Genomic DNA, 72,089 nt, shown 5'->3' with positions numbered 1-72,089 from the left:
GACAGGAAAGACACACAGATGAGTCAGAGGTATGAAGACCATCTGAAAGTCTATTACAAAAAGACACATAAAGCCTCCATGAGAAAATAGTAAACCTTCATATTGAAAAAAATACTAAAAAGATCTAAATAAATGGAGATATATCCTGTGCTTTTAAGCATTTATAGACAAGAAGATACACCATTTTAAATATATCAACCTTTCACAAGTTAATCTATCGAATCAATAAAATTTTAACTGGTATCTCACAGATTTTTTTTCTAACGGATCTTGATGAATGGATTCTAAAATGAATATGGCAAGTTAGGGCCAAGAAAAACCAAAACACTGATAAAGAACAATCACCAGATGGGTTATAAGATATCATGACTTATAAATATATAATAATTAAGACAGTGTAGTATTTGTGTGTGGTAAAACAAAAGACCACTGGCATGAAGAGAGCCAGCGACAAACTAAATGATATATGGGAACTTGGTATTACAGAGTTGGCATTTCAGATCACCGGGGAGAGGTGCGGTTGCCCAAGAAATGGTGCTGGGACAATTGCTTACAAAGGAAATGGGATTCTTGTCTCATACTATACATGAAATTTTGTCTCATGTGATTTAATGGCTTAAATATGAAAAATAATGATTTAAAACTTTAGGAGAAAATATAGGAGAAACTTTTATCACTGTGTGGTAGGGAAGAATTTCTTAAATCTTAAATTTCTAAAATAAAAACATGAAGTATTTTAGAAGAGAATGATATATGTGACTACATAAAACTTAAGAACTTCTGTTCATCAAAGAAGGTGACGGGATAGACTGTAACTGGGAAGGAGTTGCTAGCTGTAGTATTACCAACAAGGCATTAGTGTCTCAAATATATAAAGCACTAAAATTGGTAAGGAAATAACTACTCACTTAGTAGATGAGCACAATAGAAAAGTAGGTATTTGGCAGAAGTGTTGAATAAGCATATATATATGTTATAAATATACTTATATTAATATATTAATTAATTTTATTTATTATTTATTAACTTTATTATTTATTAATATATATTAATATATTATATATTATATATAGAAGTGTTGAATAAACATATGTATGTTATATATGTGATATATATCATATATATATATCATATATATATATATATATATATATATATATATATGAAGGGTGCTTAACCTCATCACTAATATGAAAAGGCAAGTTAGAAGTGTAATCAGATATCATTTTACTTCTAATTTGACAAAAATTAAGAGGTCTGATGGTACTAAGTATTAGAATGTTTATTAACACTGTATTGGAGGAAGCCGCATAATCACTTTGAAAAGCAATTCTGCATTGTTTTGCAGAGGTATGTATATTCTTTGACCCATGAGTTATACTCATAGGCATACATCTTAGAGAAGTGCTTCTCAGGTTTTAATGTTCATACAGATCATCTGGTGATCTTGATAAAATGCATATTTGCATTCAGAACTCAGGAAAAGATTATGTTTTAAAAATCCATAATTGGACATTTTAGAGAAACTGCAAAATACTATTAATTCATTCATTGAACAAATACTTATTGAGTTGAACACTTGCTATGTGCCAGATAATTTTACAGCATTAAGGACACAACAATCAAAAGAAAAAAGGAAAAGCAAAACCCTCCGCATGGATCTTATATTCTAGTGTGTGTGTGGTCGGGGAGGGAGCGTTAGACACAAAATAAATAAATAATTAAAATATACAGTATGTCTGAAGGTGATAAATTCTGTGTAACATATTTAACAGAGAAAAGAGGTAGGGAATGCTGGAGGGGTTGTCGTTGTAATTTTAAATACAGTTATCAAGTAAAGTGTCCATGAGAGCCTGAAAATTGAGCAAAGGCACAGAAGAGGTGAATAAATGAGTCATGTTATTATCTGAGAGATGAATGGATAGATACAGGCCCTGAGGGATAAATATGCTTTGTGTGTTGGATGGATAGCAAGAAAGTTAGTGTGGCTAGATCCAAATGATTAAGGGGAAGAGAAATAAGAGATAAAATCAGAGAAGTGCAGGGTGCCAGATCATCTAAGAGTTGTGTAGACCATTGAAATGACTTTGGCTTTTACTCAGAGACAAAAGGAAAGCCACTGGGGGCTTTTAAGTAGATAAGTGATATTATCTGACTCAGAGAGAACAGGATAACAGCATCATTATATTTAAAAATTTTTTAATGTTTATTTAATTTTGAGAGAGAGAGAGCTCAAGTGGGAGAGGGACAGAGAGAGGGAGACACAGAATCTGAAGCAGGCTCCAGGCTCCGAGCTATCAGCACAGAGCTCAATGCGGGGCTCCAAACCACAGACTGCGAGATCATGACCTGAGCTGAAGTCAGACACTTAACTAACTGAGCCACCCAGGTGCCCCCAACATCATTCTTGTTACTATGTTGAGAATAAATGCATTGGAGGGAGGTCAAGTATAGAAGCAGGGAGAACAACTAGGGAGCTATTGTAATAAGCCAAACAAAACATGATGGTAGCTTGGAGCAGTGTGGGTGGCAAGAAGTGATTGAATTTTGTATAAGTTTTGAATGCTGAGCTGATGGAATTTCTGGAGAACTGAATGTGGGGTCTAAAGAAAATTATTACTTTCTGTTCTAAGATCATGGAAAAGTAGTGTTGCTGTTTAGTGAGATGGGGAAGACTGCTGAAGAAACATGTTGGGGAAAGGGGTGAAAATAATGTACTCAGATTTGGGCATTTCGTATTTGAGATATTTTAAGAGAAGCCGTTCAGTAGACAATTGGGTATGCCAGTCTAGAGCTAGAGAGGTCTGGATTTGAGGTATACTTTGGGGTCATCATCATGTAAGTGCTATTTGTGGACATGAGACTGGCTGAGATCTCCACCACAGGGGGTGACAGGAGAAGGGGTCTGAGCCCTGAGCATTCCAGTTTAAAGTAAATATCTTAAAGACAAATACAAAGAAAAGACAATTTATCTACAAACGATCAACAGTTGGACTTACAGACAGCTTTTCAAAAGCAACAATGGAAGCCAGAAGAAATGGAGTAAAATCTTTAACGTGATACAAGAAAGAAAGGAAAATTATATTTTTAGAATAAAGATGAAATAAAGACATTTTCAAGAAAAGCTGAGAGAGCTTACCACCATTAGACCACTCTTAAGTAAATGTCTAAAGGATGCATTTCAGGAAGTAGGGAAGTGTTTCTCAGAAAGAACATCTGAAATGAAAGAACAATAGAATGAGTGGGGAATAAAGGAAGCCCCCAGTGTGTCTGGCAGCTGTCTCAACAATGATACTTTAGACACCAACCCATTTGGATGAAATTGGAAATTGCTTACATGGTGTATTAGAACTGGTCATTTTTAGAGACTAAGCTGCTGAGGATGTAGATTTCTAATTGATCTTAAAATCAATCCTCTCTTACTGTCTATCTTTAGCATGATAAACAAAATGTTTAGGCGGCCTTTAGATGTTATTACTCATTAGCGTTACTTAAATAAGCAAATATAATTTATAGGTGTTTTTCTTAATAAATGGATGGGAAATTTTAAAATAGAAATTTTAACTTAAAATTTTAACTAACTTAAGCTCCCTTCAAATCACTTGCCTGCTAGGAAAGAATTTTTTTTTAAGCTTACTTATTTATTTTGAGTGAGAGAGACAGCGCATGAGAAAGGGGCAGAGAGAGAGAGAGAGAGAGAGAGAGAGAGAGAGAGAATCCCAAGCAGGCACCCGCTGCCAGTGCAGGGCCTGATTCAGGGCTTGAACTCATGAACCATGAGATCATGACCTGAGCCAAAATCAAGAGTGGGACGCTTAACCAACTGAGCCACCCAGGTGCCCTGGGAAAGCATTCATATGATAAACTGTGTGCCTATTCCAAGGGGGAATTTGGAAAATTCCTGTAAGGCAATAAATAAGAAAAGGCAAATAATGATCCATACATAATTATCTACATGGATTAGATAATTATTTACTATTTCAGGAATGCGATGTTTTGGGTAACCATTTAAATAGACCAGTAATGCCAGGTTAAGATCTTGGAAAAAAATTGCTGATAGATTAATAAATTGTATTAATGTTTTTGTCAAAAGAAAAAAATTACTAGTGAAATTCCTTACATTGACTAGATGAGAGGAGGAAAGCCATTTAGTGTACTCTCTAAGAATTTTCTTTTGTTTTTAGTTAGCTAAGAAGTTTTTACATAGAAAAGTTGGATCAGTGGTGAAGTTTAACAAAGTTTAATATTGATTAAATGGCTTTCCATTTAGTTTTTTAAGTAATAGTTTTCTTGAAAAGATGTTGTATTGATATGCATAGATTCATTCCATTTTATTAAGTGTTTATTTATTTATTTATTTATTTGGGGGAGGGGCAGAGAGAGAGAGGGAGAGAGAGTATCCCAAGCAGGCTCCACACTGTCAGTGCAGAGGCAGACTCAGGGCTCAAACCCATGAACCGTCAGATTATGACCTGAGTCGAAGTCAAGGGTGGACACTTACCCAACTAAGCCACCCAGGCACCTCTCCATTGTTTTTTTAACTACATTATATTATTATATTATTTTGTGGGGCGAAAAGGGTTAACTTATCCATAAACTGCATTGTGAACTGTGAGAAACATATGCATGTATTTAATGAAACAGAAATCCAGTGAATATACAGTTCCATTCTTCTAGTTCTCAGTGACTTGAATCAGAGTTTCTTTTTTTTTTAAGTTTATTTATTTTGAGGGAGAGCTTGTGCATGTGAGTAGGGTGCGGCAGAGAGAGAGGGAGAGAGAGAATCCCAAGCAGGCTCCACACTGTTAATGCAGAGCCTGACGTGGGGCTCAATCTCACGAACTGAACCGTGAGATCACGACCTGAGCTGAAACCAAGTCAGATGCTTGAGGAAGCCACCCAGGTGCCCCTCATTCAGAGTTAAGCCTTACAAGAGTAGAGACTTTGTGCAGTCTATATGCTCAGCCTGTGTGCAGAATGGATTCTGACAGGCTCCCAATACACGTTAGTTGAATAAATGGATGAATAAATGCATACAAGCGTGGCCACGTCTATAAAAGAATTGTGGGAGACACACAATAACTGTAACAGTGGTCTCTGTCCCTTATGGAGCTTCCAGTCTGCTTGGGAGCCCAAACAGAAGAGGCCTGCATGGGAAAGCAGTAAGCTGTGTGTTATTGACCATAACTGAGACAGGGGTTCAGAGAAGAGTGTGGGAAACACAAGAGACCTCAGCTGGGGGCCTCTGTTCCAGTATTTGCTTACTGCTCCAGTATGCAAATCATTTAACTGAATGCATAGAATTTCCATTCCCATCAGTGCTGTTGCAGCAGGAGTTGAATGGTGCTGACACTGTCCGGTGATCATTGGTACCTCAACAGCCTCTCCAGATAACTTTTCCCGTGCCGTTTCATTTGAGTACACTTTTGACAGAAATAGTTTGAGTAGGTTTTAAGCCTTATCCAAACTGGGTAAATAATTGAGCAAACTTCTGCCCTTGCCAAACAAACTTTGCAGGCTTAGGAAGACCTTAAAGACTTTTTATAGTAATTCTCAGACAGTAAGGAAGCACAGTTAAAATCTCATGGCGTTAGCGTGCCAAAGAACATTTGGCTATTCCTCTTTTTTTTTTCTTTCACTTAATTGGCTTTTTGGGGCCTTAACTGATTACACTACTCTGGCTTTTTGAAGCACAGCCTAATTCTTTTTAGAGTCTGTTATTACTCATTTATTTAACAGACTATTAGAACTAAAGCCTCAGTGGTTTGGTTAGCCAATTAATTCTCCTGCCGTTGGTCCACGTGGAACTTGCACTCAGGTCCCAGGGAGTTCTTCCTGTTTTATACTGTAGAGATAACCATGAACACAATTAAATGCGTACGCCTAAAGGCGAAAGTCATTGCCTTAATTTTATAGGTTCCTGTTGCAAAGTAAGGAAATAAGGTTTAAACAATCTGCCTGGGAGAAACAAGTGAGCACGTAAGACACTGGAAGGGGAAGCTCGGTGTTTCTGTATCTTCTCTTTTCTCCTGGAGTGATCCTAACATAGTGAGGGCTTCAAGAATTTACTGCTTTTGGTTTTCAAATAAATGACGGGTGTGAAAAGCACATCCGCTCTGTGGTTGAGCTTTTTTTTTTTTTCTTTCTGTGAGTGGCTTAGCTCTGAAATTCTCTGTAGTGGTGGGCTGGTGGCACTCCCCTGGCCTCTCTTGGAGATTCCTCTCTCATTTTGTTACTTTCAGTTTACTGACAGACCCCAGGATGGCTGGAGGATGATCTGCTGGTCTCATTTTCTAACTTCCGACTGCAGCGATCACGTCCTCAAAAATAGAATTCTGTACTTAGGAAAGCATACTTAGGAAAGCATGTTTTATTCTATCAGGAAGTAAGATCCCAGGTTATTGCACTTATAACTTGTTACAATGAAATCTCCAATAATAGAACCCACCAAACCCAAATCTTGCATTAACCAGTATACCCTCCACCCTAACTCTACTTTCAGGGAAAAAAGCAGATAGCAACTGTTTCAGGAATATATTTATTTATTTTTAAAGTATTCTATGATATGTACCCATATTATAATACATGTAGTCATGTGTAATAGTTAAAAAATATAACTGCAAACAGTTCCTTTTATTTGTAAGAAAGTATTATTAGCCATTTCCTTCCATCCACCAGGGTACTAACTAAATAGGGTAACATACACCCAAGGATCATACTTGGGTAAAAGGTCAAAGTATTACTTTATTAATATTAGCAAAAGCCCTGTAATGCCTACAATGGAAGAGCTTCTCATAAATAAGCAAGGTCCTCAAACACTGGTGTTTAATATATACTTTCTTTCCTACAAATTGATGAAAATAGGCCTGCAAGTTTGAACTCCCTGACTTACCCATCTGGGTATAAGAAGTGAAAGATGGTGGCTGCTTCCCATTTCTACTCCTAATCCAGGAAGGCCCTGACCAGGTGTGCAGAGACTTGAGGAGGACTTACTGCTCCTGGGTAGAAAGAGGGCCTCCATGAAATGGACAGTGACTTTCTCCAGTAAAATATGCAGTAATAAGTATTAGGCTCCAGCTGATTGCAGCAGGGTAGGCAGGATTCCTAGGGGTGGAGGTGAGAGGTCTCACACAAAAACTTCACCAGGTGCAGAAGGAGGAGTCGGGTCGCCAAACATAATGGCACAAGTCGTGCACCCCATCACTGTAAGGTGCAGAGGGTTCTGTTCACACCGAATATGATGTCACTGTATCCCTGAGGGTTGTGCGGCAATAGACCTATACAAGAAACTAGTTGTTTTTACCTTGGCCAAGTCATTTAATTCCAATTATCCTTGACTTCCTTAACTAGAGATTACTGTTTTCCTACCCAATTGTCATTCTCCCTTACTTCCTTGGCAGTAGACCTTTATGTTGATGGGGATAGATTTGTGTCCAGATTAAGAAAAAAAAATTCCAAGTACATTTCCTAGCTTTCCTTGCAGATGGGAGTGGGCAATGGAAAATCTCTAAATGAAAACTCAGCTGGGAGATATACACTTTCTCTTTCCTTCTATCCGGAGCAAGATTATGATAACTGGAACCCCAGAGACCTAAGGTTGCCGTGAGGTCACCTTGAGGATGGAAACCACCCACTGAAAATGATTAAACAGAAAGAGAAGGAGTCTGGGTCCCCGATATCAATAGAACCACCAGATCAGCTTTGCCTTCACAGGCTTCTTGTTTACACGAGATAAAAATACATTCCTATTTTGGTTAACCTAATGTTGATTGCATTTTCTCTTACATGTATCTGACGTAACCACAATTGATAGGTACTTTACCTGTAATAATACTTGTGTGGGTATAGAGGAATAAGAGAAAATATCGGGAAACATCTTGTGAACAATCAAATGCCATATTAATGTAACAACCTTGTGTGTATCTGGGCTCAAGCACTGTCACTTTGGGGCACCGATGACAAAGATTAACACTGAGCTGTGTCATGTGTCATTCTCTTCCTTCCCCCATTTGGCCCCAGAATGTGGTACAGCTTCCTGAGGGCTTGGGATGGTCATTCCCTGAAAACAGTTCTGCTGGACCCGGTGGTGTTTTCTGCACCTGCAGCAGAGTCTGCTGGGAGGCCCTCAGCAGGAGCCCAGAGAAAACAAAGTATAGGAGTCGGCAGGTCCTGAGAGCTGGGGATTCCTTCCTCGAGGGTTCCCTGTAGTAAGAGTCAGAGCTAGGGTAGCTGACAGGAAGGGTCCTGTCAAAATAATCTCAAGTGCGCAAAGGAGAAAGACATCTCTTCCTGGAGATGCCAGGGAAGCCTCACTCATCCTTGGTCCTAGATGGTAGTCAGTTAGTCCATCTGCCCTTGTAACAAAAGAAAGAGGGTATTCTGGTGTGGTAGAAGGTTGGTCCCCAAAATATTGCCGAGGACAGGCCATCAGGGTGCCCTGGAGACAGTTAACAGGAATCTCTTCTGCAGTATTCTCAACAAGCTGCCGTCTAACCTGTTTGCATACCAACAGAGGCTAAGAGGTTCAGGTAGTGGAATTTACTACCTCTTTAAAGAGAAAATGTGCTTTTGAATTTCTTTGCTTTTGGTAAAATGTTTCTCCTTATGGTAAGCCCCAAAGAGCTTCTCTGCAGCTTCTGCTCATGGGATTGAGTTTTGTTTTTGAAGGCAACAAAGAAAGTCTAGTCCCACCCATCTGTGAGCTTACCCTTAAAACATCTGCAAACCACTCTCACATCTTCCTGCAAGTCTTCCCTTAAGGAAACATCAAGCAAAGAAAAGAAAAATACAAAAATGCAAAACCTGGCTTCTAAAATCAGTTTGGAGCTAAAATACGAGTTTTTTCTTCCTAATGGCTATGTGACTTAATTAGTTTATCTAACTTTTCTGAGCCTATTCTGTCTTCTGAAAATGGAAAAAAATGATTTCCAGCTCCTAGAATTATAAGAATGATGATGTTGAAAATAGTAGCTAACCCTCAATGGCTATAGACTGTATGTGAGGCATATGTATTGTTTCACTTACTCCTGACAAGAGCCCCATGAAGTGGGGACCACTGTTAACCCCATCTTTCAGATGAAGAAATTGAGGCAGAGAAGTTTAGCAAGTTTCTGATGGTCATACAACTGCACTTAACCACTAATCCATAGAGCCTTCCTGTGAGATTGAGTTCCCATCAAGGATCAGGCAGGACTAATCCTGCTAAGCTTCAGAGATCAGATAAAATGAGGCATTCTAGGGAGGTAAGGCCATAGAAAATCAATGAGTTAATGACTGTTGGTGCCTACTACAGAGCTGGGCACATTAATACACATGACTTCATCTTGCCTTTCTTTTCCTCTAGCGTAAGAAGCCACAGTTCCTCCGGGTCAGCATAAAAGGTTAGTACAAATTAATTTTACTTACCTTAGTGGGGAGAGTCAGGAAGATATTTCTTCCCTTAAGGCCTCATAATTACTCCTAAGTAACTTCAACTAACTATATGGAGCCCCAATTATGGGCCAAGCTCTGTTCTACGTGTTTGTATATGTTAACTAGTTTGATCGTCACCCCAGCCCTAGGAGGTGGGTGATATCATTATCCTTGCTTGCCACGGGTCCAGGAGGCACATCAACTTTTCCATCTTTGCGAGACCACCATTCACTCAGCCTCCAGAGATTCTTCACCCACCCCTCAGCCTCTTCTCACCATGCTGTGAAGGGGGATATAGTTGCTCCAGTGAAAATCTCTCTTCCTTTTAAGGGTTAACTTTAATCACAATAGGGAGAAGTTGGAGGATAACAAATACAACATGGGGCAATTAAAAAGCTTATGAAACTCCAGCAGACTTTCCCATTATGTGCCCTAGTGTAATGGAGCCCAAGAGTTTTAACAGAAGCTTTATTGGACTCTACTCCTTGATTTGATTCTGGAGGGTGGAGATCTTGAAAGTGTCTGGTTAAGGCAGTGTTCATGGAGTTCTCAGGGGCAACAGAAGCTGAACCCTAGATGCTCCCCTGTCTCAAGATGTGACTTTCATTTCTGGAAACCTCCAAATAATACCCATTTCACCAAGTGCCCTTTGCACAGAGTAATGGCCTTCTTTAGGTATTTCCTTACGTTAAGAGAGTTTTTGTTTTATATTGTGTGTTTCTTTTTTTGTGTGTGGGCTACCCAGGAAGCCACTAATTAACATTTATATAATGCTGTTTTCTCAGAACAAAAATTTTGATGTCTAAAAAAAATCAATTTTCAAATGAATGTTCGGAACTCGAATTGTGAAGTCACGGCATTTATATATTGATTCACTGTGGATGTTACAGATCTAGCTTGAAAAATGCCTATTTTAAGTTCATGTATTATGTAAATACCATCATTTTATTCTATTTATTTTGTAAAATTAGCCAGGACATTTGGATAATAGATGCCACCTTATAAAAATGACAGTTTTCTATCAAGTTAGTTCATAGCTTTAACATCAAACAAGATTTTTCACATTCTTTTCGTAATTAGACCAACTAGTTTTTTAAATTGCATTGGAAATTAAACAAGAAAAACATCAAGACATACTTCAAAGAAAATTAAAAATAATGGGAGAGGACGATTCCTAACACATAGATTATGTTGTAACAATAATAGTTAAATAGTATAATATAAATGCTAAAATTATCTAATTATCTAAAATGTTTAGTGAAATATAATATATTATAAATATATTATATATAAATATATATTTATATATATGAAATAGATATAATGTTTAGTGGAATTCTAATCAATTTAGTTTATAGCAATAGATTTATGATCAAGTTTAGACTACAGAAAACTTGGTTAAATGTTAAAATAAGTAGATAGTAATGTGGAGAAAAATTAAGTTAGAGGTATGTGCCAAAATACAGCATAGGAGATGAAAACATTAAAATTTTTTTAAGTAGGAGAGTAATGCCCAGACATGTCAAAGAGATAGGAGCTTTTGAGAGAGAATTAAAGCAATGGAAGAAATCATGGGGGAAATACAGACAATTTTGATGAGGTAAGATTGTTTGTAAAATTAAAACTGACCAAAAAAAAAAGAGAATTTGATAAAACGGAAGAATGGAAACTGATAATGGGAAGGAAGAAGGTCTAGGAAGGGTGGTTAAGGCAGGGGCTTTGAAGTCAGTCCAGTGGGTCCAAATCCTGCCTTTACTCCATGTTGTAAACATGTTCAAGGTATTTAATTCATCGGTCTCTCAGTTTCTCCTTCTTGAGGCTCATAGTATCTAACTTGTAGCATTGTTGTTGGTGTGAAATGCAGGAGTATAGAATACACACTTAGAACAGTGTCAGACTTATGGTGACCGTTAGTGATTGATAGGTATTAACTGTTATGATTTATGACAGTGTTCCTTTACCTGGGGCAGTTGTGCCTCTAAGGGACATGTGGCAATTTGTGGAGACATTTTTGACGGTCACAACTTGGGGGGGTGTGGTGCTACTGTCATCTAGTTGATAGAGACCTGCTTACCATCCTATAATCACAGGACAGATCCACAAAAAAACTGGCCCAAAATATCAGTAGTGCCAAAGATGAGGAACTCTGCTCTGTGGTATGTGAAAAGCTCACACAACTTTACAAGAACTGCAGCAATATTCCAATAGGTACATGGAAAAAAGGGCATGGACAATTAACTTAAAAAGAAGTTTGGAAGAGTGCCTGGGTTGCTCAGTCAGTTAAGTGTCCAGCTTTAGCTCAGGTCGTGATCTCATGGTTCGTGAGTTCAAGCCCTGCATTGGACTTTCTGCTGGCAACACAGAGCCTGCTTTATATCCTCTGTCCCCCTCTCTCTGCCTCTCCGCAGCGTGGGTGCACAGCCTCCCTCTCACTCTCTCAAAAATAAACATTAAAAAAAGGAAGAAATCTGGAAAATAAAATATTTGGGAAGGCATTCAGATTTGCCAGTGGTTAAAAATAATTCACTCAGACAATGGAGGATTATTTGAAAATTTCAAGAGTTTATATTAAAATCCAAAGTCAGAGATTTAGCAGGGAAATGGGTATATTCTACTTTGTTCGTGGCTATGTGCGCATGCAAGTGAGGAAGGGCAGAGAGGGAGGAGAGACAGAATCCCAAGCAGGCTCCCTACTTTCAGCACGGAGCCCAACCCAGAACTTGATCTCAGGAACCATGAATGAGATCATGACCTGAGCTGAAAGCGAGAGTTGGACACTTAACCAACCGAGCCACCCAGGAGCACTGTAACATTACATACATTATATTATTATATATTATGACATATATTATTATATATTATACTATTACATTAGCAAAAAGCTAAGAGCAATTTAAATGAACATAAAAGGGAAATAGTTAAGCAAATTATATCTTATAGTGAAATGGGCTATTTAATTGCCACTGAATTTATTACCAAATAAAAATATAACTATGTGGAAAATGCCATGCTCAAAGTAATGTTAAGTGAAAATGAGTAAAACATTTTATTTGGTCTATAATTACAATTATATAAAATAAATACACATAAATAAATATGAAACAAAACGTGTTCAATGACATTGGTTGAATGAATTAAAAACAAAAAGGAATAAAAACATGATGTTATAAGGGTGATATATGTGCAATTTTTCCATTTAATTTAATATTTTTTGATGCTGTTCGAAAGTTGTCTAAACAAATAGAAAAAGCAAGCAAAAACTCACCAGGCATTCCTACATTTTGTGAGTTAAAAAGTTAAGTCATGAGGACACAGGCACAAATGGTTGGTGGTTTTCACATAGCCACCAAGCACATGGCCAGTGACCTTCCGGAGGCTGGGGTATTTCTAAGGACACAAGTATTTGAGTTTCTGCACAGTTGGTGGCAGAACTTAGCATTCAGCTTGGGGCAGGATCATTTTCATGATGCTTTTTTTTTCCATTTCAGTTGAAATCTTCAGGGATCCTTAAGGAAAGGATGTAAACAAGTCACCAGACTTATTAAACACATTTTAAAGGATTAGCAACAAGACAATAATCTGTTTGTGATTGTATGAAGTTGGTCATGGGAAAAATTCTTTTTTCCTAGGGAGTTTTGAATAATGGTCCTTGGATAAGAATTTAATTCACAGGTTAATTTTTTTAATTGCTTACTTTTTTTTAATATATAGAAGTCAAAATTCACCTTAACAGCAGTTTTCTTTCTTAATCTTATGTTTAAGTAGGTTTTTTGGTTTATTTGTATATTTATAAATTTCCTAAACTTTTATCATTGGGAGAAAGAGCTTATAGGTAAGGAAAATGGCACAAAGTCGACCTGGTCCTGAGAATCTGTAGTAAGGAGAAAGTGCTACTGATCTTGTGTTTTGTCCTAAGACTGGTGTTTTATGCTACGTATCACACCATATCATCATCTTCCAATCCCTCTTCCCTATAGATTTTTCTTAGGTACAACAACCCATTGGTTGCCAGAGAAAGACCGCAGAAACGTGGTTTTTGTTTTTTGGGTTTTTTTTGTTTGTTTGTTTTTTTGCAGGGAGTGAGAGAGAACTTTGACCAATTTAGCCCTGGCTTCACAAACAGGTCTTCGTAATCTTAAATCAATTAACCCTTTTGGCCTTGGATTTCCTAATTATAAAATTGGAACAAAATATCTCTGTGCTTCCCACCTCCCTGAAATGTCAAATCATAGAGGAAAAATTGCTTTTTTCCAGAAATGAACTTATGGCAATCGGAAAGCCATTTGTGGGGAAAAGACTGAATCTATATCTCATTCTACCCATACACCAAATAAAACACAGATGGATCAGTGTTGAAATGTATGAAATGAAACTGTAAGTTACCAGAAGATAGAATCTTTTTATAATTTTGGAGTGGCTGTTGGGTTTTTAGTATTTATCTTTATTCATTTAAACCTGAATGCACATATGAGGTGTTCTGGGCAAAAGACAGGTTTCTTACAATTACTTTGCAGTAAATATTGTGAGAAAGCTTACTCATCCCAGCCCTTACCCCTGGGGTATGTGATGAAACCAGGTCAAACTCCTACAAGAGCAGGACACAGTGAGTCAGCTTTAATGGATTTTTCTTATTTATGTACAGGAGGAAAGACAGCCATCCTTCTCCCGTCCAGAAAGGGGAGAGAGAGAGAGAACAAAATCCTTTGCTCCTTATAGAAGGTGTGGAAAGTGTTCTGGGCTCTGACTCTAATCTTCTGGAATATAAATACGTCTTCCAAAAGAGCACAGAAATGGTGGTTTCTGCATCTTTTATGACCTAGATATGTGTTCTAAGTCTGGGCTTCATCCTTCCGCAAATGTAATTACCTAGGGAGAAAGAGCTCCCTGACCCCTTGAGGCCTCTCCTAGGTACCTAGCCCTGGCTAGAGACATTTGGCCCTTTTGGATTAGAGCAGTTTACTAGACAAATGGTTACAGATCTAATTCTCATGGTGTGTGCAGGGGAAGTGAAAATAAACACTCCCTATCTTATACCATACATATTTCCACGTCTTAGGAGATTTAGGACTTTTTTACAAAAGCACTGAGAAATTCAGGCAAATTTTCTTTTCCCAAAGTGGAGAATATTTTTCTAAACAGAACACAAAGGCCAGAACCCCCACCACCCCCCAGAATTGGACAGATTTGACTAGGTAGTAAAAAAAAAAAGTTGTGAACTTAATAATGGCCTGGAAACCCCCCCTCCCCCCACTGAACTGGATATATGCAAGACAAAGGTTTAATATCTCCTAACTCTTAGAAAAGCTAACAAAAAAGACATTTAAAAATTGTGCAAAGGGTACAAGTTTTCTTCACAAAAGAAGAATGAAAGTTCATCTATATATTTAGACCTATTAGTAATCAAGTAGGTGCAAGTAAAAACCATGTGTGATATCATTGTCCACTGACAAATTGGCAAAATGAAAAAAAAAAACCCACAATGCCTAGAGCTAGCAAAGTAGTGGTGAATAGTCCTTTTCATGCTAGATTGGATGTGATGCTTCTATAGGACACCTTGGCATTATGCATTCTGGGAGGCAGAATGTTAAACCCACAGATAGTTGTCCACATCCTAATGCCCGGCAGCTGTGAACATGCTGCTACAGGGCAGAAGGGAATTATGGTTGCAGATGGATTTAAGGTTGCTAATCAGCTGACCTTAAAGGGATGATTCTGGATTACCCAGGTGGGCCAAATGGCATCACAGGGTCCTTCAAAGTAGAAGAGGGAGTCAGAAGAAGAGGTCAGTGATACAACGTGGGAAGGCTTTACCTGTGTTGCTGGTTCTGAAGACAGAGGAAAGAGATCTCCAGAGACTGGCAAAGGTTAAGAAAACAGATTATTGCCTTGAGCCTTCATAAAGGGACATGACGTTGCTGACACAGTGATGTTATCCCAAGGACACCTCTGCCAGATTTCCAGCTTATGGAATGGTAAGATCATACATTTGTGTCGTGTTAAGCCCCTAAATTCATGGTAATTTGTTACAGCAGTGATAGGAAACTACTACAGCTGGACTTCCAGAAGCCTTTAAAAAGCGCATGGGCTGTGGGGGTAGCAGGCCATGTAAATTCTCTCGTTAGCATCCGCGTTCGACTCTCCTGTCTCTCTCTTGCCTTTTTCATATTCACTGGAAAAACTCAAGTCCCGTTAAAATCCTGTTCTCCTGTCTTTCACTCCTTCCTTAGCACCGACTGTGGGAGAAAAACTCACAGCCCTGTGACGGTTAAATCTCAGAAGGCATCTGAGGGCTGCCCTGTGGCCACACTACATTTGCCTAGAGCAGCATTCTCCCAGTCTCTCGGGTGGGCAGTTTGCTTTTGTCCTCTCTCCAGTTACCTCCACTACCTCCTCCTCGGGCTTCACGTTCAACCGTGAACTTGCTTGCTTTTCACTGGCAAAGCTGAAGCCCTGGAAGTGAATTTCCACCCGCTCCCACACCCCATCTCCTCCCCATCTGCTTCTGTGCTCCGGTACCCTCCCTGTGCTCGGAAGCCTTTCCCTCTTGCTGACTCCGTCCTGCTCCTTCGTCTGCAACTTTTTCCTTAATTGTGAATTCTGTCTGGCACGCAGTAGATTTTCACCATCTTAAAAAAAAAAAAAGTCTTAAACCCCACTTCTTTCCTTGGCTGTAGCCCCAATTTTTGTTGACCTTTAATGTGAAACCTAGCAAAGGAGTTGGCTATACTCGCTGCCCCAATTCTTCCCGTTCCCTCTTGAACCTTTCCAATCAAACCTTTCTCCCCACTGTACCACCCCCCAGGAGTCCCTGATAAGTGCCAGGTTTTCCAAATTCCATGGTTCTCTCTCCATCCTTGTCCTATTTATCTATCAGTAGCCTTTAACACAATCCATCACTCGTTGCTTCTTGGATTCTCTTCAGTCCTTTCAAGACGTTAGTTCCTGGTTTTCCTTCTACCTCAGTGACCACCTTCGACTCCTTTGCTTGGTCCTCTGTATTTCCCCAATCTCTGAATCTCCATATGTTTGAATCCTCCCCTGAATTAAAACTCTGCATGAGAGTCTCAACTGTATCTCAAATTCAACATGTTCAAAACAGATCTATTCTAACGTGCTCCTCTCCTCGTCTCCCCCATTCACTCAGGGGAAGATTTGACTCTTATACGCCATGTCCTGTTCCTTAACAAATCCTGAAAGCTCTAATTTCAAAATATACACAAAAGCTGCCCAAACTCTCTCTCAAAAGCTTTTTAACTCTTCACTGCTGATTTCCTGGCGCCCAGAATAGAGCCTGGCACATAGTAGACACTAAAAAAGGTCTATTGGGGGTGCCTGGGTGGCTCAGTCAATTGAGCGGCTGACTTTAGCTCTGGTCATGATCTCACAGCTCGTGGGTTCAAGCCCCGCATCAGGCTTAGAAGTGCAGAGAAGGGTTACCTAATCCAGTCTGGTGGGAGCCTTCTGGAGGAGGCCCTTCCAGTGGTTGGGGAGGGGGGGGGGCGGGTCTTGGAGACCCAGGCAGAGAGGGATCATGGTTAAGTTGTTCTCCCACAAGGCTGAGTTGACAACAGAAACTGATAAACAAGTTTACTAAGGTTTAAGGCAACTTGAACATGCATAATATACCACTAATCAGATATAACTGAATAAAAAGGTGTGCAACCAAAATTTCTCCAGCTTTCATTATTAGACGGCATTAGAAAAGACACTAATTGTGTAATATTGAAATCCCTCTGATGAATTGTCCCCAGTTTCTGGAACAAGACCTGAAGTCCCTGCTAAGTTTCCTCCCTGCCAGGCTTTTGGGATCCCTCAGGGAAGGTATTCAGAGATAATTGTGCTCACCTGGGACCTGCTTGCTTTCTGGCATGCACCTGCCCTCTCAGGAGATTCTCCATGGTCTCCTGGGTGTCAGACTCTGTGAGCCTCCCTGCCAGGCACCATCACCGAATCCTGAAGATGTACTTCAAAGTGGGCTTGGGGATCTACTGGGGCCCCCAGTGAGCTCCAAGTCCCACTTTGACCAAAGCAGTCTACTTTTAGCTAGTTCGTAAGGGGTCTTTTTCTAGCTTGATTCTACTAAGGAAGAATTTGAACTTCTAACAGATGTTTGAAGACTATTTCCCCAGAGCCTCCCTCGGGCCAGGACTCTGCTGTGTTCCAGGGAAAAGTGGACAAAGGCTCATTTTCCTGCTCCATGTAGAACTTTGTCACCTGGGGAACAAAGCGTTGCTGTTCAGACTCTGAATATCACAAAACTTAACACTTCTGCCATTCTAGCTTCCAGTCCCTTTCTCCAGAGGTGTCAGGCCTGATCTGTGGGGCAGCCTGGGAGTAAACTCCCTGCCTGTTACGCAGTTACTACTAATTGAAACTTAGCACGAACAGAAAAGGAATCCATTGAATATAATTTTTCCTAGGAGGCCTGAAACCAGGTTGGGAGGCCCTGGCAGGGACAAATGCCCAGAACCACACTGAAGAACTGCTCTGGCCGAAACTGCTTTGTTTCCTCTGCCAGGCACAGACACATTGCTGGCATGTGACCTTGACCGTCCTTCTCCTTGGAAACTGATTTACTTGCTGCCATTCTCCCCAGAATGGACCCCAGATGGCACCTGTTTCTCTGCAACTCATGCTTCTGATTCAAAACCCTGTTCAGGTGTGTGTAATTGTCAGGGACTACGTCCTAGCCCAGTGTCCTAGCTGCAGAGAAGGTGGGCAGTTCTCCAAACGTAGGAAGCATGTTCGATTGCACTGAGAAGCTCAGAAAAAGTGGGCCTCAGCTGAACTCCTAGCCAACAGCCAGCATCAACTTGCTGGCTCTGTGAGTAAGCCATTTAAAAATGTGCTCCCAGATGAATGCCTAGATCCTTCTCATTACCAGACTTGCTTGAATCATTGCTTTTTGTCTAAAATTTTGCTGTCCTTAAGTATCGACAAGAACAAATAGCAGGCTATACATGACTCTAAGCTCAGCGTCCATGTTGCATGGTTCATAGAAGGCTTCTCTCTCTTTTTCCTTATCAGATTGTTTATTTTCTTTGACAACGAATGTGAATCTGACACTTTGTGCTTCCCCTTTTGTTCCTTTTCCTCTGCTGCCCTCTAGGGGCCCCATTTAGATCTTTCGTGTGCCTGGCAAAAAAACTTACTGCCTGGTGGGAACTATTCTAAACGTCTCGTATACACCTACTCCTTTTATTCCTGGCAATTTTGTGAAGTGTGGGTACCACTTCTAGTCTCCTAAGAAAATAGAACTGCAAGAATCAAGTAGCTTTTCCAAAGTCCTATAGTGGCCAAAGCTGGCGTTTGAACCAAGGCAGTCTTGTTCTACATCTATCTGCTGCACTATTGCCCCTCTCTCCTGATGTGGCAAAGTAGATCCGTGAGGCATCCATGTGAGACTTGTTTATTTACATCACTTGTAAATATAAATTTGCAGTGTGGGTTTTTACCTCTTGTCTGATTATGGCACTAGCTGCCTTACTGCTTTCTCTAATTGTTAGTCTTTTCCCACCTGATAATCTATTCTCTGCACAGTAAACTGAAGGATCTTAAAAAACAAAAACAAAAACAAAAAAACTCACACATCCTTTGTCTCTTTACCCCTTCTCTACACAGGAAAAATAGAAGAACCAGTCTTATCAAATGGGTAGATTAACCAGCTAAGCAAATGCAGTTCAAATATGTGCACACTCTGAAACCGCAATCTAATATGGAGTCTATTGATGTGTGGTTATAACACTTAATACGCAGTGTTTATTTCTGAGTAGTTTTGGTGTTTATCTTATTCGCCATCACACTTACTCTGCAAGGAAAAAAAGCACATGTTCTGTTTTCTGAGACGAAATGCTACTAGTGCTCTGGCTTAGACAGAGTCACCCAATAAATGTGGTACCAGCTTGGCACTGTTACTTAGAATAGAATAGTGACCTCAGGAATCTAAATGCTTTTCAAAACTTGAATGAGGTGCAGGCAGTGGAACCCTTGAAACACAATGTGAAACAGAAAGCTCTTACGTAAAACAGATAAAGCTGCTCAAGTTGAATAGAGGGCCATAGATGTAGGGGGTATGTGCTTGGCCATTTGCAAAGACTTTGGAAGCGTGGCTGGGAAACCTCTCGAGCTCATCTTCAGAAATTCCTGGAAAGCATGTGTAGTGAAGAGCCATTACCAGCAATGGAGATGGGGACCAAGAAGTTGCCAGCCCAAGCCCATAATCACTAATTGTACTTGTTTCCAACATTCTCAGGTCCTTTCTTTATCTCTGGGCATTCTAGTTTTCTATGGAACATGAAAGAAAAATGAAAGCAAAACACTGAAATTCACACAAAGTTACCCTTATCTCACCTGTGGCACTGTGGCACCTGCCAGACAGGACCTCCAGCTTTACTCCTTCTATTTTCCACTCCGTGTTGAGCATCAAGAGACCTCAGATTTAAGCTCCCTTGTCTGGTGGGTGGGAATGGGAGGTACTTAAATGACCTCACACAAGTGGGTAATGTTTCTGTCTAACTTCTAGGTCCAGGGCTATAGCCAGGGGATGCCAGTGAGGAGGTGACTTCCCAAGTTTATGCACAAGGGGGTCTTTTCTGGAATAAGAGCTATGTACCTGCTGACCTGTCTGCTGATATGTAACAAGTGAAGAGTCAAAAGAGGCAGTAAGATACTCAATAAGAGTTCTTAGATGAAAATCCCATTTCTCAAGCTCCTGCCTTTCTAGTCCCTGTCGCTGAGAGCAAAATCACCATTTTCAACCTCAGTGTGAATCTAGATCACTGGGGGAGAGGATTTTAGGTGAAGATTCCCTTATGATTAACTGGATTTTCATCTGCTTGTTTTTGTTGTTTTAAAAGCCTTCCAGGGTGATTCTGATACAAGCAGGTTTGGTGCAAGCAACACTGGCCTATGGGTTTAGCAGGGAAATTGGAATTTATTAAGTAGTACTTACATTATTTCCCATATTCTTTTAATATTGGTCATTTGGATTCCTCCCAAGTCTTTTTTTTTTTTTTTTTTTTTTTTTTTTTTTTTTTTTTTTTTTTAAGTGAACAAAGATAGGCTTGAGACCTGTGGGGGAAAAACATTTCTGTGATCACATTGACCCTGAGGACTGAACTATTTCTGCATCCATCTACTGTGACAGACATAGTAATTGTTCTTGTTCTATCATGTAATCTACCCTAGATGCATTCACTTGCCATGCCATTTCTGCCTCTTCATTTTCTACCTGGAGATTTAAAAACCTGTAGTTATAAATCTCCTGTCTCCTGACTAACGTCATGGCTATTCCTTGCTCTGCCTTCCAGCATTGAAAGAAAAAAGTGATGATCTTTGTGACAATATAATTACTCCCACCTCTGACATCCCCTGATCCATGGTGACATTTGTAAGGAAATAACCTGGCGAGGGGGGATACACATGTTCTGGAATTAAAGGCGTTAGTAGGCCTTCAAAGTCTCAGAAAACTTGAAATGTTGAAGCAGCTGAAGACAAGGTTTTAGGAGTGTCGTGTCATGAGGAACTTTCAAAAAGTCTTAATGAAACAATTGTTTTCAGTGTTTCACTACACTTATGAATCTGTAGCTCATCAGTGGAAAATATGATGCTCTGAGAGCCAGCTCTGAGGGTGGGCTGGGGTAGAGTGTTGGGTTATCTCTAAAGACACTTCTACTCCACTCACAAGTGTACTTCCCAGCTATTACACCTCATTTTTATAGAGCATAGGGTTCCCAGACCCCTAGTCTGATTTAGAGGCAATACTTCAAAGGTCACTGAGGCTTAGGAAGTTCAAACAGTAGAATCTAATTGGGTAGCTTTATAGAGAGGAACTCAGATTTAGTTGTCAACATTAATAGGTAGATCCTTTCATTAAAGTCAGCCAACCAGTAGACCAGAACACAACATAATCTAAACTTAAATTCTACTTTGTGCTCAATCAAGTTCTTTCACCCGGTCAAGTGTGATATAGCTTCCCATTCTTACCTATTTGCCAGTTGTTAGTCACATGAAGTCTTGCCTCAAGGCAAGATTGGTCCGGAAAGTTCTAAACCATTCAGTTTGGAGTTCAGCTGTCCGATTTCCAAGCTTATTTATGAATCTATTGTTGGTCCTGACCCACCCAATTGGAAGAGGAAGTAGAACTGTTATCGGTTATCAGCATTCAGGACAACAAGCTCACTACAGGGATAGGAGTTCTAGTTGTAGGGCAGGTACAAATAATGGAGACTCCAAGCCGAAGGAAATTATGTTGTTTAGATCCTTGAGTTCTCAAACATTCATTAATTGGAAAAATGTTTAGTATGTTCTACATGCCAGAGATTAGAAATGCGTAAAACTTTAAAAATTTAGAACACTGACTTTATAACATGGATTGAAAAATGTACTTCTTGTGTCCTCTCATGTATGATTTACCTCTGATGGGGTAAGTCTGTAGAAAGTTAGAATGGATCACCCTAGAGTTGGATAGCTGGATACCTTCCTATTTAAGGCAGCCTTTGGCAGTGTCTTTTGGGGTACTATTTAAGCAGTTGATTTCTATTCACTCTGGGATCTAGCTGTCTCTTTCCTGAGTCTGACTCAGTGGGCCAATCTTAATGTACTAATTTATAAAATTAGAATAACATCACCTACTTTTGAAGAGTCATTGTAGATATTAGAAATTGTTAGGTATGATAAATAGAAATATTAACAGGATCCCAAATGTCCTTTGTCTTAGGTTGAGCTCTCTAGAAGCAAAGCCAGAGACCAATTTAGGCCAAGTGACTTATTGAGAGAGTGCTCTTCAGGAAAAACCTGTAACCAAGAAAGGGAGGCAAAACAAGTATGAGCAAATTGCTCATCAAGGATGTATTCACAGGTAAAGTCTCCTGGTCTGACCAAGGGTGGACCCTGAAGCCTAAATAGTACAGTAGAATTACCATCATTTGAAGCAGACCAGTCTTCTGTATTTCATGCAGTCAGCCATTGGCTGATGGGGAACGGTGGGGGCAGGTGACAGTTGTGTTGGTGGTCGGGTAACCTCCCAGGCGTACGTAAGTAAGGTGATTTCTCTCAGCCAAGGACCATTCTCATGTACTTCTAACTTCTCAAATGGAAACTCCTTACGACTGTGTCCTTGAGGACCCCATTCTATCCTTAGTACTTCCTCCTCTGGTGTCCAGTTAGAAGGTATCTTTGTGCCTCCCTTAGAGTATTGAGTGTGTGAAACAGAAGCAGTGTGCTTCAAGATATTCTAGCCCAGTGCAAGGCAGATAGGGGATCTATAGATGCCAGCTTTTCTTTTGTAATATTTTGCCCCTAGAACGGTCTCTCATTGTAGATCATCACTGCTAAAGGATCCTCCTTCCAAGTCATTCCAGAGCTTTAAAAAAAAAAAAAAGACTAAGCAACTGGCACATGGTACATGTTAAACAAATGGTGGGTACATTCCTTCCTTCCCGTTAATTAGCTTTGTCTCAGGATCATTTACGTGTTTTGAACTTTCTTATGGTGTAGAAGAACTTGTTTAGTCCGTTATCATGGACATCATCAATAATCACCATAAATACTAAGATCCAAATAAACTTGGAGTCCTAATCATTTTTGGGGGGGGGGGAACATATTTACAGAAAATAGCCAAATTTTCTTTTTAAAAACTTTTAATCTATTTTCTCTGATCCTTTTAAAACCCGTATAGTAGACCCTGTCGCCCAATTAGTACTTAAACACCTGTAAAAAAACATTCTTTACTTTTTTTTTTAAATGTTATTTTTTGATAGAGATCGAGACAGAGCATGAGCATGGGAGGGGCAGAGAGAGAGGGAGACACAGAATCTGAAGCAGGCCCTAGCTGTCAGCACAGGGCTCAAACCCATAAACCACCAGATCATGACCTGAGCTGAAGTTGGACGCTTAACCAACTGAGCCACTCAGGCATCCCCCAAATTTTCTTTACTTTTTAAAAACAGTCTTAAGAGTAAGGACTTTCTACAGTATCCCTTGACCATCCCATGCCTTCTGGCCCAGCCCTTAGTTAACTGTCAGAAGCAAGGAAAGTGCTTAATACTTGTTATCTTGATCAAGTAGATCAGTGGGCAAATTAAGACATCCATAAATCAACTGAAAATAATCCCTTAAAAAGAAACCACATGAAAAATGTCTTTCAAAAATTTGTGCCAGAAATTTAGCAATAACTAGTAATATTTTAAATGCTCATGTTTTTTTGCCTAGTAACTATGCTTCTAAGAATATATCCTTAAAAAATTGGAACCAACCCTTATGTCCATTAAAAGAATTAAATTGTTACATTCAAAGGCCATTAAACAAGAATGAGATATATACTGATGAAAAAAGTCCAAGATGCAAATGAAAAAAATTGCATGTGTATACTGTTTGCACACATATACATATATATGATATATATAGAATTTTTCTGTATTTAGTATTGTGAGGTAGAGATTAAACAATTAAACTTTGCTTTCTTTTAGATGAATCGGCAATCCTAAAACTATTAAACAGATTGAATTTTCCTCACAAAAGTGAAAATGTTAATTTTGCCCTATATCAAGTTACCATAGATAACTGGATCGTTTTCTGGATGCTACTAATTTGTCTCTTCCTTCCATGGTATCACAGTAATTTGATCACAGCACCTTTGTAGACAGTCTTAATAGCTATATAGCAAGTATCTCACCCTACTTGGCTCAATTTTCTTTATAAAAATTTACAGGCAATCTCTTACATTTATTTATTTATTTTTTAATTTTTAACGTTTATTTATTTTTGAGAGAGAGAGCATGAACGGGGGAGGGGCAGAGAGACAGGGAGACACAGAATCTGAAACAGGCTCCAGGCTCTGAGCTGTCAGCACAGAGCCCGACGCGGGGCTCGAACTCCCAGACCTCGAGATCATGACCTGAGCCGAAGCTGGCCGCTTAACCGACTGAGCCACCCAGGCGCCCCTCTTACATTTATTTTTATATTAACTTACAACTTTTATCTGGTTTTTAAAAAACCAAAAATAGTGTGATCTAAGTCTCATTAAAATGAATTTGAGCATAACTGATAACTTTATAAAAATGTCTTTCTGTTCACTGTCCCTCAGTATAATTTTATAGGTTTCCTATCCTTCTTCCCTATTGGGGGTGGGGGTGGTGGAGGGGATAGGATGTTTCTCCTTTTATTTTCTAAATTTTTTAAATTTTTTTTAACGTTTATTTATTTTTGGGACAGAGAGAGACAGAGCATGAACGGGGGAGGGGCAGAGAGAGAGGGAGACACAGAATCGGAAACAGGCTCCAGGCTCTGAGCCATCAGCCCAGAGCCTGACTCGGGGCTTGAACTCGCGGGGCTCGAACTCACGGACCACGAGATCGTGACCTGGCTGAAGTCGGACGCTTAACCGACTGCGCCACCCAGGCGCCCCTCCTTTTATTTTCTAACTGGTTAATGCTACTATATAGAAAAGTCTTGATTTTCATTTATTTTATATCAAGCCACTTAATAAACTTTGTATTCTGATTTCTGTCTTTCCTTTTTTTGTGTGTGTGTTGATTCTTCTTCAGCTTTGTTGGAAAATTTTTGTGGTTTCTTTTTAACCCTTCAACCCTGAGTTAGATGCAGAAAGGATATAGTAAATGAAAACCCTTCCTACAGTCAGGTTCAAATTAGTTTCACTCTTTTTCTTTATTAATCACCATTCCTAAAGCACCTTTCCAACCTCCGAAGTAGGAAAGGAAGGCAACATATAAGCTCTTGTGTGATCAGGTCCTCCTGCTCTCACTGCCTAGGACAGCATGACCACCAAACTCCTGAACTGGAAATTCCTATGGTCAGTGGAAGAAAAATATAGCAGCTGATGCATGAGGACCCACTGTCTGGCAAGTTCCCTGTGTATACAGGTGGATAGAAGCCAAGGAAGGTAGGTTTATTTCAATTTTATAGGATGGATTTACATGGTCCAATTAAGTACCTGGGGGGCCAGCCTCAACTATCCCCGTATTTCTGACTCCTAGGTTATAATCAGGGTTATAGTGGCCTGGTCCTGATGGTTCTATATTCTACAAAATAGCTTTATAAGACCGTAGTCTCTAAATAGGTTTTACAAAAAGACAAATGTAAATTTATTCAGTGTAGCTGGTTCAACAATTTTGTGAATGAATTTTAAAAGAAGGACCTTGATTTCTCATGTTTTATGCAAGGTGGGACAAGGGGAAACTCATTAATGGTTTTTAGCTCAAGGAACTAGCATGTGGAGTTTTTTGTGACCCTTCATGACCGTTCTCTTGCCCTAACCCCTTCTGTTGCTCTGTCCCATCAGCACATTGTATTTCCCATCTAGGTAAAATTATCTATCCACATCGTGGATTTCCCCGAGCTGTTAAGAATCGCCCTCAGAGCACACCCCCACCACTGCCATGAGCACCACTGACAAACTGTAGAAGTGATTTTATAAGTATTTAAAACTATATTGAAACAAACTCAAATGCTTCCATCGACTTTTTTTTTTTTTTTTAAAGAGCAATAGATGCTAAAATTTTCTGAAGCCCTCACACACATGAGCACTTCTAGGCAAAGCTCCTAGTAATTCAGTCACCCTGTTCACAGCCTAGAATTCTGCAGCACAGATCTCTGCTGGATATATATATTTCAGTTATTTGTTTTCTCAAAAAACCTGTTTTGACCCAAAATGTCTATATAGCAACAACCATTTTGTTAAGCATTTTGAGCCGATAGATCACTGAAAATGTTTTTCTTAATTATTCTAGATATGTCACTTCTATTTTTTAATTACGAAAGTTATACATCCTCATGAGACACTTAAAAAGAAAAACCAAGAAGAGAAAAGTAATGGCAGCTCCATTTTCCAAACACCCAAGATTATCCACAGTACCATTCTATATCTGTGTTGAATATTATTACAAAAATCCTATTCATATCAGCAAGACATCTGTTTTACTGTGTTTCTGTTACTAACAATAGAAGTTGTAGATGGTTATTGATTAGTTACAATTAGTAAATACAATTTTAACTTCCCCTTCATATTTAGTGAATTTTGCATTTATTTTTATTTCCCCCTTTTATTCTGTGGAGTTTTGGTCAAGTTAATACAGGCTCATAATACAGTAAGCTATTGTTTTTAATATTTTCAGCAGTCATTTTCACAATTTGATACTAGTCTCATGATTTTTTTCAATTTATATATTGAAGTTTTATCTTTTCATATAGTGTAAGCTTTCATTTTTTTCCTTCTCTTTCATCATTTCTAAGCTTAGTAAATCCTTTTGCCTCTCCATGTCTGATATTCATTTTACTTTTTTTCGACTAATTTCTGTTTTTTTCATGTTTACTTCTTAATTCATCTAAAATTTATTTTGGTGTGTGACATGAAGTTCTAAATAGATTCCCCCCCCCCTCCCAAATTGCTAACTGATCAGATGACACTTACTGGCTAAAGCTTCACTTTCTCATTGATTAGTGGTGTCTCCTTTATTGAATATTAGAGTGCTACATATAATAGGTTCTAGTTCTAAGCTGTACATTTCTTTAACTTAGTAATACATATATATTTCAGATGCTGTAGAACGTAGGATAATAGGTTCTGAAAGGATTAGTCCAATCTTAGTTTTTGTACTAGTTTTTTATTATCTAATGTCTATTACTTTCCTGATTTATTTTAGCATAACTTAGTTTGTGTATGTGTTTTATTGAAAATTTGAGAGGAATTATTTAGAATATATAAACTTATTTTGAAAGAACTGGTATCTTCATAGGAAGAAAACCTTCTTTAATCTCTCAGGCTCAACAGAGAACCATAATATATGCTAGCACTTTATCAGAGTACAATGAAGGGTTGAGAAATGGAAAATGCAAGCAGGTGGATTAATATGGTGAGTAACTGGTTAGCACAACCACCTGGACACTTTGCTCAGGCCCCGTAGCAAGATCCTGTTTTGTCATTATTATCACCATCATAATTCCATAATCAGAAAGTGATCATATTTTTAGTCCAATCATAAGGTCAACAGGTTACAATTATTGGTTAGGTGCTAGACACTGGGGGTACCAAAAGGCAGAAGACTTCTTCAGTGTGGTAGAAGGCTTACTGTGCTTTTCTACCTCCAGGCTTTGTTTCTTCTGTCATTGTTTCTGCTTCTCCGTTTCGTAAAATGCTTCCAATCCATTAGGATCCCAGTCCTACATCACTCTTTGTTGGTCTGCAAAGACCCTGGCAGTGAGTCACTTCCTTCTTTTTAACCCCAAGGACTTGTTTTCATTTCTCTGATCAGCTTGTCTCTTTGAGTTGTAGCTACTCGCATATGCTTTCTGTCCTTCACTAAGGTGAAGTCCTTGAGTGCAGGAACTTACGTTTTCATTGTTTTAAGCTGAGTGCTACGTATTGAGGGTAGACTTCAATGAGTGTTCACTGAATGAGCGTATGAATGAAGAAAAGAAAAACATTTGTTTCACAAACCTTTCTATCGGAAAAATATTGAGATAAAAATTTCTCGGAAAGTCTTGATACATTTCAAACATTCCGAAGCCATTTAATAGAACTTGGTGAAACTCAAATATTAAAAACTGGTTGTGTGCGTGTACATGTGTTTTGTAGGCAGAATTTCCTCCTAAGATTTCAATATGACATATGTGGGTTAGTTGGCTCATCACTTTTGTTTTCCAAATAATTGTTAGCTTTAGAAAATGGCACTATAAAGCACAAAGCAGCCAATACGTAAACTTTGTGAGCTGGACCGAAATGTCATTGCCAAACTGGACTTTCCCAGGTGGAAGGCCCATGTGCTAAATAGAAACTGCAGCATTCACCTATGAAAAACATCTATGTGTCAGCAGAATTGACTTGATGTGTGGATGTGGAGGTAATTACCTCTACGGGGTATTTACTTCCCCCAAGAGAAAATCTTCCCTGTCCACCTGCAAAGAAGCCAGATTCTCTTGCCATTGGATTGTCCTTTTAAGAGTGTTAAAGTCAAATCATTATAATGTAAAGCACTAAATTAAGCATGTATTGGATTATATACATTCTTAAACCACTTGGTACCAATGGCCATCCCACCCTCAGACGTATTCCAGATCCTTTGTTTAAAAAAAAAATTCTATTGTGTATTCCATAGTCCCAACCTTGCACATGAACACAATCCTGATTCCAGTCCCTCCTCGACATGAGCTTGTTATCCACTGGTGCTTCATGTCTTGGACTTGATCTTTGGTTCCATTTACCTGGTCATAGCCTTAGCTCTATTTTCTCAGTCTTTCTGGTTCTCTACTTGCTGAAAGGTTTAAATTATCTTGGGCCATTGTAGATAAATAGCATAGCCAATATCTTCAGGTCCTGGGAAATTTGTGCCCAGTAGTGGATGGGGCTTCTTCTGGATTACTCTGGCACAAGTAGGAATTAAACCCTACAAACGTCCCTGATAGCATCAGTCAAAGTAACAATGACTGCAGGTGGGTGGTTCAAGGAAGACCAGTTCTTTGGGAAAATATTAAACACGATGTATTTCTGGTATTAATCAAGTCAGGACCAAGCACATCACATTAAGGAATGCCATATTATTCTAAGGTCCTAGCATTTGGCATGACATTTTGTTTCTGACCATGAATGATGAGCTCCGTTGTATTTCAGTACACATCCAAGCAGGGTTCCCCGCATTCCCCTGAGAGCCCTCCCCACCAAAATGTATCTTAGCAAAAGACTGTTATTTGTAAGAAGTCTCTGTAGAGCAGCTTATCAGAAATGGCACACTAGGGGGGCACCTGGGTGGCTCAGTCAGTTAAGCAGCCGACTCTTGATTTCGACTCTGGTCATGATGTCACAGTTTGTGAGTTTGTGCCCTGCATTGGGCTCTGTGCTGTCGGTGTAGAGCTTGCTTGGGATTCTCTTTCTCCCTCTCTCTGCCCCTCCCCTGCTTGTGCGCGCGCGCACTCTCTCTCTCTCAAAAACAAATAAATAAAAGACATGGCACACTAGGAAAACAACTTATTGCAATACTGATTATTAATACTGACTTGTTTATACTTTACAAGTGCTTTGATTTACACATTACTAATTAGCATTCCTGATTCTAACCTTGCTCTACTAAAATATGTTCTCAACAAAATAGACTGTTAAAACACAGTCAAATGATGGTATATTACTCCTCCGCTCAAAACTCTGCAATGGCTTCCTAGGTATCTCTTGCTGGTACCGAAAATCCAGGTCCTTACAATGAGGTTGAGAATTCTGATATATACTCTCCACCCCCCCCCCCAATTCCCTATAAAAGGGTTTAAAATGGTCACCATTAGTATTGTCTGTTTAGTTCAGGGTCATTGGAACCAATCAAGTCAGATGATCTGGAACATGTTCCATCCCTTTACTGTTCAGATTTCTTCCCACTTCCCCAGCTCATTCAGTCCAGCCACACTGGTCTCCTTGCTCTTCTTCCAGCCCTGCACTTCTGGGATAAACCCCACCTGGTCTTGGGCTGTGGTCCTTTTTCTATATTGTCACATTCAACTTGCTAAAGTTTTGTTAAGACTTTTTTCATCTGTGCTCCTGAGGGATATTGATCTTTAGTTTTTGTGACTGTCTTTGTCTGGTTTTGGTGTTAGGCCCATGCTAGTCTCAAAAAATGAGTTGGAAAGTATTCCCTCCTCTTTAGTTTTCTAGAAGAGTTTGTTTAGATATTCTATCTTAAGTGCGTGGTAAAATTTACCAGTGAATTTTCATTTTGGAAAGTATTTTCATTCAACTACTTTAATAGATTGCAGTTAAAAATAGATTTAACTTCTTAATAGATACAGGACTATTCAAAATCTAACCCTTCCTTCCTGATTTGAGCTGTGGTAGCTCATGCTATTCGATAAAGTTGTGCGTTTTTTTAAGGTGGTTGAGTTTATCGGCATAAAGTTGTTCATAATATTTATTTTTCTTTTAATATTAGTAGAATTTGTACTGTCACTTCTCTAATTCCTGATGTTGGTAGTTTGTCTTTATTCTTTTTACACCTATTCCCCAGTTTCTGTGTTCCTAGGAGGAACCTCCATCAGTGTTACAGTCCTGACTTCTCACTGGTCTCTTAGTATGTCTTTCTAGGAGGGGGATTGACATAAATGATTGAGTTTGGGAGAAAGAACCAAGTTTCATTAATTTTCTTTTATCTTTTTTGGGATGTCTGCCTTCAGAGAATATAAATTTTCTAATCTTCCTGCTGTGAGTTTAAGATTCAGTTTGCGTTAGAAGATGCCTGTGGTTATCCAAATGTTTCTATGATTGAATAAGAGTCAGCAAGATATTAGCAAGTCTGGTTACCCTCTGACTCAAGGGGGAATATTGTTCCACAGAGTTCCAGGCAGAAGGACAAGGGCCACCACATGCAATGGTTATGACCTAGAATTGAGCTTTGCCTGCTTTATATTCTGCAATAGAAATATTTCAAAGCCCAGTAATAGAGGTGACCTTTTGATCTCTTTGACTCTGTATCTACCCTGAAATTGATTGTGAACTTGAGGGTTTACTAGATAATCTTATCTATTTAATAGATAGGATACCAAGAGAAAATTATAGGGTCAAACAGAAAGTTGGGGCTTGCCAATAGTAAGATGGTGGGGGAGGAATCATTAAAGGAGATTGCAAAATTAAGGCTAGAAGAAACCTGGCGAGTGTAATGGTTGGAAACTAAGTGAAGAAAATATTCTAACAAGGAATGGGCAGTCATCTGTTTCAAAGCTGCTGGTAGGTTGACCTAAATGAGAGTTTATGAAATTGGTGGTATGACCATCTCCTCTCTTTCTGGTTAATTTTGTGAAAAGAGAAAAGCCATAACTCCAGCTGGCTTTAGTGGAGGCAGGACGTCAGCACAACCTCCCACACTCAATCACTTAAACATCTCCCTCATGAAGGGTCTGCAGACCAAAGAGTGAGCAGTTTTTTGAGATACAGGACTTTTGTGCTAAAATAGGAAAAGTTTAGGGCAAACTGGAATGAGTTAGTTACCCTTCCTACCCTCTTCAAGTAACACCTTCTACAAACACACACTTACACACAGGCACTAACAATGACACCTAATCCTAATCATACCACTATGACTAATTATCTTGTACCTCTCAAGGTAAGCTACCTCGCTGACCATGTATATTCATCTTAGTAGTGATGTAGACATGGATTGGGGGGAAAGAAAAAGGAAAAAGGAGAATGACTGACCCATTCGATCACAGGTAAAGAGACTAACCTAACAAGCCTACTTGAAATTGTAGAAGATAAAGACAGTGATCTCCTGATATAAGGCAATGGTAGTGAGATGGATGAGAGAGCACAATTCCATAGAATGTGGCTTCTCCTCACATGTGCAGGAGTTTTCGTTGGGCATGCAAGTAAATGGTAATCACTTACCAAGTAGGGAAAATGAGATTTGTGAGAGAAGAATCATGATTTTTGTTTTAAACACGTAGGGTTTGGAGTGCCTGGGGGTCACTAGCGAGTGTAGTATAGCACAGTGTAGTTTTTAAGGGCGTGGACTTGAGCCTTCCTGCCTGGATTCAAATCCTAGCTCCTCACTCATGATTAGCTTTGTGACTTTAAGTAGACTTAATCAACTGAACCTCAGCGTTCTCATATAAAATGAGCAGAATGATGGTGATTCTTCCTGATAAAGTGATGATGAGGAACAGTTTCTGACACATAGTAAGTGATAGTTACTCTTCACGGACTAGAGGAGCTAGATCTGTGGGAACAGGGCTAATTAGAAAACGCTGAGCTGGAAATGCACTAATATTGACACTGAGAAATGAAATGCTCAAAAGAACATATGAACAGAAAAGGTGGGAGATTGAAAAGTGTGTGTGTGTGTGCGTGTGCGCGTGCGCGTGCGCGTGCAGGAGGAGGAGGTGTAATAGCGGAAGGGCAGTTAGATAACATAAAACTTTGGTGATTGTTAAAAAGATAGTATGTTGTATCATGGTACTAGAAGGGGTATTGTTTCTTGTCTCTATTTTTCAAAAAACCCTTGCCAAAACTTACTTTAAAAAATATGTTTTCTGCTCATAAATTGCTGTGTGTTAGCAGTTTCGGCAGGGATCAGCTGAGCGATTCTATTGCTGGTCTTCCTGGGTGTCCCCAATTTGGCTGTAGTCATATGGTAGCACAACCAAGGGTGGAGAGCCTGCCTCACAGATGTTGAGGTTGGGTCTCCCTGTTGGCTGGGAGTCTTATCCTCATGGAGGCTGGCCCAGGCTTCTGTGGTAGTCTCAGGGCAGCAAGAGCCTGAGTGCAAAGGCTGAAAGGCCTTTTAAAGCCAAGACTCTGAAGTCATTTGGTGCCCCTTCTGCTTAATTAAGTCACAGGGCCAGCTTATATTCTAGGGGAGGGGAAATAGACTCTGTCTTAATGGGAGTAATGACAAAACTCATTTCAAAGAGGTATATACACAAGAATTGAAAGAATTCTTGTATCCATCTTTGTAAACTGTCAAACAATGGGCTGATATATTTCTCATGTCATTATTGAAGGCCTGCCAAATGGGACCTCAGATGCATAATAAACTCCCTATCCCAAATTTTGCTCAGAATATGCCTTGTGCATCATACACAAGGTAAGTGATGAGTATGGTAAGAGTAAGAATGCATAAAGGTGAAGTTTATTCCAGAGTTTGCACTCTGATGTGATATTACCTATTGTGAAACTCTCCCTTTTGTGAGAATATGGGTAGCTGGCCAAGTGGACAGCAAGTGATTGTAGGGATGGAACTAAAGAGAGCGTTCTGAGACCTGAGAGCTGGAGAGAAGAAGCCAATGTATCTTCAATATTGGGGAAATCGAAGTGGAAACAGTAGACTCCGTAGAAACAAAGTCTCAAAGAACCAGGACAGAATGGAGACTGTACCTATAGCACTCACGGCTCAGCTCTACTTTCCAGTGGGGTTTGCTGTGTGGGCTAACAGGACCCAAAGGCAGGCAAGCACTTACTGTAGTGGTTGACAGGGGGACTTGGTACCAAAGAACAGTGCCAGACTGATGATGCTCTGTTCTCTGCCCTGAAACCTCCTGGGCTATTGAAATCTTTCCTCCTCCCTTTTCTCACAGGCCAACCACAGCTCTTAACCAGAAAGTGAGAGAAGAGGTTACTGTTTCAGTAAGGAATAGAGCTGTTTACTGTTGGGGATGTTTCTTCTGCTTGCCACCACTGTATCTACTTTACTCACATTTACCTTCAGATCCCAGTGAGTGGCAGCAAATTAAGATAGAGGCAGAGGTCCAGGACGCCATATTTCCTTTGGTGTCGATGCCAAAGATGACCCTGTACTATGATGGGCCACAAAATCTTGCAGAGACCATAGGAAGATTGTTGCCCACATTTTTAAAAAGCCAGACCTTACCCCATCCCCAATTTTATCTGTAGTTCCTAGCTAGGCCCTCAAATTTTCATTTTTTTTTTTCTGTTTTTCTTTTGGAATTTGAATTCAAGAAAAATATATTGAAGGGTTCTTTGAAGCACAGTTCTTGTGACAGACTGCCTGAGATCTTAATGTTTACTGGCTATGTGAGTGTGGTAAAGATAATTAGCCTTCCCATGCCTCAGTTTTTTCAAGTGTAAGCTGGGGGCAGTGATGGTTTCTACCTCCTATCCTTGTAATGACTAAGTGAGTTAATACATGCACAACTCTTGCAACAACACTGAGCGCATGGTTAGCATTCAAAAAGTCTCAGCTATTTTACTAGTCTTTTGTTGTTTTTTGATTTTTTCCATGCCATGTAAGGCATGATGATAAAATTACAGGAATAGTCCCAAATGCTCCCATTTTTAAAATGTTTGCAACTAAATTGAGGAAATAAAGTATGCATACATAAAATATTTAAAGAAGTGTTAAAAGGCCATGTTTGAGAAAAATACACAGACGAATCGCCCACACAAGTACATCTGGGGAAAGATATTTAATAGGGGACATACCACTTAAAGGAGGGTCTTGAGAGGAGCCCTGAAGAAATGGTATTTAGTTTGGGATGATGTGGGGGAATCACTGGTCAGTGTGGACAACCACACTAAATCACCCAGCTCCCGCACCCTTAACATCGAGTGTGTCTGGTGGGGAAGTCGCGTGCTGTTTTCTACTACTCTTGCTTGATTCTTCTGAAACATTCTTCCACTCCACTTTCTTGGGTGTGTGGGTCAAAAGTTCAGGAACTTGTCACTTTGACATAATAGCAGTTTCCTCATATAGAGTTGCAGTTTTTGTCGTGATTTCAAAAGCTGAGTTTTCCACAGCACTATCTGCTTCTCTTCAAGGGCATATGAAAGCTGATTCAAAGAAAACAACGTTGGCCGTTCTTGGTGACGAGTAAGGCACTTCTTGAGCTTTGAACATTTTGTTTACTTCTTTGCTTAGTTCACACGCTTTGTCCAGATTCCATTCTCTGGTGGAAATATGTGCGTAATTGTACAATTACATTTCTTCTTACATCTGAAATTTCGTGTGGCAGTTTGCCAACAGCAATGACCATGTTTTAGTTGAGTCCTCCTTAGTGGTTGTAATGCCGTATTTCCACTTTTAGTCCAGTGACATAACTTTTGGCCCTTCTCTCTTAAGCTTTTAGGATATTGGTGTATTTTGCTGTATATCTTAATATATTGGCAAAAAAGAAAATCAAGTGTTCTTTTGTACTCTCTACCTCAGAATCGGTCTCCCTGGTATCTGTACTCTTCACTTTAATTCACACACAACACTACACAATTTGTCTCACTAAAGCACAGTTCTGATGATATCCTTTCCTTTAAAAAACCCTCGATGGCTCCGGTGGCACAGAGTCAGGCCCACATTCTGTCATGTGACATTCAAGGCCTGCCAGAGCCTCTTCCCAAGCAAGTTTCCCAGGCCTCCTTCACTCTTGCTGTTGTTCAATGCTCGCTCACCCTCTCTAACACTGTCTGTAGGGAGTTCTCACACCTCAGTGCAGTTGATCATGAAAATTCCTTTCACGACATTGGTCTTCTCTCCTTTCTTCCTGGAAATGTCCTGACCATGCTTCAAGGACTTTTCTAACTGGCCCTTCCTACCCTAAATAATTGGTCTCCATCTGGGCTCTCCAAGCTTTCAACTCCTTCCTCTGGCTAGTTGTTACCCATTGGTGGGCTTCTGTCAGTAAAAGCCAAAGTTTATTTAGAAGTGTTGAGACAGTGGGCTTCAGAGACTGACTGCCTTCTAAATCAATGAGAGTTTGGGGAAAGTACATTTTAAAGCCTCCCATTTGCCCATTCCACTCATTACATTTGCTGTTCATAGGCCCTGTAGATTCTGACTTTGATTCGAATTTATCTAGAATTCTGATCATATGTTAGGAGCATACAAGTTGAAAATCAAAGGCACATGACCTAGTATGGGTGCCCCTCTGGGGTCTAGGGTCCTATTTACATTATCTCCTTTAGGCCTCACTGCAGTTGCCTCATTAGTCTCACTTTACAGACAAGGAAACTCAGATTCCGAATGTCTGATGATGTGCTCCTGAGGCACCTGAGGGCAGGGAAATGCAGTGGATACAGGCATAGGTGCCCGGAGACTACATGGATTTAGAGCTATACTGCTTGGGTTTGAATCCTGGCTCTGCTGTTAACTAGCTTGTACCACTTACTAAACCTTTCTGTGACTTAGTTTTCTTCACTGTAAAACATGATAGTAGTGTTGGGGCGCCTGGGTGGCTCAGTCAGTTGGGCGGCTGACTTCAGCTCAGGTCATGATCGCACGGTCCGTGTGTCGGAGCCGCGTGGCAGGCTCTGTGTTGACAGCTCTCTCTCTCCAAAAAACAAACACTAAAAAAAATTTAAAAACATGACCGTGTCTTCCTCGCGGGTTTTATCTTTAAGATTAAAGTAAGTCACTACGTATAAATCCCATAAAACAGAGCGTGGTGTGGTAAACATATGTAAGTGTTAGCTACTTTATTAACAACTCTAATGAGCACAGAACTAAAAAGTGAATGAGTCAGGATTTGGACACAGGTCTGTTTGGCACCAAAAACTGTCTGCTTATACCGTCAAACTGCCTCCTGCTCTGCCCATTTGCCTTGAGATGAAAGGGTAGAGTGAATGTTTTTGCTACCTTTTCCCTCAGGAATTCAAACCATTTATCACATTATTTTAAAGTGTATGACTAGTACTTCTCTGCGTAATTTCTGGAGATTGAAGTCTCCAGCAACCTTAGCATGAGAGAGACGAAATTTCCAAATTATTTTGGTTTAAAAGGCACAGCCAGTATGGCACACATACTTCCTGGGGTTTGAAAACTCCAGAAGCATTAGCATGAAAGTCCTCCTACAAAGCTCGTTCCAGGGTGGCTCCCTCCAATATTAATATTGGTATTTGCCTCCTAGTGTTTGGACTGTCTACACCAGACCACACGGTAAGAAAGCATTCAAAGCAGCTCGAGCGTGCCTGTTCTGGCACATATATTTATTACCAGTTCTCTCTACCTTCTTTCCCCCATTAAGGGGTGAAGGAAAGTTTTGTAAAGTTGTAGGAGTGTATGTCTTCCTCCTCACCCTTCTACCCCCTTCTTCTGTTCCACAGAAAGGCATGGGCCCCACATTGCTCAGGAAGAACAAAGCGGAGGTGAGAGGCAGATAAGAAAGGTGTTATGTTTGGCATGACTGGTTTAGGCTTAAGGTTGGGCCTAAATAGCCATTTAGGGTGAATGTTTTATATCCCTTGGGTATAACTTGCTGTGTCTGCATCCATATGATACCATATAATTAAAGAGACTTAGTTTGTGAGATGCATTCTTTCAGGGTGTCTCGCTTTTAATTTAGCGAAATTCATTTAAATCTGACAAATTCATTTTGGGCCTCGAGCCATGACATTAGACTAATTTCTGTGGATATAAATCTATATAAGATAAGACCAGCTACTTCCAGGAGTTCTAAGTCTTATTCAGAAGGCAAGCAAATATGTCTAACTGTAATATGACGTGTTAAGTTTTATGATCAGGCAAGTAGGAGAAATGGCCCAGATGACTGGCTGGGGTTGGTAGTGGTAGGGGGAGTAGTCAAGACAAGCTGTTCATGAAGAGAATATAGGAAAGTATCACATGGAAAAAAGAATCCATCAACTAAAGAGCAGGGCAAGACCTTAGAGAGGTGAAAGCACCTGGTTTATTCAGTTTATTCAACTGATCCCAAAATGGTAGTTTGAAAGTGTTCCAAATGTTTTAGAAGACAATCACCTTATGGCATCTATGAAGCAGGTTCTGTTCTTATTTTTACTTTAGAGGTGAAGAAACCAACTTGCCCAGTAATATAGCCAGTAAGTGACAAGACTTAGACAAGGCAAACTACCCCAAAGAAAGCTACAATTGTTACCATTAAATTTGACTATTATTCTCTATACCACCTCTCTAGGTTGCCCCTTCTCAACAAGAGCTAGCCATCAGAATCACCAGGGAGATTTCTAGAAATGTACAGATCATGGCATTTCCCTTAGGGAGTGATCTCCCGCCTCTTCTTGGTAAATGGCTCTACTATCCCACCAGCTGCTCAAACCTGAGCTTCAGAGTGGTTCGTGGCACCTCTTTCTCTTCTTATTTTTCGTATTCAATTCGTCTCCAGATTTTCTCAATTTTCCACCAAAAATTTATCTTAAATTCTTCCATTTGTGTGTTCACCTCTAATTTTAGCCCCCAAATCCAAGCCATCCAAACCAACTGTTCTCTCAACTTGTCTTCTGTCCCTCATCTAATCCATCCACATCACAGCCACAGCGATTACATCATCCTCTGACTCAGTCTTCCAATGGCCTCAAGTTGCCCTAGGACTTCAGTCCAAACCTTTATCATGGCTTACAGGGCTCTGCATGGCTGAGCCCATGCCTGTTCTCCCAGTTTATTTCCTATTGCCCTTCCTTTTGTCCAGCCACGTGGATGTTCTTTTACTTCCTCCAGTGTGACCAGCTATTTCTACCTAAAGGGTCTTCCCACATCCTCCTGTTCCTTCTGTGACCGTGATCATTTTCATACCTGACTCCTTCTCAGGTTTTGGACCTTCCCTGACCCTCTTTGACGAAGAGTTATCTCTTCCGTCATTTTCTTTTAGGACAGGCTGTTCTTTTATAGTACCATTTGTTACTATTCATAAATATGATTACTTATTGAAATCTATGTTCCCAGCACAAGCTTGAAAGCTCCATGTGGGTAGGTATTGCACCCACTGTATTCATTCATTGTGTACCTTCTACCTGGCCCAGTGTTTGGCCCAGGACAGATGCAGGATACAATCTTAATAAAGAAGTGATGAATAAAATAGATTCAAACCTACGTGAGATTGGAAAAGAGGTCACTACATTTAGCAAGGAGGCCTCTGATGATATTTGCCTGGCTTGTCTCAGTTAAGTGATGGAAAGAAATCAAAACTAATGAATCCTGAAGTTGAATGAGGAAGCAAAAAGGAAATCAAGTTAATGTTATGTGGAGGAAATAATAATTGCTATGTTCCAAACCTTGAACTTGGCACTTAGCATTTGTTAGTTAATCACTGCAGTAAACTTGTGAGTTTCTATTATCCACACATTTTGGATAAGGGTAAAAAAATCTCAGAAAGGTTAATAATATATGCCCAAGGTCATTTACCTAGAATATAGCAAAACCGGGACCAGGCCTGACTTCAGAGTCCATGCTCCTAGCCAATAAACCAATGGCTCTTGAGTGTGCAGAAGAATCATGGCAGTGCGTGGATTATTAAAACCACTACCACCAAGAGATTAAAATTCTGCTACTATCAAGACAATGAAATAAAGCAGGTCTCAAGAGCCCAGGAACAAGAATTTTAAGTGATTCTAAGGCAGGTTGACCTGGGGATCCTGCTCTGTGGAGCATCACTCCATGCCATGCTTCACAAGACAGTAGATCTTAGGTCACTCACTCACAGCTTCTTTAAAAAAATTTTTTTTTACATTTATTTATTTTTGATAGAGACAGGGCATAAGTGGGGGAGGGGCAGAGAGAATGAGACACAGAATCTGAAGCAGGCTCCAGGCTCGGAGCTGTCAGCACAGAGCCCAGCGCGGGGCTCGAACTCCCAAACCATGAGATCATGACCTGAGCTGAAGTCAGACGCTTAACCGACTGAGCCACCCAGGCGTCTCACTCACTCACAGCTTCTGATCTAAGCTTAGGAGTCTCTAAAACTTAATTTCATTAATATATTGATAAAAAATTTTTCTCACAAGCTTTGGTGATAAATGAGATCCCTTGTGAGGTGCTAACATATAGTCAGTTGGTGTACAATAAATGTTGGCTCTCTCTCTCCTCAACTTTTCTTTCAGAAACTTTCACAAGGTTAGGAATAGGAGAAATAGGCAGTAATTTGAAGTTGTGCTAATTTCTGGGAAAGTTTTACTTTATTTTTTCTCCCCTGTTCCCTCCATTTTATGGGTAGAGAAAGAGAGTTGCACAGCAGTTGAATAATTGGGGCCAAGGTCACAGCAGGTAAATGGCAGCCCCCTTAACCTCTGTGCTCTGCTGGTCAAGAGATTAGATTTGGAGAGCAGTCCACAGTAAATGCTTGTTTAATTGAATTTCAAGTTTAGCTATTCTTTCTATTGCTTTTCTCTTAGAACATAATCTTCCCTTTCTCCTTTATTGACTTTTGTCTTTGACTCCTTTTAAATGTATATCCTTGTGTTTTTAGTATAAACATCAAATTATTTTTAGGAGAACACATAGTATTAAAATCAAGTAAATATAGTCAGTGTGTCAGGTAATAGGTGGACCATAAGCACAGTTAAGGAGAATTGTGCTGTGGGTGCTTAGAAATTGTTAATAGAAGCTCTAATAACTCTAGAGGCTTCAAGGTAGCATGTGTAAGAAGGTGAATGAAGCCTTTGCCCAGAAGGGTGGGATGACTTCCTCCTGGATCCTTGTCTCATGCTGGGCAAGATCAGTAAGGACCCTGGGACTTTGTCTTGGGCCTTTCCCTTCCAAACGTAACACTGATTCTAAGCTTCTGGTGGCTTTTCTTCAGTTTTTCTCTGGCTGTGCCTCTATCATGCAGAAGCATGTGACCCCAAATCCCCCTTCCGTAGCCTTGATTTTAGAGCATGAACACATAAGCCAGACCGAGCTGAAGCCTCTGCCTGCATGTCAGCTCAAAGCTTTATGTCTGTCTGGCTTGCCTTAGATAAGACCTCAGGAAGAATCCAGTATTTTATTTTTTCATTTGATGTTTTGATCCCTCAGTTCTTGCATTGGTGCTTTTGCTTTTAAGATTCACTTTGTGCTGACATGTTTTATGTTTGGTCTCAGTGCCTGGGTTTTTAACTGCCCTTTATCTCAAAATCTTTGTATGGCACATTAAAAATATATACGCTCCTCTTCCTCTTTTAACCAGGAATAACAATTAATCTGACTACCTGGAAATGGACTCCATTCTGTTTTCCAAATTTATAGTAATGTAGTGTGTTAGGGTTCTCCAGAGAAACAGAACCAGCAGTATGTATAGATACAGAAATTAGATTCATTTTAAGAAACTGGATCATGTGATTGTGGAGGCTTTAGGAATTGAAAATCTTGAGAGGAAAGGTTGTCAAGCTGGAGGCTCAGGAAAAGGCTGCAGTTCAACTGTAAAGGCAGCTTTCTGGCAAACCAGGAAAAGCCAGTGCTGTGGATGAAGTCCAAAGGGCAGTCTACTGGCAGAATTCCTTCTTGCCCAGGTGAAGTCAGCCTTTTGTTCTATCCAGGTCTTCACCTGATTAGACAAGGCCCACCTACATCGTGGAAGGCAATTAATTTGTTTTACTTAGAGTCTACTGATTTATTTTTTTAATGTTTATTTTTGACAGAGAGAGAGAGAGAGAGAGAGAGAGAGCGAGAGAGCAGGGAGGCAGAGAGCGAGGGAGAGACAGAATCTGAAGCAGGCTCTAGGCTCTGAGCTGTCAGCACAGAGCCCAATGCAGGGCTTGAACTCAGGAACCATGAAGCCCCAAGTTGGACACTTAACCAACTGAGCCACCCAGGCACCCCAGAGTTTACTCATTTAAATGTATATCTCTTCCACGCATCCTTACAAAAACTTCCAGAGTAATGTTTGACTAAATATTTGGATGCTGTGGCCAGTCAAGTTAACACATAAAGTTAATTGTCCACGCTTACTGTTTTTCAAACTGGATTCAACAGAACATTATTGTAGATGTTAATAGACTGGCATGAAAAATAAAGGGAAGGAGTTCGATGGTTAAAATTCTATGTGATGTGTCACCTACTCTGTCTCCTTCTTGGAGTATCATATTGTGAATTCATCTTTTAAAGACTTTGAGAATTCCTGAGGTCAAGAAAATTGCTTACTTTATGTAACTGCTGCCCAATGAAGGCAGGGCACCCCTAACTCCATGGTGCTTCGCTTGACAGCTGCCCCCTCTACCAACACATTGGGAGGAAGCTGTTTCTCTGGAATTCCAAGCCCCGAACCTTGGTTCTCAAGATCTAAATTGCAATGAAATGTTTGTCTAAGTGTGAAAGATGTGTGCTACCAACTAATCCGACAAAATAGGACAACCGGCTGTCCACAGGCTTTCAAATGCATCCCAGGCAAAGGCGTTAACTTGTCCATGTTGCGATGAGGCGGAGCTTTCCCGAACAGTGCTTGGTGGTTCCAGTTCTACCGTCCTCTTCTCCCTTGAGAGTCCTTTCCATTTTGTTTTCACTTCTCTGTGCCACACCATTTAACCTCCCTCTTTTGCCACATCGTGTTTCTTAATACCTCAGGGAACGCAACGGAGTTATGCCACAGAAAGGGCAAAGCTTTCATTGTTTTCTTTATATATGCTTTCCTCCTTCTTTACTTGATGGCAAAGTCTTTCTCACCCTGTGCTATGTGCCATTAGTTGTCCTTCCCTAATTAAACTACCCACAGGCTGGAATTACATTGTGTACATGAAGTGATAACAGTAGATATTTTTAGTAGTGTATAAACATATGCTTGTTGAGTTTTATTGAATTAGTAAAAGTTAAACCAACTTGGGGAATCCAGACTTTCCACCTCCTCTAACCACTGGCCCAGGTTAGGTCCGTGGCTTTGACATGACTTCCTTTGAAATGCTTTCTGGAGGAAGCTAGTTGTACATGCTCTTCTCATTCCTTCCCTTCCCTTTATTTTCGGGAGAAGTAGAGGCAGCATTTCCTTGAGTTTAGCATCGCCTCTTGCACCCCCCAATAGTAACTTCCCTGTTGAGACGGACCAATCCATATACACGCCTTTCCTCTACTTGTCCCATGGCTGTCATGTATCAAACTCTAGGTGACTCCTCTGAATGCAGAGGGTCTTCCATCCCAGGTCTGTCTCTTGACCTGGATGCCTCATTAATCATGAGGATGAGTCACCCAGCCCTGTGGTTCCTGATGGCTCCCATCTCTATACCATAGCAGCCCATTCCTATGATAAGACACTGCATTGCAAACAACTTGGAACTCTTCCATCTCAGAAATCAAAAACCTCTCTCATTAGAGACTGTTTCTCCGGTATTTATTTTTCTTTTAAAAATGTAGGTACCCTAAATGGCTTAAAACTGCTATCTGTTTTCAGAGGATCACTACGGGCCTTTCATTCCCTAATCCTAACCACCTCCAGGATAGGTGAAGAAAGGGCCATAGAAGACTTTTAGTAGAGACATTGGAACCCAAATCCTGTGTGGTGGAAACCATCCTTGATAGCAGGCTAGAAAGACCAGGCTCCTGGCTTCCGCTGCCTTCTCTTCTGTCTCCAGGCTAGGAAGGCAGTGGTGCAGATGCATGCTGTTTAGAGGGCTGAGAGTTGTGAATAATAGAAGGGGGGGTAAAGTCTCCTGAGGCTTTGAGACGAAGAGATCCTGTGGGGATCTGGTTTGGCCCTGATCTAGGGCTGGTGCTGGCTGGTGCCAGGGTCAACACAGAGCAGGCTTCTCTGATACCAGAGGCTGGGAGTATGGCACTGAATGGAGGAATCAGGAGTCTTGTGGCTTGTTAGTTTTTTGGATCAGGCCTTTCAGGAGGAGCAAGAAGCAAAGTATGTTTCCTTCTGGGTCATTCCAGATAGTTCATTAGTGTAGAACAAAAGGCAACAATTCAAGATTGACGCCCTGCCTTAGAATCGAGGGTGTGCTGGGGCACCTGGGTGGCTCAGTTGGTTCAGCGTCCAACTCTGTATTTTGGCTCAGGTCATGATCTCCCGGTTTATGAGGTTGAGCCCTACATTGGACTCTGTGCTGGCAGTACGAAGCCTGCTTTGGGATTCTCTCTCTCCCTCTCTCTCTCTCTCTCTCTGCACCTCCCCCCCCTTACACACACACACACACACACACACACACACACACACTCAAAATAAAGGTTAAAAAATCAAGAGTGTGCTAACTCTGGGAGATTATGGAGCGAACCTAGTATGGTGGTTATGGTGTGGACTCTGGAGCCAGACAGTCTTGTGTGATGTTGGGCAAAGGTCTTTACCTCTCCTGGCCTCAGTTTCCTCCCTTGTAAAATGGGAATACAAATAGTAATAGGTTGGGAAGCATTAAGATATATCCAAGTGCCTTAGCCACTGTTGATCTGCATTCTTATTTTCTTATGGTGGTGAAGCATCCAGAGCAGGCAAATGATGAATACTTGCTGAATGAGTCAAGCAATGCTATTTGGTTGAGAACACTGATACACAGAAAAGTCCTTTTTTTTTTTTTTTTTTTAAACAAGCGTTGACATGGAACATCTAACATTTTAAAAAATATCAATTTCTCTCCCACCTTTTATGGTCATGCAAACTGCTTAGGGTCCCAAGTAGAGGTAATTGCCAAGTAGACATGACCATTGTTGAAGCTTCAAAGCCTCATATGTTAGGCACTCCCAGGACAGTCATTGCCGCAAGGGTTGGAAAAGATAAGTCTAGGAAGTCTGGATAAGTTTCCAGCTTTCCCTGAAAGATCAGTAGGAGGCAATGGATTTAGCCCTCTGAGATTAGGGTGCCATGGAGGTAGGGGGCAACGCTAGCAATGCCCACCATTCCAGGAGTATCAGCTAGAGGGCCTCCCACGAGGCAAAACATCTATAAACCCATCTGTCCAGTCCCGGCAGGAGGCTGATCCCAACTTTCCCTGTTACTTCAAAAACACTGCATCTTTAGTTAATGTGACTTGAGACACTTGGCATGAAGAGCAAAACCAATTAGAAAGAAATAAAAAGCAAAACAACATGGAAACCACAATCTAACGAGTGGGGCTCAGGGGGCAAAAAAGAAATGTCAGAGTAGGATGTGCTACATTTCCACACTACGGTACTGACAGCAGAAGGCTGGCTTTTTTTTTTTTTTTCTGATAAAGTGAACACCCCCACATAAAGGAACATCAGACCTTTCCAAACTCCAAACTCATTGCTTGTTCTAACCTTCCAGAGTAGCTGAAGGAGATCTGTGACCTAAACAGGAACCAGGAAAGCAACAGCTCGCTCTTGCATTGGAATCTGGTGTATAATCTTTGCCTATCATTCAAAACTCCTCTTGCCTTGTAGATTGAGCTAGGGTGTGGCCAACAGGGCAGGGGTGAGTCTTGGCTTGCACAAGGTCAGGCCACCTCTGATCCTCGTACTTCAGCCCCATGGTACTGGTAGGGGAGGGAACAGCCAGTGGGTGTCAGCTTGCTGTGGTCTGACTGTCCTTTTGACATTAGCACTGCTGAGTTCAGTCTGCTTTCCTCTCCACGTGGGGTTGACTGCTCATTAAATAGGAAGGAAATAATAGAGACTATTATTCACGAAGATCAAGGATCCAAAGCTACTGCCAGTATACTGCAGACAATACACATAAATGCTAACATTTGGGACTTGGAGATGAGCTGGAATGTCATCTCAAGACCCATCCCATGATACCTCTTTAAATCCACCCCTTGAAATATGCGATCTATGAGGATGCAGCTCCCTCTGCATTTGAAGGTTATTTGGGAGGAGTTACAGGGTATACATGGCAGTGAGAAATGGCAATGTTAGTTTCTGAGAGAGACCACAAGAGAAAAACTGCATTTATAGTGGTGGTTAGACACTTTAAATTCTTAGTAACCAATTGTCAAATAATTGAACCACAGCCCACATTTTGATTAAACTAGGTCAAATTTAAGTTTGCATTGCCTGACTTTTGGTAAAGTGGGCTGGTGTGGCAAAGAACCACCACAGCAGTGCTGCTCCAGTGAGTACACACAGTGAGACTATGGCATTTATTGTAAGTGTGCTTCTAGTCATAGCAGCTTCTGTTGTTACTGTACTTTCGGAAGCAAGTAAGTGAACTGGGTTGATATCAACTGGAAACTCTAAGGCTCCGAGGGCTATTCCCAGATTGATTGAGCTGCTTACCCTTTATTTGCCTCAATTTGTTCAGCTAGAAATGTGGGCATGATACTAAGAATGGGGCCAGGCATAAGGATTAAATGAGATAATACATTTAACACCTGATAGAAAACCAGGCACATAGTAAAAACCTAAATAACAAGTGGCTATTATCTGAGCCTAGAAAATTGTTACCATCCCTATTTTTCGGAGGTGGGAAAGGAAGCTGAAAGGGTCCAGTAATTTCCCAAGGACACCAGACAATAAATGATGCCATGAGGCTTGGCACATGGATGGTATCCGGAGTGACCTTCCTCCCTCTTCCCTAATATGTGGTCCAGCCAAGGTAAGAACTCAGAGTCAGGGAAACGTACTGAAGTGACAACATGGACTCCATATAGTGAATAAAGTATGTGGGGTGCAGGGCACAAGTTCTGATAGGTTTATCAGGTCAGCGAGAGTTCATCAAACTAGAACAAAACCTAAGAGGTAAACTTGGGTAGAATCAAGGCAATTGGATGGACAGGGATGCATTCTGAGATGCTTATTGGAGAGGACAGCACAAAAGGTCTGTGAGTGAGCCAACAGGGTACAGGAAGTGGTATTTGAAATCAGGGAGATTGGAATACAATGAAGAAACCAAGAAGATGAGGCATGCAGGGCCATATTTTTCTCTTTTGAGCACAATACATCCTTTGATTAAAGATATATTCCTCAAATTGGAATCTGAAGACCAGAAAACCATGGATATATTCTTGTGGCTTAGTGAAAATTAGTTTTCTGTGAAAGAAGTATGTACATAATTCAACTTTGGGAAATGCTGAACAAGGGCTGTTCTCTGCCCCTTGATAGATAACTGCATTGATTAGACAGCATCTTCACAGTAATCCAGACTTCAGAACCACTCTGTAAATTACTCCTTTCAATTATACAGAATTCAGCTTATCAGTGATAGTGTCACTTGTGTCAGAGGATAAGCAGTGCTTGGCTCAGGTCCAATGGTGGACCTGAGTGTTCATGGGGTTTCTTAGGTATGTGGATACACATTTATTTTATCTTCTAAAAAATTTTCAAGTTTATTTTTGAGAGATAGAGTGATTGGGGGGGGGGGCCGTTGGCAGAAAGAGAGGGAGAGAGAATCCCATGCAGGTTCCACACTGTCAGCACAGAGCCCCATGTGGGGCTCAAACTCACGAACTGTGATACCATGACCTGAGCCGAAGTGAGACGCCCAACTGACTGAGCCACCCAGGTGCCCCTGATGGTACACATTTATATGTGGCAAAAGTTAAATCTAAAAATATCCAAACCTGAATCAAAATATGTGATAATTAGATTATTGTGAATCTCCTGCTTTAGAGCCATACTATCAACACTTTCAATTCCTTAATATTTTAAGGTTGCTTTCATTTTATTTTAAAATTATAGTAGTTTTTCTCTCTGTGAGCTTCAAATATTCTGTTGAAACACCTAATTGTTATCTCAAATCACATCACCTATTGCTTCCATGGTTAATCTCTACACATTGGATAAAATGATGATAAAGACCTAGGGACTAGGAAAACCACCAGATGGACAAAGACTGGATCTCTGAATTATCGCATGGGAGGAAGATGCTTGCTAATGTGAACACTTGCCCAGGAACTTTTATAATAGCAAGAAGCAAACTTCTATTGTGTGAAGATTCTACCTTTAAAACCTTCTCAATCCAGTAACTCAATTGGAATAATTATTCTGATGCTGATACATTTGATTTCTTAGCTCAAATAATAGAACATCTTGCTTCTTGTCTTCCCAAACCAACAATACAGTAAGAATGACATATTCATAACTATTGAATAAATGCCAATTGTTCTAATGAGTTTGGACATACCTCATCTCAATCTCATAAGAATCTTAAATTATAGGATTTTCAAATCCTCATTTAAAAGATGCAAAACTGGTAAGATTAAGGCACAGAGAAGGGAAATATTTTGCCTACGATCAGACAACCGTCAAGTGGCTAAGTTTGGAAACTAGATTATTTTGACTCAAGTTATATTTTCTCCTGTAAATTTTCAACCATGTACCAGTTGCACATCCAAATCACAGGTGTGCTTATGGCAGAGACTGCTTCCTGCTCACTGAAATCCACTTCTTCCTACTGGCACAAGAGCCACACTGTAATTTCCTTCCTCCTTTGCACTTAGGTGTGGCCATGTGACTGACTTGTCCTCAACAGAATGAGAGCAAAGGGAAAATTCATGCCCCTTTCAGTCTGGTCCATTTAAAACTTCCCATGTGTGTTCCTCCATGCTAGTTCTCCCTCTGTTAGATGGAAGCAAAAAACAATGAAACCTTAAGGTGTGGAGGAGCCTGCAAGATGGAAAGGGTCTTGGTTACTGAATGAGTGTATGGAGAGGAACCTCCCTAGCAACCTCCCTTTAAACCATTTTGTGAGCAAGAAATGAATTTCTATGTGTTTAATCTGCTGACATTTTGGAATCTGTTTGTTGCTACAGCCTACCTCACCTCAACAGATATAGAGAAAAATACAGTTTCCTGGTCTGTTTTCTGGTCTCCAGACCTCCTGGGTTAGAATCTTTGTGATAAAGCTTAAGTATCTATAATTCTTAAAATTCATTCTCCTGAGTGATTCTGATGTATCTGGTCTTTGACAGTTATGTACTTCATTCCACAACTGACCTTTTTCCCCCCTTACCTTGCTAAATCCTTTTAGTTGTATATCTTGGGGAAAGGTTTTTCCAATTTCAGTTTTGTCTGAATTTTAAAAGAAGTTATAGGCCAACAATTTTTACTGATTCAGAAACAGGTTCACTTATTTTTTGATATTTTCTTTAAAATTCAATCCATTTGAGCCAGAGAATTTAAGATGTTTCTTCTCATGATCAATATTTCAGGTCATCTGTTTCCTTCAGTCCTTCCATCTCTGTCCATCCATCCATCCATCCACCTACCTACCTATGTTTCTTTCTACCTACCATAGCTAAATAGCTTTCCTCAAAGTATTTTCCTTCAATTTTATTGTATAGATATAGACTATTTGCACTGTACAATTCCTTGCAAATAACATACAGCAATTACAACACAAGAACTCAGTACCTATTTATGTGTTTTGGTGATTACTTTGAAACTGTAAATGCTCCCTTAAAATTTGGAGATCAGTAAGATATAGTAAGGCCTCCCCCAGCTATTTTTGTAGTTTAAAATTGAGATCACATTTGCTTATATTATTATCATTATTTCTTATTTTTTTAATTAAAATTCAAGTTAACAGACAGTATAGTCTTGGCCTCAGGAGTAGAAGCCAGTGATTCATCTGTACTATATGACACCCAGTGCTCATCCTGGAAAGTTCCCTCTTAAATTCCCATCACCCATTCAACCCATCACTCCAGCAACCTCTCCTCCAGCAACCCTCAATTTGCTCTCTGTATCCAAGAGTCTCTTATGGTTTGTCTCCCTTCCTGTTTTTATCTTATTTTTCCTTGCCTTCCCCTATGTTCATCTGTTGTTTCTCAAATTCCATATATGAGTGAAATCATATGGTATGTGTCTTTCTCCGACTTATTTTGCTTAGCATAATACCTTCTAGTTTCATCCATGTTGTTGTAAATGGCAAGATGTCATTCTTTTTCATTACTAAGTAGTATTCCAGTGTGTGTGTGTGTGTGTGTGTGTGTGTGTGCGCGTGCGCGCTATATCTTTGTCTATTCAGAAGTTGATGGACATTTGGGCTCTTTACATAATTTGGCTATTGTTGATAGTACTACTATAAACATTGAGGTGCATTTGCCCCTTCGAATCAGTACTTTTGCATCCTTTAGATAAATTCCTAGTAGTGCAATTGCTGAGTGATAGGGTAGTTCTATTTTTAATTTTTTGAGGAAACTCCATACTGTTTTCCAGAGTGGCTGCACCAGTTTTCATTCCCACCAGCAGTGCAAAAAGCTTCCCCTTTCTCTGCATCCTCACCAACATCTGTGGTTTCCTGAGTTATTAATTTTAGCCATTCTGATGGGTGTGAGGTGGTATCTCATTGTGGTTTTGATTTGTATTTCCCTGATAAGTGATGTTGAGCATCTTTTCATGTGTCTGTTAGCCATCTCGATGTCTTCTTTGGAAAAATGTCTATTCATGTCTTCTGCACATTTCCTCACTGGATTATTTGTTTTTTGGGTGTTGAGTTTGGTAAGTTCTTTATAGGTTTTGGATACTCTTTATCAGACATGTCATTTTCAAATATCTTCTCCCATTCCATCAGTTGCCTTTTAGTTTTTTTTTTTCTTCTTATTGTTTCCTTCACTGTGCAGAAGCTTTTTATCTTGATGAGGTCCTAATAGTTTATCTTTGCTTTCATTTCCCTTGACTCCAGAGACCTGTCAAGTAAAAATTTGCTGTGGCCAATGTCAAAGAGATTGCTGCCTGTTTCCTCCAATAGGATTTTGATGGTTTCCTGTCTCACATTTAGGTCTTTAGTCCATCTCACATATAGGTCTTTAGTCAATTTTGAATTTGTTTTTGTGTATGGTTTAAGAAAGTAGCCCAGTTTCATTCTAACACATGTTGCTGTCCAGTTCTTCCAGCGCTATTTGCTGGAGACTCTTTTTTCCATTGGATACTCTTTCCTGCTTTGTTGAAGATTAGTTGGCCATATATTTGTAGATCCATTTCTGGGTTCTCTATTCCACTGATCTATGTGTATGTTTTTGTGCCAATACCATCCTGTCTCAATGATTACAGCTTTTGTAATACAACTTAAAGTCCAGAATTGTGATGCCTCCAGCTTTGGTTTTCTTTTCAATATTACTTTGGCTATTCGGGGTCTCTGTGGTTACATAAAAATTTTAGGATTGTTCTATCTCTGTGAAGAATGCTGATGTTATTTTGATAAGGATTGCATTGAATGTGTAGATTGCTTTGGGTAGTATTGACATTTTAATATTTATTCTTCCAATCCATGAGCATGGAATGTTTTTTCATTTCTTTGTATCTTCTTCAATTTCTTTCATAAGCTTTCTGTAGTTTTCAGAGTGCAGATCTTTTACCTCTTCGGTTAAGTTTATCCTTATATTATTTTATCCTTTATTTAACCTTTTTTTCTGACTGAAATTGACTATGGAAACTCAATGCAGTGATATGTTTGATCTTTTTATCAGATGCCTTGAATATTTGTAATAGGATGATACTTAAGAGGTGGTGTGCATGAAGAAAGCCTTTGCTATATCTAGATTCATTGATAATTAGTAGAAAGCATCATATAAAGATAACTAGTGTTTCATAGTGTGCTTACTGCATGCCAGGTGCCCTTGTAGGGACTTTGCATAAATTAAGTCCTTTAATCCTCAAAATGATCCTATGAGGTTAAACCCTATGTTTATCCTCCTTTCGTAATGAGGGCATCAAGGCATGTAAGCATGAAGAAAGATGCCCAAATTACATGGCAAGTAGGTGATAGTGTTGGGATATGAATCCATGTAGCCTTTAACTATATCCACACAGCCTATTTTAATAGGTAAGTATCGATTCTATGTGATTTTCCTTTCCTTCCATTCTACAGGTATGTTAGCTTCCTATTGCCTCATAACAAATTACCAGAAATTTTAGTGCTTAAAACAGTGTACACTTATTATCTTACTGTTTCCACGGGTCAGGCATCCAGACTTGGTTTAGCTGGGTCTTTGCTTAGGGTATCACAATACCTATAGTCAAGGTATTGGCCAGGTCATGGGTTTCATCTGAATTTCAGGTTACTCTTCTGAGCTCACAAAATTGTTGGCATGATTCATTTCTTTATAGCTGTGGGACTTATTTTGGCAGCTTGCTTCTTCAAGGCCAGGAAGAGGATCACTTTGTGACCTCATTGAAGTCCAAAATCCTTTTAAAGGGCTTCCAACTGATTAAGTCAGGTTCACTCAGGGTAATCTCCTTTCTGATGAATTTGCCAACTAATTTGGGATCTTTTCCAAAAAATGTTTATTTTGAGAGAAAGAGTTAACAAGTGTGTGGGCTCATGTGTGGGTGCAAGTGGGGGAGGGGCAGAAAGCGAGAAAGAGAGAATCCCAAGCAGGCTCCACGTTTATCATGAAGCTCCATGCAGGGCTTGATCTCATGACTGTGGTATCATGACCTGGGCCCAAATCAAGAGTCAGACATGTAATGGATTGAGCCACGTAGGCGCCCCTAATTTAGGATCTTAACTACATCTGTAATATCCTTTCACTCTTGCCGTAAAATGTAACCTAATCAAAGATGTAACTGAATCGTGCATGTAACACCAAGGGCATAGATCACGGGGGGCCATTTTAGAATTCTGCCTACCACAAAGGCACAATGTCTGATTCCTTCCTCTCTGGGTGAAGGAGATGGATAAGTACTGTCTTACAAGATGATATCTCCATTAGAATCGATTCATCCAACCTCAGCTTACAAAAATATCATTTGTTAAAAGTTTTATACATAAAACTTTCCCTCTTTAACTCCTTTCCAGAAGAATTTTTTGCACACTGAAGGAAGGTGGATGGTATAAACAAATAACTTTCTTTGAGTTTATTATAAATTTACTTTGACTAGTTTTCCAGGACATTCCTTAAGATAACCTAGTTACTTTTGTTCTATGATCACCCATTGGATAAAAATCAAACTACTTACTGTGGCAAACTAAGATCCCCCCTGCACTAACCAAACCTACCATGTTGCCCTGATCTCGTCTCACTGCCTTCTCATCCCATCATTCTATTCCATTTCCCTCATGCCTCAGATCTCTGCACATGATGTACCTATATATATGGCCAGTTTTATCTAGTACCTTTTATATCTCACCCTCCACCCCCTACCCCCCACCCTCCACCCCCCACCAATCTGCTGGTATCTTCTCTGGTTCTTCAAGACCTGACTGTTATTTCTTTTGTGAAGCTCTCCCCAGTTTCCAAGTAGAAATATAAAAGCTGAAGAAAAAGGATTTGGGTTCTAGGTTTAGCTGGAGGGTAGAATGGGTGATAATACTGATCTGAACCCCTTCTGAAGGGTCCTATCTCATTCTGGATTTAAGTATGTTATAGAAAAAAATACTTTAGAAGAAAATAAAATGGACTTCAAAGCTAAACTAAAAATATACATGTGGACTCCTAACATATTCTATCACTAAAGAGGTTGAGAAATAAATGTCAAATGTGTTCTCTAATGTCTGGGACTTTGTTCTTTTCTAACACTCCACTAAAAGGAGCCAGAGCTCTTTAAAGGCTAGGTAAACGTTTAAGTCTTGTGTGAATGCAGGGATGCTTTAAACATACCTAGCATAGTGTTGAAAGGACAATGGAGTCCATTTTGAGGTAGTTCCACTATCTAACTCAAAACCATTTGAGCATTAAAAAATAATTAGTCATAAACAAAGTTAGTTCATGATTTGATGAATCCATAATGATAGTCAAAATGGGAACAGGTGAAGTTCACAAAAGACATCGTGATGTGAAAGAAGGTTGAACATAATTAGATATGCTTAATTTTTATTGATTTTAAGAGAATTGTGGTATTGACATAGGTGTTTGGTTTCTTTTATTGGATATATGGTCCTTTATTAAATTTAGATCTTTACTTTTCCTGTATGTAGGCAAGGTAAAGAGAATTACGGGTAATACTAGGAGTTATGAAAAAGTAGGAAGCATACCAAGAATAAGAAAGGTTGTGAACAGAAGTGTAGGAAAACGTGTAGAAATCGAGGGTTGAAAGGAGATAGATTCGTCACATACCTAGAGTAAACTCAGTCTTTCATCTTCTAGGAAACAAAGCCTCTTGGATGATTGGACTAATTATCAAGAGATACTAACAAGCATAAGTTGATTATAATGCTAACAAATCATGCCAGAATTGTTTATAATAACGAAAGGAAAACAGTATGTCTTGTGGGCCAAGTAAACCTTTAAGAACGTATCATTTCAGGAAAACATGACAGATTGCCAGAAACCAAAACTGTGTGAAAGATGTGGTCTTGGAAAGACCCACTGACAAGTACCCTGTGACTCTAGAAAGGAGAGAGGCAGGCAGGGAAGGCAAAAAAAAAAAAAAAAAAAAAAAATGGCTACTGGATTAAGTTTAAATCACTCTGGGAAATTTCAACCAGGGCCCAGGATTAATTAACTGATAATAGCCTGGAAACTGTAACATTTGTCGTCTGGGACAATATTTCTTCCCCTGTTGGTACCTTGACACTAGAAGGTCTGGACTAACTGAGAAATATGAATAGGTGAGCCAGTAATTTTTAATATGCTAAATGAGTATACAACAGTAACTATCATTGTAACAATCTGTATTCTACTTTTCCTGTTAATCTACTTGTCTGCTCCTAATGTACAATATTGTGTGTGTATGTATGTATACTTTTAATATATTGCTTATCATCTGCCTACCTTTTTCTCACCCTTTTTCCATTCTTGTCAGATATAAGCGTAAGGGTCATAGCCTATTTTTAAACTGCTATATTGATGTATGACTGTCCAAAAATGTAGATATTTAATGTATACAAATTGATGTGTTTGGAGGTAAGTATACACCTGTGGAACCATTGCCCCAATCAATGCTATAAACTTACACATGATCTCCAAAAGTTTCCCCCTGCCTCCTCTGTTTTGTTGTGGGTTTGGGGTCTATTTTGATCACTGATGTATCCGAGAACCCAAGACAATACTTGTCACATAGTAGATGCTCACAAAATATTGAGTGAGTAATTGTCTCTCAAAGGTTCTTGTCTTTGTAAGTTGTATGTTTAAGGTTTTTGAATCATTTAAGAAAAGTCAACTCTTTAGACTTGTAACTACATTGAAATTTTAACCAGCATCTTGCTGTTTGAGCCTAACACAGGTTGAAGGACATTTCCAAAGAGAGGGAGGGTATAAGTGGAGAATGGTTCCGTGTGCATGTGTATCTGTGTCACATGCTGTTTTATGGCTAATCTGGCAGGTAGGATTATGTGCTAGCATAGACTTTCTGAGAGGGCAAGCCCTCTATGAAATGGATGTCTATAAAATTCCATTTTCTGGAGTTTTTAATCCAGATGGATTTCAAGAGGGAGACAAAGCTCTTTACCCTTGGAGGGTGGGTCCAGGTATTATTTTCTCCTTTTTTCTTTCTTTCTTTCTTTTTTTTTTTTGGCTGAGGAAACTGAAACTTATATACAAGTTAGGTGTGACAGGGAGAATATTTTTGGAATCTCTCCAGATGCATCTTTCTTTGTCGATGAATTAGCTTCTCTCTCTGCAACCTGTCTACTGCTATGCCTTTAGAAAAAGAGACTTACAAAATACCACCTCAGAAAATATATAAAAAGATGGTATGCAAAGAAGATATAAAAAGAAGTTCCTTATAGGTAATGGGATGTTTTCTCTTCCAATCTGTAGCTGCTAAGCAAGAAAGGAAAAGTCAGGGACTCACGTTTTCAGTATATGCATCCTGCTCAGAAGGTTCAAAGAAGACTCCAATTTTTCCCCTATCACTGCTTGAAATTCTGGCAAAGGCTCTTTGCCAACATACGAAGTGATAGAATAACCGTGGTGTTGGCAAGTAGCTAGATGGATGAGGCAGAACTTTGACTCCTGGGGTTCTAAAAGGTCCTTTAGGCCTCCATGAGTGGATGTGTTGGTGCTTAGAAGACCAGAGAATTGGCAGAGGCCCGAGGATGCACAAAGAGCTGTAGTGGGAGAAGATACCCCAGAGGCAAATGGTCAGGACCAGAGTATGTGCCAGGAAAATATTCAAAAGCCCCATCTAGACCCAGTGACCCATCAGCTGGGAGGGGACCAAACTGTTCGCTGAGGATCTAGAGGGCTTTGTCATGCCTTGACCTTGCTGCCATGTGATCACATCAGCCCCCTCCTCCCCATTTTGGAAAGAGCAGAGGAAGAAAGGGGAAGTTGGAAAGAGAAGAACCCATTTAAAAGAGAAGAGACACTAATACCTAATATTGGCAACCCTAAAGGGGTGCTTTCCATCCCCTGGTACCCAGTGAGGTGATGTTAATGAAGATGTGTAAATCTATGATAGAAAATAAAGGAGCTGCATATTCTTCATATGTCTAGGTAGTATTTGGAGTTTCCAGCCCTGCTACCTGAGGGACATATTGAAGCCTACCCAGGTGTGAGGGGTGTAACTTCAGTCTCAGTCTGGATCCTTAGGACAAGATTCTATCCAGTTAGATCCAGCATTTAACATTTTGTTCTTGGATGTCAGCAAAACCTTGCTGCCCTACAAACAGTTGCTACATAAAAACTAACTCAGCCTTGGAAAGTCCCCAAAACAATAGAATTCTGTAAGCATTGGAGCAAAGGTGGCATTCAAGCTGGAGAAAGGAAGAAATCCATCTGACCTGAGTTCAGGAAAGGAGGAATGTGATCTGGGATCCTGAGGGGCACATGGGCAGACAAAGGAGTAATGGGAGTTGGGAAAGTGAACTCTGTTAAGCTCATGGTGTGGTTTTCTTTTTCTCAGTGTAATTTCCAATATGGACTCACAGAAGTTAGATGCTTAAAGCAAAAGAATAGGATCAATTTCCGTGGGCTCACACTGAGGTCCTGGGTCAACCAAAATGTGATGAAGGCAAGTTTTGTTTTTGAAAACTCCACTCAACTGCATTAAAGAAGAATTTGGCTCTTAAAGGTATCATAGCAGTAAGAACAGTCAGAATTGGCAGATTCAAAAGATGATTTTCATGTATCAGTTAGAGCCAGGGCTCAACAGCTCTCATATCTACAGAAGAAAACTTAACCTTATGACTGAAGGTGATAAAGTAGAAATGAAATAATGAGCTCTATTAACAACAATACAAAAAGACTTTAGTATTTTTTAGACAATGCATTTTGGGACTACTCTGAAAAAGTAAAAAAGCAACAGTGCAATGATCTCAAATATGTGAGAACGGTATAAATAAGTATTCCAAATAACGCACACCATCCTTCCTGACCCTGAGCCCTTATATCGAGAATACTTACACAGTTTTTGGCTAAATTGTCAAGGTAATTGTCTCAGCTCTGTAGTTTACTTTTACCTTTTTAGAGCGATTTGAAAGCATCAAGGGAGGAAGACGTGGTACACTGGTATTTCCAGCTATACAAGTGCAGTATTAGTCACGATCGTCCTCAGACCAACATGGATGGTTTGGGATATAGAAATACCCTATTGATTCCAACTAACATAAACAGTTTCTCTCAAAATTTCTTATCTATGAAATGAACACTAAGTATTTTTATGCACCGTGGAGGAAATGACCTGAGTACAAAGACCCAAGTAAGGTGCCTTGTCATGCAGAGGTTAGAGATAGACCAGTTGGGTCCAAGTCCAAGCCTCCTATCACCTGCCCATTCAGACTGTTTCAGCAAAAACTATTGGCAGAATTGAAATAACTTTTAAACCATTAAAATTAAAACCATTCACCTTTTCCATGTATTTATCAGTCAAAGAAAAAAAGGGGTGGGGCTTAGGCGAGAAAGGAAGTAGAAATAAGAGTTGGGGGAATGATGGTAAGAGGAATAGGAAAATTTAAATTTTTACTCCAAGTAATTTCTAACTTCAAGATTAAAATACCATACATACGTAAGGAGATTTCATCAGCCTAACATCAGTAAGATGAACACTCATTTTGATTCAGTTCTCCAGTTCAGGGCTGGGCTGGTGCCTGTGTATATGGACTCTCTCTCCATTCCCTCTGCACCCCACAGTGTGCATCTACTGGTCAGAGTGATTTAGAGACATGTCCATTGGTCCACATACAAACTGAACTCAAAGACCTTGGCCTCATTGATTCTGGACTAGTTCATCCCTCATTTTCTAGATTGGATTGCATTAGCCAGCCAATGTTTTTCTTAAACATCACCAGGAGAGAAAACATCACAATTTATTACTTCCAACCTATTTCAGTGTTGAATGGAGTGCTTAATCCAAATCAATAATGTAATTAATAAATGGATGTAGGTGAGCACTTTTGAGAACAAGGTTGAGAATTTCATCCTTAACAAAAAAATAAATTTTTCCTCCTAATCTCGTCCTGGCCTCAGGACTTATTGTTTTCCCAATAAGTTTATTTCTGGAAGTAGCTAAAGAGAGATTTCAAACCACAAAATCGGAGAATCTCAGAAGCCAGTGTGCTTTGTTTGCCCTATTTCTTAATGTCTTATGCCCTCTGGTGGTAAAATCTGGGGACTTGCTGTGTTTTCACTTGAATTCTTCTATATATATATATACACAATATTTTTCTATGTATATTTTTTACCTCTTCATAAAGGAAAATGTTCTTAACATTTTTATTTTGAGAAAAAAATATCCTTTTATTTTGAGAGGGTGTTAAGTTGTCCCTTTAAAACAAAACTTTGGGGGCACCTGGGTGGCTCAGATGTTTAAGCATCTGACTTTGGCTCACGTCATGATCTCACAGTTCATGAGTTTGAGGCCTGCATCTTCAGGCTCTGTGCTGACAGCTGGGAGGCTGAAGCCTGCTTCCCATTCTGTGTCTGCCTCTCTACCCCTCCCCTGCTTGTACTCTGTCTCTCTGGCTCTCAAAAATAAATAAACATTTAAAAAAATTAAAAGATAAAAAAATAGAAACAAAATCTTATAACCAGAGATGGTAGGGGGTTGGAATGGTTTTTCTTTCTTTTTAATATACATTTTTTTCAATTTTTCCTTTCAGATTAACAAAAAATTACAATTGTATAAAATATAGTGTAAAAGTTCCATAGCCTTTTATTCGGCTTCCCTAAATATAACATTCTACTTAAATACAGCACAGTTTTCAAAATTAAGAAATCAACGCCATTCCAAAAGGCAAGAACTGCAACTTTACCAATGTCAATGTCTTGAAGTTGTCTGTGTGCTCCTTACCAGTGTTCCTACCTTCCTCCTCTTTGAGGAATATACTAACTTGATTATTTTATAATTTTCTGGCTATTTATTTTTGCTTTTACTACATATCCATATATTGCTAAGTAATAAGTAACTCAGATTTGTTTGTTCTTGGGTGTTATAAAAATGATATTATACTGTGCGTGGCCCTCAGAGACCTGTGGTTTTCATTTAACATTATACACCTACGATGCATCTCTCATAAAGTATGCAGCTATATTTCCTTCACTTGTGCTCATATATAAATTCTATGGTGTGATTTGACAAAAGCTGACTTATCTATTTTCTCTTGATATTTGGGTTGCTTTTGTCTCTTTTGTTTTATTGCAACAAAGAACAATGCAGGATCGTTCTTACATAGATCAACATCAGGAATGCAATATTTTTTTTTTAAATTTTTTTTTCAACGTTTATTTATTTTTGGGACAGAGAGAGACAGAGCATGAATGGGGGAGGGGCAGAGAGAGAGGGAGATACAGAATCGGAAACAGGCTCCAGGCTCTGAGCCATCAGCCCAGAGCCTGACGCGGGGCTCGAACTCCCGGACCGCGAGATCGTGACCTGGCTGAAGTCGGACGCTTAACCGACTGCGCCACCCAGGCGCCCCAGGAATGCAATATTTAAATAGACCATAATGCCATGTTAAGATCTTGGGAGGGGGGAAGCCGATACGTTAATAAATTATATTAATGCTTTTGTCAAAAGAAAAAAAATTACTAGTGAAATTCCTTACACTGACTAGATGAGAAGGAAAACAAACAAAAAAGTTCATACCTCATTCTCCTCCTCTTTGTCTACTGTGGCAGCTGTATCACTAATTATAGGGAACTGAGTGGGAGTCTGACAAGGACTGACTGATGGGTGATAGCACTGGACTGGACCAGCAAGCCACATAGATTTAAAAGAGAGTGAGTTTCACTGCATTTTACACTTCATATGCACAGAAAACTACACAAGATTTTTGGCTATAAAATTCATAAACGCTGAGTTCTGGTCCAACTTCCAATTTGCTTCCATGGTGCAACCCGTGTGATCTTACAGAAATAAAAATAGTTAGATGTCATCCCCCTTCTTTAAATCTTCCAGTGGGTTCCCCTGGGTCTCTGAATAAAGGCAGAACTTCACACGGCCCCTCCTTCAGTCTCCAGGTGCAGTTCCATGCCATGCTTTCCCACACTGACACTCTAGCCATAATGAATACCTGCAGTATTTCGTCCCCCTGCATCCCATCCAGACAGCATCTTCTCCAGGAGGTCTGTCCAAATCCCTGCCATATATACCCCTTGCGTGCCTTCTGGAGGGACTTGTTCTAACCTTCATTACATTCCATTTTATCCCTGAATTGTCATTAAACTCTTGAGGGTACAGGCTAATGTTAGATTCTCGATCTTAGTGCCATGTTTTACATAGTAGGTACTTCATATGTTTGTTGACTGAGTGAATGAATAGATATTATTTTCTTACCTTTTTTGGCTTCTTGGCATACTCCTCTCTCCTATAGGATATTTTTTTTCTTCCTGCAGGGGAAATGACTTTCCTATATCCTCAGGATTGTCACCATCATGAGCTGTGGATGGTCATAAACTTTTCAAACTTTCAAGAGAAACCTCAAATAAGTGATCTGAGATATTTTTTAAGAAAATAATCACCTGACCTATTTTTTCCACTTTTCTGTATGGGAATGATTTGTAGCTGTCATTGGGATGAATAATCCCTGGCCTTTTATAAAATGCAAACCCAAAAATGTTCTTTGAAATCTGATCATGCCATTTCTTTTTTTTTTTTTTTAATTTTTTTTTTCAACGTTTATTTATTTTTGGGGGGACAGAGAGAGACAGAGCATGAACGGGGGAGGGGCAGAGAGAGAGGGAGACACAGAATCGGAAACAGGCTCCAGGCTCCGAGCCATCAGCCCAGAGCCTGACACGGGGCTCGAACTCATGGACCGCGAGATCGTGACCTGGCTGAAGTCAGACGCTTAACCAACTGCGCCACCCAGGCACCCCTGATCATACCATTTCTAAAAGGCATCACTTTCTGTCAAAACCCTGGTCCAATCCTCGCAATTGATATTTTACAAGTATCAGATGTATTCTCTGAACTGTTTTTCTTTACCTTTGCCAGTGGTAAGAGCCAGTTTTTATTGAGTACCATCTATGTGTCAGAAATTCTTCTGAATACATGGCATATGGATTACTTTACGCAGCAGATTTAATTTTTTGCCATTTTACAGATGAAGAAGCTGAGGAATACAGAGACTAAGTATCTTGCCCAATAGTAATAAAAGGAATGGAACTTATATTTTCAGGGGAGCCAAATCCAGAGTTTATATTCTAAAATTGCAATAGACCACTTTCTTCATCAATAATTCACCCTACCATACCTCCTGGACTATGTAATATTGTTTGTATGCCATATACATGTGTATTGTTATCTTCCCAATAAGGTCTTAAGATCTTTCTTTAGAGGGAATGTCTTATCTCTTTAGCCTCCACAATATGTAGTATAGTGCTAGACACATTTTGTAAATACATGCTCAGTTGCTTTGCAAAATTTAAATTCTCCCCTAGTCTTAGGAAACTGTATATAGGGTTTTAATAAGTTAAAATAAAGTACCATATTTTAAAAATCTCTAAATTTGTTGATCTAAGAAATGAATTTATGATATTTTTTATAATGCAATAAGAACTCAAGAAGGGGAGGAGATCCTCATGACATCACCTATCTACTGTCTCTCTTCTCTATCGGGCCTCTAGATGGATGTAATGGTGTTTTGATGATATTAATGAAACTGAGTGACTTTTGACTTATTTTCTTTGTATCAGCTGATTAATAAGCATTAATTTAACTCATTATCTTTCATAGCTTCCTCTCCTGAGGGCAATGGCTGTTCTCTGAAGGAGTAGGAAGCTTGTTGTTATTGTATGAGGGTGTAACTGAATTCTTTTTCATTCCCAAGGTCACCCCCAACTAAGCTTGTGTACTCTAACTCTAGTAATGATGTGTGTCTTTGTCACCTGGAATGCCACCCAATGCCTGAGAGATTAAACTATTCCCGGATGCCACAGTGAATGGGGTTTGGGGAGGGCATTGTAGAACCAATGGTCAACTCCAAGGAAATAATAACTTTTCATTACCAAGACCCTCTTTCCTTCATGCAGAAAGACCCAGCAGGCTACCAGACTTGCCTGTACATGTCTGAATTTACTGAATGTATGTTTACAAAACATATCTGGTAAGTTACAATTCCATTAGTATTCTCTCAAACCAATGTAAAACTAAAGAAAGCAAAAGAATAAAATATTGTATATATTAAATTACTGCCTCAAAGCTTCCATAGTATAAGAATGTCTTGCCAGAACTTTTGCCATATAAGTGCTTCTTGTTCTAATCATTTTGGATTACAAAAATACATGTTCATGGTCGAACTATTGGAAATCAGAAATGTATGTTTAAATGTTTACTAATTCATAATCTCTTCACTCAAAGATACTCACTGTTAATATTTTGGTATATTTCCTTTCTCTAGATAGGTGGATAAATAGATTTGTAAGATAGAAACATAACTGACAAATATCTATATAGATACAAATTTCCACTGACTCCTTTCCTTATTTCATGGACATTTTTCCTCAATGACCTTTTTAAAAAGGCTTCAAAATGTCTATTGATAACTATATAATGTTCTATTCAATCTGACATTGCTGGATACTTTGATGCTTTCACTGAATTGAACACCAGTTTGTGCTTCCAAATCTTGATAAAGAGAGGAAAGTCAATGAGGAGCTACATAAACAGAGAGGGAGGTTTTCTAAAGGAACAAAGCAGCCTTCATCTGCCCAATAAAATCCTGGAACTAAAACATAAAGAAAAAGAAGTTCTTGTTTTGAAAGAGGCCCTAGAACTCAGATGCTTACCTGAGATTTATCAAAGCAATTCAAGTCCAGTGGAGCTCTGTTCATGTCTAAATCTCTCACCGCTGTGCAAGGGTAGGAAAGTGACAAAAACACATCTTTATCAGATTTACAGCAATTTCATTTTCTTAAGCTAAGTGGCATATGTCACAAATACAACCTTACACACGGCTTTGGCTGCTCCTGGTGGTTACCAGCTTGTGGGAGGACATTAGGGAACAAAAATTGTAGACAAAATCAAGGGACGTTCTCTGAACCTTAGAATAGGCACAGCCATATTACCTCTACTTACGCAATCTACCTTGTCTGTTACTGTGTGAAGTAAACACCTGCTTTGAGGTATATTTACCCGGAAAAAAACTGGTGACTAATTTGTCAGCTGAAAGATCACAGACTGAAAGGAACGAGATTAGTCCTAAAAGAAATTAGGCTGAGGGATGTAGCACAAAAAACAAAAAACTTCACTTCAGTATTGTGTACAACGAAGCATGCAAGGCTTTTATAGCACAGAAGTGCAAATTAAAATATATACTATTTTATACCTGTTAAACTGAAAGGTTTAAAATGAATGTGGCCAAGGATGTGGAGCAATGGAAACTCTCACACGGTGCTGGGGCAGTTATGTACTCTCTCATAAAGCTGAAAGTATATATGCCTTTAAATGGAGCTTAGGGAAAGCCAGAGAAAAATTAGGGTGTTTTTTGTCATTTTGAAAAACATACTGAGATATAAAAGGTGATGGAACTTCAGGGTTAAATGTCTTGCACCCTCACTAAGGCTCAGGAGAAAGAACGTGGTATGCTGGTGTGCAAGGACCAAGCAGTGGGAGCATCTTTCTCAGGCACAGGTAACGCGGGGTGCATTGTCTATAGACACTTTAAAAACAGAAAGGTAACCAACTAAAAGTCATTCTGCTTCCTTATTATCACCCTACGCTAACATTTCTAAACAATATTCCTCCCTGAATCAAAGTCTTTTGTTTGTCTAATTTCTTTACAATTATTGTAGTAATTGTATATTTTTGAACTACCTCATCCTTTCATTATCATTGTTTTCTATGGAAGTCAGTTCAGAGAACTTTCAGTGATTCAATCACTAATACTCATGGACTCAGCTACGTAGTACCTCAGGGGATAACGGGATTGGAGGGAAATTTTCTAAAATGGTATATTATACCAAGCTGGTAGATAAAGGGAAGGCGTCAGTAGAATGGGAGAGATCAAAGAGAAGGGGTGATATATAATTCATCAAAGTCTGTAGGCTTTTGTAGTTGTGGTTCCCTTTGATGACTCTGGGCCTGACCGTGACTGTGCTTGAAGAATGGGACAATAACACATGTGAGGCAAACAGAGACATGTAAAGTGCTTGCACACAGAGGCTCGCTCCCTTTTGGCCCTTGGGGGGGGACCCTGTAATCACTAATGGATGTTCTAGATGATGAGTGACACATGGACTAGCCACTTTTGTTACCCAGCTGACATTAGGCTGATTTCCAGACATGTAAGTCTATTCTAGACCATTCTGTCCCAGGCAAGCCTCCAGCTGGTCATGTGAGTGAATACAGCTATAATTAGCCACACTGGCCCACGCGAGCAGAAACATCCAGCTTACCTTTAGAGTTGTGAGCAATGCTGTATGATTGTTGTCTTAAGCCACCAAGTTTTGAGGTGATTTGTGACACAGCAGTTATAAAGTCCTTGAGTAGATGAGTAAGGATGTCGTAGAAGGCAGAGGAAGAAGAGACAGATTGATCTTGGATATAAGATAATATATATCTATGTTCAAATCCCACCCCCCACCCAAACACAAACACTCCTTCTCCCACTTCCCTTCAGGGTGAGGAGAAAGAATGTAGGCTCTGAGCTGCAACTGTCTAAATTTAAATCCTGGCTTTGTTCCTTGTTGGCTGGGTGGTGTTGGGCACACATCTTATTCACCTGTAAAATAGAGATGATGGTATTTACTTCACAAAGTTGTTGAAAAGATTAAGTGATGTATCATATTACCATGTGGATCACAATAAATGATCATAATAAGTGTTTTAAGTGTTAGCTAAGTAGGTACCTGAGTGAAGATATAGCATAAATTTGAGGTGAAATGATAGGAAAGGTTGAGAAAATATGTATCAGGTGACATCAAAATTTTTAGGAATATGGGATGTAAGATACCTTCAGAAGTAAAAGAACAGTAAGAATCTGAGGATAAAGAAAATGAATAGTGGTGAAAATTTTAAGAAGGTAATTATGGAAGAATTTCAAAAAATGGTTGAGTGTCAGCGATAGTCTAATTGGAGTTAAAAAGAACAAATGCATCAAAGACACACTCGGTACAGTTCTGATTTTCTACAACCGTGCTCGGTAGCTCAGGAGTAGAATTAGCGAGAACAAGTAATGGGATCGTTGGGTGGCAGATAAGCAAAGAAATGGGATCATGGGAGCTAATACTAGAGATAGTTGGCCATATAGCCTAAGTTGACCTGAAAGCAAGAGAGATCATAAAGGAACTGACTGAGAGAACAGAATGGGGTCAAAGGGCAAGGAGTAGGAGTCATACAGACCTACTTGAAAGCTGGAAGCTGCAGGGGTGTCTGGGTGGCACTGTGAGTGCAGGGCCTGACTCGGGGCTCGAACCTGTGAACCGCAAGATCATGACCTGAGCTGAAACCAAGAGTCAGACGCTTAACTGAGCCACCCAGGCACCCTAGAGTCAATACACTTTAAAGCTAGGAAAGGTTTCAGAGAATACCTCATCCAATTTTCTCATTTTGCTGATGAGAAAATTGAAACCCAGAGACATTTAGTGACAGAACCGAGTGACTAGGATCCTGTCTGCCTTTGTCATTTGTTTGTTTGCTTGTTTGTTTTTTCCTGTGTCACATGTATGTCCAGAGAGGAAGTCAGGTTCCTCAGGACAAGGACTTCTTTGAATCTGTAGCATTTACATGTTGGAATTCTCAATAAATACTCTCACCAGTAACAAGATGCTTTCCCAAACTACATGAGACAGCAGGAAGAGGAATAAATTCTTGTGAACAGATTTTACAATTTAAAAAATCATTGTTTTTCAAACTCTTAGATGTATGAAATTTTCCAAACAAAAGGTATTTGAAAGGTTTTGTTTGTTATATAAGATATTCAGGTGTTTCCATCGTTAAAAAAAATTAATTTAAATCCAAGTTAGTTAGCATATAGTATAATAATGATTTCAGGAGTAGAACCTAGTGAATCATCAGTTACATATAACACCCAGTTCTCATCCCAAGTGCCCTCCTGAATGCCCATCATCCATTTAGCCCACCCCCCCACCCAACACCCCCCAGCAACCCTTAGTCTGTTCTCTGTATTTTAAGAATCTCTTATGGTTTGCCTTTCTGTTTTTATCTTATTTTTCCTTCCTTTTCCCTATATTCATCTGTTTTGTTTCTTATATTCCACATAAGTGAAATTATGTATTTAATCTTTCTCTGACTGATATTTCACTTAGCATAATACATTCTAGTTCTTCCGTCTTTGTTATTGCAAGCAAAAGGAAGTTAATCAGCCTTAGTTTTGTTCCTTTAATTTACTGCTACCGTCTTTAGGATGTATGTGGACCAATTCAGTCCAGTGTAGGTTACAGATACTTGTTTGAATCCCAGCAGAGGAAATTTCTCCCATCCAACCCTTTTGCCAATTAACTGGAAGAAGCTTACCTTTGGGGTTACTGATTTTAATTTCATTGTGGAAAAAAGAGCATCAGAGTCAATTTAATAAACAAAAATCTTTATGCAGTTCAACTTAATTTGATAGTATAGATTGGGGAAAAAAGTGGAAAAAACAAAAGTAAATATAAAACTTGGGAGCTAAACCAATATTGTTGCCAGAAATTACTAATTTCTTCAGTTTTGAATTTTAATTCCAAAAAAAAAAATCAATCTATTACCCAAGATTATTCCTTGCCTGTTAATATGTGATTTGTCATTCATTATCTTGAACAACTTATTCTCTGAACCCATTTGAAAACTGAGTACGGAGCCTGCCATTTTCATTCCAAGTCTACCTGTGACCATGTTAAGCGCGGTCACAACATAGTTTAATCAAAGCTCACTGTGAACACTATCACAATTTAATCAACATTCCACATGATCATTTCAAGATGGTAGCTCTGAAATTTCAGGACAAGCTTGTGAGCATCCCGAACTAGAAAAACTCTTCTAGTAATTCTTCCCCTGAGCTTAGTTGGGGCATTCCAGACATGCAGCCATCTTTCCCACTCTCCACTTCACCTTCCTCCTTCCCCTTCCTCCCTTTACAACAGAGAAATGACAACCGCCACCCACTTTCAGTCAGTTCTCCTAATTCCACCCACAGCAGTCCAAAACATAAAGAAAACACATGTATTTGTTTAAATACGTAACTTGCAGACAGCATTTTCACAGAAAAAAATATTCTCACCCTCTCGGTGCTAGTCCTCTGTGTATTTTTCTTCCAGACTTATTCTTCCCCAAATGACTACAGTTTTTGCTGACATTTCTCTGAAAGTATATTCAAGCCCTCGTTAAGACTCAGAAGGGCTCCCTGAATTTGCAGGCAGCTTCCTGTGGGGCTGACGTTTTTCAGAATGCAAGCCTGGTGTGCAGAAGGTGGGCAAGGTGTTTGAAAAAACAGGAAGCACCTGTAAATGTGTGACTTTATTCCTGGAAGCAGAAGGCTCCCTCTGAAATGGTTGTAGATGCTTCCTGCTGTTTCACCTCTGAGCACTTTTTCAAAGCCTTTAAGTACTTTAAAGACCAAGAATGGGCTTCCAAATGGCAAGATTATTTACAAAGTCTGGTGTATCCCTGGGCATGGTGGAAATCCATAGCTTTTTAATTTTTTTTTCCCACGCAGCTTTTTCCTTTTGCTGGGAATATTGATATGCATGTAAATTTAAGTAGGCTTTTAAAAATTATTGTTATTGTGGTAAAAACATAATATGATATCTGCCCTCTTAATACATTTTTAAATGTAGTGTATAGTATTGTTAATTATAGACTGGATGGAGAATAGTAGATCTCTAGAACTGTTTCATTTTGCGTGACTGAAACTTTAGGCCCATTTAATAGCAACTCCCAGTTTCCCCTCACCAGCCCCCCGGCAACCAGCATTCTACTTTTTGCTTCAATGAGTTTGACTGTTTTAGATAACTCATTTAAGTGGAATCATGAAATATTTGTCCTTCTGTGACTGGCTTATTTCACTTAGTATAATGTCTTCAATGTTCCTCCATATAGTAGCATATGACAAGATTTCTTTCTTTTTTATGGCTAATATTCCATTATGCATATATACTATGTTTTCTTTACCCATTTATCTGTCAATGAGCAGATAAATGTTCATTGGGTTGTTTCCACCTCTTGGCTATTGTGAATAATGCTGCAATAAACATGGGAGCGCAAATATCTCTTCAAGATACTGATTTCAATTCTTGTAGTTATGTACTCAGAAGTGGAATTGCTGGATCATTATGGTAGTTCTATTTTAAATTTGACAAGGGCCCTCCATGTTTTCCATAGCAACTGCACCATTTTGCATCCCACCAACAGTGCACAAGTGTTCCAATTCCTCCATATCCTCACCAACACTTGTTACTTTCTAGTGTGTTGTTGTCGTTTTGATAATTTTAGGCTGCTCTAACAAAAATACCACAAACTAGGTGGCTTAAACAACAAACATTTATTTCTCACAGTTTTGGAGGCTTAGATGTCAAAGACAAAGACACTGGCAGATTTGTTGTCTGGTGAGAGTCCACTTCTTGATTCATAGAAAGTTGTCTGGTCACTGTGTCCCCACAGGTCAGAGAAAGAGAGCTCTGGGCTCTTCATCTCCTAAGAGCACCAATCCTATCATGGGGGCTCTACTTCCATGACTTCATCCAAACCTAATTACTTCCCAGAACCCCTGCCTTCAAATAGCATCACAACAAAGATTAGGCTTCAACATATGAATCGGGGGGGAGGGGAGCACACAAACATTTAGTTACTAGCAGTGGCCATCTTAATAGCTGTGGTGATATTTTATTGTGGTTTGCATCTCCTTGATGATTAGTGATGTTGGGCATCTTTTCATATACTTGTTGGCCATTTATATTCCTTTTTTTTTTTTTTTTTTTTTGAGAAGTTCAAGTACTTTGCTTAGTTTTTAATCAGGTTATTGGTGTTTTTGTTTTTGTTTTGCTATTCAGTTGTAGGAGTTCCTTATAGATGTTGGAGATTAACCACTTATCAGATACATGGTTGGCAAATATTTTCTCCCATTTTATAGATTGCCTTTTCACTCTATTGACTATTTTGCTGTGCAAAAGATTTTCAATTTGATGTAATCCCACTTATCTATTTTTGCTTTCATTGTTCTTCATGTCATATCCAAGAAATCGTTGCCAAGACCAAGGTCATGAAGATTTCCCCCTATATTTTCTTCTAGAAGTTTCAGTTTCAGGTGTAATGTTTATGTCTTTAATTCATTTTGAGTTTATTTTTGTGTATGGTGTAAGATAGTGGTCCAGTTTCACTCTCTTGCATGTGACTGTCCAATTTTCTCAGCATCGTTTGTTGAGGAGACTATCATTCTCCATCGTGTATTCTTGGGCATTCTTGTTGAGGATCAGTTGATCATCCGCATGGGTTTATTTGGGGTTCTCTCTTCTGTTTTATCGTTCTATATGTCTGTCTTTACGCCAAAACCACACTGTTTTGACTACCATGGCTTTATAATAAGTTTTGAAATCAAAGTGTGATGCTATGTTTGTTCCTTTTCAAGATTGTTTTGACTATTTAGGTTCATTTGTGGTCCCATATCAATTTCAGGAGTGTTTTTTCTATATCTGTAAAATATGCCACTGGGATTTTAATAGAGATTGCATTCAATCTATAGATTGCTTTGAATAGCATGGCCATTTTACCAATAAGTCTTCCAATTCATGAACACATGATGTTTTGCCATTAATTTGTGTCTCTTAATTTTTTTAGCAGTATTTTATAGTTTTCAGTGTACAAGTCTTTAATTTCTTTGGTTAAATTTGTTCCTATGTATTTTATTTATTTATTTTTGATACTCTTGTAAATGGGATTATTTTCTTAATTTCTTTTCTGGATTGCTTATTATTAGTATATCAAAATGCAATGGATTTTTGTATGTTAATTTTTTTATCCTGCAACTTTGCTGAAATTATTAGTTCTAATAGTTTTTTTTTTTTTTTGGTGCAACTTTTAGAGTTTTCTACATATAAGATCCTGTCTTATGCAGAGATAATTTTACTTTCTTTCTAATTTAAATGTGTTTCATTTCTTTTTCTAGCCTAATTATTTTACCTAGGCCTTTCAATACTGTGTTGAATAGAAATGGCAGAAGTGGGCATCCTTGCCTTTAACCTAATCTTGGAAAAAAGCTTTTAATTTTTTACTTGTGGGTATGATGTTAGCGATGGGCTGTTTTATACATGGTACTTTTATGCTGAGGTAATTTCATGCTATTTACAGGTTTTTTTAATGTTTTTTTCATGAAGAGGTGTTGAATATTTCAAATGATTTTTGCATCTTTTGAGTTATGTTCTGTTTTTTAACCTTTGTTCTGTTAATGTGGTGTATCACATTGATTAGTTTTTGTATGTTGAACCATACTTGCATCCCAGGAACAAACCGCACTTGGTCATGGTATATGATCCTTCTTAAGTGCTGTTGAATTTGATTTGCTTGTATTTTGCTGAAGACTTTTGCATCTATATTCATTAGGGACATTAGTCTGTAGTTTATATTGTCTTCTGGCTTTGGTATCAGAGTAATGCTGGCCTTGTAAAATTAAGTTGGAAACATTCCCCTCTCTTCAATTTTTTTGGAAGACTTTAAGAAGGATTGATATTAATTCTGTAAATGTTTGGTACAGTTCACCAGTGAACCCATCTGGTCCTGGGGTTTTTCTTTTTTGGAAGGTTTTTGATTACTGATTTAATCTCTTTACTAGTTGCAGATATGTTCAGATTTTTTATTTATGATGCAGTCTTGATAGGTTATACATCTAGGTATTTATCCATTTCTTCTCAATTATCCATTTTTTTGGCATATAATTATTCATAGTAGTCTCTTATAATCCTTTTTTTATTTTGGTGGCATCAGTTGTAATGTCTCCTCTTTCATGTTTGATTTGTTTGTCTTCTCTCTTTTATTTGTAGTTAGTTTAGCTAAAGGCTTGTAAATTTTGTTGATCTTTTCAAAAAGACAACTCTTAGTTTTATTGTTTCTTTCTATTTTCTATTTAATGCAGAAATAAATGAATCTTTATTATTCCTTCTGCTAACTTTAGGCTTATTTTGTTATTCTTTTTCTAGTTCCTTGAACTGTAGAGTTGGGTTGTTCTATTTGAAAGCCTTTTTGCTAATTTAAGTATCACTATACAATTTCCTTTTAGTACTTCTTTTGATGCATCCCAAAAGTTTTGGTATGTTGTGTTTTCTTTTTCATTTATCTCAAGAAATTTTCCAAGTTCCTTTTTGATTTCTTCTATGACCCATCGATTGTTCAAGAGTAGGTTGTTTAATTTTCACATATTTATGATTTTTTTCCAGTGTTCCTACTGTTATTGATTCCATTTTATTCCACTGTGGTTGGAAAAGATACTTTGGATAATTTCAACCTTTTTAAGTTTTTTTAGACTGGTTTGGTGAACTGACATGTGAGCTATCCTGGAATATGTTGCATATGCTTGGAACATGTATTTTGCTGCTTTTGAGTGAAGCATTCTGTATATGTTTATTAGGTCCATTTGGTCTACATTGTTCACGTACTCTGTTTCCTTATTAGCCTTCTGTCTGGATTTCTATCCATTATTGAAAGTGGAGTATTGAAATCTCCTGTTATTGTGCTGCTGTCTATTTCTCCCTTTAGTTCTGTCAATATTTGCTTTATATATATATATATATATATATATAAATTTATCATATATATGTTTATCATATATATATATATTTGATCTTGGGTGTATTTATATTTATAATTGTTACATATTCCTGGTGATTTGACCCTTTTTTTGTTATATATTTGTCTTTTGTGGAAGTTTTTAATTTAAAATATATTTTGTCTAACCATCTCCTCTCTCTTCTGATTAGTATTTGCATGGGATATCTTTTTCTACTCTTTACTGTCAGCCTATGTGTGTCTTTAAATCTAAAGTGAGCCTCTTGTGGATAACCTATAATTTTGCCTTCTTAAAAACCATCCATTCAGCCACTCTGTCATATATATATATATATATATATATATATATATATATATATATAATTTTTAAATATACATATAACATTTATTTGTTTTTGAGCATCCCAAACACATTGTGCTGTGCTCTCAGCACAGAGGCCAATGTGGCGCTCGATCTCACAAACTATGAGATCATGACCTGAACTGAAACCAAGAATTGAATTTTTAATCAACTGAGCCACCCAGGCACCCCACACTTTATGTCTTTTGATTGGGAAGTTTAATTAACTTATATTTCAAGTAATTGTTGATAAGAAGAACTTATTACTGACATTTAAAAAATTTTTTTCTATCTGTCTTATAGTTTCTGGTTAAGGAATGTGATAC

The 72,089-nt window shown here is 39.2% G+C and overlaps 1 long non-coding RNA gene across 2 annotated transcripts; it reads right to left on the bottom strand.

Annotated features, from left to right (window-relative positions):
* Positions 1 to 12,526: 12,526 nt before the first annotated feature.
* Positions 12,527 to 67,065, bottom strand: LOC125171255 (uncharacterized). 2 transcript variants are annotated; one of them, XR_007154229.1, is made up of 6 exons: positions 66,931 to 67,065; positions 65,055 to 65,127; positions 64,109 to 64,434; positions 62,501 to 62,562; positions 60,048 to 60,150; positions 12,527 to 12,917 (listed from the first exon to the last, which is right to left on the bottom strand). It is a non-coding gene; the product is annotated as an uncharacterized LOC125171255 (long non-coding RNA). The 2 variants fall into 2 exon arrangements; XR_007154230.1 differs by lacking the exon at positions 12,527 to 12,917 and adding an exon at positions 34,442 to 34,800.
* Positions 67,066 to 72,089: the final 5,024 nt, after the last annotated feature.

The sequence above is a fragment of the Prionailurus viverrinus genome, chromosome B4 (genome assembly GCF_022837055.1).
Source record: "Prionailurus viverrinus isolate Anna chromosome B4, UM_Priviv_1.0, whole genome shotgun sequence".
NCBI lineage: Eukaryota > Metazoa > Chordata > Mammalia > Carnivora > Felidae > Prionailurus > Prionailurus viverrinus.
The sequence above is the reverse complement of the archived record's forward strand: the minus strand, read 5'-3'. Positions and strand labels throughout refer to the sequence as shown.